The sequence below is a fragment of the Talpa occidentalis genome, unplaced genomic scaffold (assembly GCF_014898055.3).
Source record: "Talpa occidentalis isolate TD23 unplaced genomic scaffold, MPIMG_talOcc4v2.1 talOcc4.4, whole genome shotgun sequence".
In the NCBI taxonomy this organism is placed as follows: Eukaryota; Metazoa; Chordata; class Mammalia; order Eulipotyphla; family Talpidae; genus Talpa; species Talpa occidentalis.
In genome coordinates, this window is record NW_023604295.1 from 27,184,679 (window position 1) to 27,256,767 (window position 72,089).

General features: G+C 38.2%; 1 protein-coding gene across 1 annotated transcript; it reads right to left on the bottom strand.

Moving 5' to 3' along the window:
- Nucleotides 1-5,962: 5,962 nt before the first annotated feature.
- GNB4 (G protein subunit beta 4) lies at nt 5,963-53,964 on the bottom strand. The gene is made up of 10 exons (XM_037525145.1): nt 53,716-53,964; nt 26,432-26,530; nt 21,022-21,060; nt 19,673-19,779; nt 17,241-17,304; nt 15,674-15,836; nt 14,584-14,650; nt 14,276-14,477; nt 10,572-10,788; nt 5,963-6,216 (listed from the first exon to the last, which is right to left on the bottom strand). Exons 2-10 carry the CDS (start codon nt 26,486-26,488, stop codon nt 6,110-6,112), a joined length of 1,023 nt encoding a protein of 340 aa, XP_037381042.1. The 5' UTR covers nt 26,489-26,530; nt 53,716-53,964; the 3' UTR covers nt 5,963-6,109.
- Between the last annotated feature and the right edge of the window lie 18,125 nt (nt 53,965-72,089).

A 72,089-nucleotide genomic window follows, 5' to 3' on the forward strand; every position in this document is an offset into this window, starting at 1 on the left:
CAACTTACAGGTACTTATTTGTTACTTTTCCCAAAATAAATAGAATATTGAAAGTGCTGTAGCCTGCCACCTGTTTCAACCCATGGTGCTGTGTACCCTTCATTTTAACTAGCATTTTAACTTGAAAACAAAAGTAATTCTATTATGAAAAAGTTAAATGTAGACAAAAATAGCCAGGGAAGTAAAATGAAACCCCACAACCATCACCAGCTTCAGGAATTATCAATTTAGGGCCAAATTTGTTTTATCCATAATGTCCCTCATTTTTTGAAGTAAATTTAAAATGACCTCTAAATATTTATTAGGTAATATCTTCATCTAGATTTCCTCATCCCACAAATTTATGATGAAATAACAATAGTGGAAACTTTTTATTAGCAATATAATTGGTTACTTAAAAATAGAAAAGGAAAGCAATTTATCGTTAGGTAACTCCAGTGGAAGAATGACTTAATTTTGCTTTGTAGTGAAAATCTTGTCACCTCACCCAGTAAACCAGCACTTACAGTACTAAATGGTAGATGAGTAGCATACAGTCTCTTCTTGCTTCCAGCAACTTATTTATTTTTCATAAAGAAAATAATTACCTATGTTTAGATAAAGGAATCAGGGCTATGCATGGAATACTGGACTTCAAGTTTATTTCTGGGACTAAAAAAATAAATCCTAAAAGTTGACTTTAAAACATACTCCACAACCTGGTTAAAAGCACTTTATTGATTAAAATATCAATTCACAGCAACATTATCTCACAGAGCTATACAAATAAAGGAATGAATCATTGTGCAAGAAATCTCTAAGAAGTCTTAAATCATGATATAAGTCCATAGTTGAGTTTAAAGCTTATTTTAAGAAAGCTTTAATCTAGTATGTTCACTTTTCCCATAGTCATACTACTGACTCAGTCATTTGGCCATAGTTTGTAAAAATCATTTTAGGTGAAGAGAAACATTTTATTCAACTTTAAAAATCCACTTAATTGTGGATGCCTTTGGATAACATATGCAAAATACAAGTGTTCAGATGCTTCTTTGAAAAGAGTAAAACAATAGGATAGAGCACCATTGTGTAAGAGACAGAAAAGGCTTGATATATCTACCAAGGATATCACTGCAGTTCTAGTAATTAAAAAATACTGTATGATGTAAGATTTTGTCAGGCACATTTAACACCAGTTGAAACGAGTTTTTTCATGATGCATTGTCATATTTTATAGGATCAGTCAAGAAATTTTATCAACATGCAAACAAATTAGCTAAATACAAAGTGTGCCATCAATCTGTTTACTTTTTAAAACAATGCGAGCTTAGACATCCAACTACAAACTGTTTTAATGAGTACCAGTTGTAACCAATATTTTTAAATACAGCACTGAATTTGAGACAATTCAAAAGGAATCATAGGAGCTAGTGTATTTTCACATTCACCTTCATGTAACAAACCACTTATTTTATTTACTGTGTTGTCCTTTCTCACACAAAAAAATAGTCTAACATGATGGTTTGCAAAATTCTAACAAGGCAGTTTAAAATGTTGCTTTCCATGGAGCAATGGAACATGGACAGTTTGTTGAATAAATAGTGCTGGGAAAACTGGACCACCACATGCAAAAAAATGAAACTAGACCACTACCTCTCACCATACACAAAAATCAACTCAAAATGGATAGAAGAACTGGACATAAGACCTGAAACCATAAAATATAAAGAAAAAAATATAGGTAAAACACTACAAGACATCTCAGTAACATCTTTAAAGTCTCATCACCTAAAGAAAAGAAAGTGAAGGCAAAGATAAACACCTGGGATTACATCAAACTGAAAAGCTTCTGTACATCAAAAGAGACATTAACCAAAACAAAGAGATACCCCACTGATTGGGAAAAATTTTTTGCACTCCATACAGCTGATAAGGGACTCATCACAAAGACATACAAAGAACTCACATGACTCAACAAAGTAAACAATCCAGTCAAGAAATGGGCAGAAGAGCTTAAGCATTTCTCCAAAGAGGAAATGCAAATGGCCAACAGGCATAGGAAAAATGTTCAACATCCTTTATAGTCAGGAAATGCATATCAAAACCACAACGAGATACCACCATACCAGTAAAAATGGCATATATCAAAAAAAAGAAGCAACAACAAATGTTGGCAAGGATGTGGAAAAGGAACTCTCCTACATTGCTGGTGGGAGTGCCAACGGTCCAACCACTATGGAAAGCCATCTGGAGGTTCCTCAGTCTACTAAAAATGGAGCTACCATACAACCCAGCAATTCCACTCCTGTGGACCTACCCAAAGGACATAAAAACACTGATTCAAAAGAACATCTGTACCCCTGTTTATTGCAGCACTGTTTACAATAGGTAAAACCTGGAAACAACCCAAATGCCAGAAAAATGACTGGATCAAGAAGATGTGGTATATATACACAATGGAATATTATTCAGCAATCAAAAAAGATAAACTCATGCCATTCACAGCAACGTGGATGGAGCTAGAAGGAACTATGCTCAGTGAAATAAGTCAGAAGGAAAAAGAAAAATATCGCATGATTTCACTTACAGCAGGAATATAGGGGAATCAAATAAGACATCTGTGTAAAAAAATAACAGTACAAAACACAACAAAGCAAAAACAAACAATTATAAATCAGAGACAGGAGGAGGAAGGAGGATCAGAGGGAGAGAGGGAGCAGCACAGGGGATTGGTGATGGTGCACGGGTGTATTGGTGAAGGAAATTATATGGGGACTATACCTGAGGGGATGGGGGGAAGCAAATATTATTTAAAAATGAACAATGATGTAAAAAATAAAAAAATAAAATTTTGCTTTCCATAAAGCATAGGTAAATTAGAAGCTGAACATCATACTTAATTTTAAAAAAATCTTTAAGCCTGACTCACACCCTAAAGATTTAGAAAAATGGTGGGCTCACTTGAGATTGTTTAATCAGTTTCTGTAAGTTTAAACACATCAGCAAATAAGCCACAGGTATTCAATTTTGCTATAATTTAAAATGTGAGACATCCAATAGAATCAAAGAATAATTTTCCCTGAACATCTTCACATATAATGGTTAGTCTTTAAGATACCAAGTGTTGAGGAAGGTTGGTTATATAACAATGGCACATTATTTTTTAGTAATTTCATGTCACCTGGAAAAGTTAAGGTCTATTTCTCTTCAGTTGGCTTTAAAAATTTAAAGTTAGCTTTAAAATTCCATAACATTCCACAAGCACCTACATCCATTTTCTCTAAGAGATAGTTTACTATCATGTGATCAATTCAGCTGACTCTTACTGGGAATTGCCTATGAGGCTCTTCAAATAGAAATGTTAAGTCCAAATTTTGCCTCTATGCTGATGAAAATCAACACACTGTGTGACCGTGAAATCACTGCAGAGGGACCTTGAATATGTACTCTAAATCTTTAATAACTGCTAAATCTCATAGTGGAGCTGCTGAAAATGAGACCTGTTCAAGATGGAGAAGATACCCTTGTTGAGAGCTAGAATTGCTTTCATGTAGGTTTTGGGGATGACTTGGTGAACCACTATCACTGTTTTAGAAAAGGGAAAATGCCCTTAAAGGATCTCAAAAAGTGACTCTTCCGAAAGTGATTAGAGTCTACATATAAACTTGCTGAGACACATTATGTTTAATTGTTTCTTAGAAGGTAAGAAAAAAAAAAGTCACCAGAAAACTGCACTATCTTGATGCAAATTCCTTAAAACAACATTTGGTCATATTTCTAAACCTTAAAAATAGTTCCAACTATACGCTGTTTCTTTACAAATTATATACTTATCAGTTTCAGGAAGTCTTGTGCACGACAATTAAATAGACAACCAGCTGAACAAAAACTGTTAAGAAAATAAATTTGTTGAGCAACTGGAACTGTATCGCTAGAAGACAAAGATTTAAGTAGTAAGTTAATGTGGTAATGAGGTTACCATTTGGTCATGTGCATAATTAGACACAACTGTGGTTAATTTTCAGTTACATAGTGCATAATTAGGGGAATTATTTTTAAAATAGCTATACAAACCTTCACAACATTAAATTATTTTTAACATGTTTTAAGACCACTGGATTCTTGTAGTCTGGGTGCCTCTCTGACTAAAGTCTGGTTACTAGAATAACTTTCAAAGTATCAGGATTTTCTCTTTTTATATAAATAAGGATATTTTTGCTCATATTAGCAGTGCTTTCTTGAACAAGATTTTAGCATGAATTGCTAAAATACATGGCAGACCCTCCCATTTTGGGGAAATGAATACATTCCATTAACACATATTTGCATTATCTCCAAGAGCTATGCTTTACAAAGTGATATAAATAGTCCACAAATATTAATAGTAAAAAGTTAATAGAAATCTTATATATGTGTATACATATACATTCATGCCTTCCATCTACAATACTCTGTTTTGGTCCTACCTATATCTTAATCTGCCCTTGTAGATTTTATTCTTTTTAATATTAACTGATCTTAACTGATAAATGACTTCATTATAACTGATGTACTTACTAGCACATTCACAATATGAAGATGGAATTTTACAGATAAAATTTAGGAGTTTTTAGGTTAGGGTTATAGGTGATCAAAAGTTAACAGAGACCTATCTCAACAGTCACTGACACAGTTTACTACTTTACAAAACAGTATCCATGTATACATCAGAATAACTCATGACTTCACTAGCAAGCAAGACTAACAATCTTCTATTGTCAATCATTTAGATTTGTAAGAGAAAACCCAAAGGTAAGAGCATCTGTTTAAATCCGGGGGTTGAGGGAAGGAGGGCATTCTAGTTCATAGATACATTATGCCATTGGTAAGCGAGGAATTGTTCAGTGTTTTCCTCCGACATCTTTAAGACTGTTCTTAAAAGTTTCCTTTTGGCTTTAAAGTGGGGTTACTTAGAGTAGGCAGTCTCTGAAGCAAAACCACTTACAAACTAATATTTTATGCTAAGGGAAGAAATACTACAGAAAAGCAAAAAACTTGAATGTTTCATTTTAAAATTTTGAAGGCACAGTTAACATTTATTCAGATTTGTAATTAAATAATACTTTATATATAACCACCCTGTCACAATTATAACTAATCGGGTCTAGTGAGTTAGATTTTACACTTCTTTCAAAAATGTAACACTACTGCATTCCATTTTCTATTTAGATGCAAATTAGTGGAGCACACTGGGAGAAATTCTACAGATGCAAGGACAATCCAAATTCACTAATTCCTGAAATAAGTACACTCTACAAACTCAGTTCTAGAAAATAAAATCAATCGGAAAGTCCAACTATTTAGAGTTACCACTTAAAGTGTATTTGACTATATCCAACTTTTTAAAATGCCAAGAAATGTACTTGAGTACTGCTGTCTACCAGTTATTAACAAGAGTTGCTAAAATTTCAGAGTGAAATCTCTACTCCCTGGCTTTCAGGTTACCTCCCTCCACCTCTACAGAACTGGAAACGAGCACTTATATAAATTGACAGGCTGAAAAAAGATGCACCAGAAATTAAGAATTCTGAAAAGGACTTCCCTCAGGTACCCATGCTGTCAGCACTCTTAAATATTAAGCAGTCGAATCACTTTTTAGGTTAAAAAGGGAGGTCACAATCAAGCAGACTTTCTTCAAACTAAGTACACATATATTGGTAACATTTCCATCTATTACTGTACCTGCTTTCTCCATTACATACCTCAAAGACAGGACAGTTCTTATGTACATAGTTTAAAATGCAGTTCTTAAAAAATGCAAACACACACAAACATGATAGGCTGCTATAATGTGTAGATTCTGTTCAACCCAAGAAATAAAGAACTAGACTTGAGTACTAGCAAAAACTCATCCAGGTTAAATTAGCAACTCTTCAAATACACTGGTCCTTTTGATCTAAGAAGCACCTTTGCTTTTTTTCACCTTTTTTATTTTCCTTCAGATTTAAGTGAAAGTTTCTTTTTGTATATAATAATCTCAATAGAAAATCTTCACCTGCAAATATAAGGTAGGATTTTTTTTTCACAGCGATAAGCTGTAGCATTGATTTCTCCAGGTATCAATGGAGAACAGAAAGTATGTATGACACTGTTAATTCCAAATTCTAAGAAAACTGTCCCAAGAGCCTGTTGCCACAGCCATGCCATCGTCAGTTACGCCTAAACAGCTGACACGGTTGTCATGACCAGCAAGAAGACCTGAAAAACAAAGTTCAGTAAAAAATTAGCAACTGGGGAATTTTAGAATTCAGTGGAAGCATAAAAGGACTAGGAGGGCCCTTAAAAGCTAACAGGCTCCTCAGAACAGGAGACTGACGGTGAGGTAACCTGGACATGTACATAGAATATAATTCTTTCCATTACATGAATTTTTGAACTGTGCATCAAATTATGTTTACATTTTCAAGTTATTCCATAATCACACTTTTTTGTAGCTAGATAAAAAAAGATGTAGACTTTTAGTCTACATCTCTAATAAGTCTATGATATTCCAAATTATGCCACCAACCTATGCTATTTTCAATAAAAACAAAATTTTAAATGGTAGCCTTTTGCAATAAGAGCAACAAAAACAGAATGAATCACTACTTCCCAAAATACCAACATAATTTATTTACTTTTTTCTGTTAACCACCAAATACTGTATGTAGTGTTTTGGTTATAACATTCTGAAGCCATTGTACTCGCCTGGTTTGAGGTTCTTTTATATATTTAAGTTAAACTCATTTGATATTCTGATAAACATAGGATAAAAAGACATTTCCATGCATTTGGGGGAAAAATGAGAACTGTAAAGACTTAATAGAATATATCAAATCTTCAACAAGAATATTTTTCTTCAATATACTATGAGTTTGCATTTATAATTTCTATGTAATTAAATATAGTATTTTCACCCAATCCCAGGAACAGGCGGTCATCTTGTCTAACTCTTAATATTTTCTGCAGTACCTCCAGTATGACAGTGGCAGGTAACAGGAAAATTTAGGTCAAAATAGGTCATTATAGGTCAAAATAACTTAGGTCAAAATTTAGGTCATTATAGGTCAAAATAATTTAAAAACATTGTGGCTTAAATATTATGTCACATTGAAAAGGAAAATGAATTTGCAATTCACAAGTCATGATTCATTTTAAGGTGAAGATTCCAGTTGAGCTAAGTTGAGTCTGTTTAGCTGAGTTATAAGTAAAGCAAAACTAAAAATCAGGGCCTGCCTGGTGGCGCAGGAGCTAAAGACAGTGCTATCAAGCTATCACCAGCCACTGCACTAGGAGTTAGATCCCTGGCCAGCCTGGGAGCCAACCTACATGGCGCAGACCTCTCCTGTCTCTCCCACTGCTCCATATTTCAGAAGATCTGCCTGTTCTGCTCCTCACTCTCTCTGGTGAATCCTCTCTCACACACCCCTGGCACCTCTGACTTACAACCCAGTTCTTGTATGCATAAATAAATCTTTAAAAAAATAAAAATCATATGTTTTAAAATGTGGGAAACAAACACTTTTACTTTATTATGGATACTAATGATTGAACTCAAGCAAAAACACCTATAATCTTAAAAGAGGTTTTGGGTGAGAGAGTAGCTCCAGGAATCTACTTGCACAATGTAGAAATTAATATTTCTGTAGTCTCTCAAGAAAAGTTATAGAAAATTATTTCAGGGTATGTTGATATTGCCTTTATTTGCTTAGAAACCCCAACAACTGTATAAGAATTCAAAAGGGTAAGGACATTAACTCACTAGAACTATAAGAATATGAGAGCAGACAGTGGCAACAACAGTCTGTAAGTAGGATGGTGGTAACTATGTTAGGAGACCCTAAAATACTAAGCTTGAAAAGAAAAATGTCTGCAAAGTCCCAAAACAAATTTCACTTGCAGCAACTCCGAAAGGGTCAGATACTAGCAGAATCAGGTAGCTCTTGAGCCAATTAGATGAAGAAAACAATAGAAACTGATCAGGGATCAGATTTCCAGGTCTTCCCCAGCTGCAAAGTCAGATGATTGGTCTGCACCAGGGCATAAGATTAGAGACCTCCCTGGTGAATCCTCTCACCCTCCCGCACATCTGGCCTGTGCCCCATTTCTTGTATGCATGAATAGGTGAATCTTAAAAAAAAAAAAAAAAAAAACAATTAGAGAGGGTAAAGGAGGGTCTCATACTGGAGGAAAACAGGCACAATTGAGATTTGTAATCTTTGTTGAAAATGGAAAATAAAATTTACTGGCTAATTATTTGGTCCCAGCTTTCCTCCTAAAATGAGCCAGCTTATACATTCCAGGCAAAAAAGTGGAAAATCCAAGTGAGGAGAAAATGGCCAGCCCAGGAGGAAAGGTGCTAAGATATACCAGAGGTTGCCCAATGAAAGTCTACTTACCATTCTCCAGTGAGGCCTATAGCCAATACACCCTAACCATGTGAGAGAGAGAGGCCTTTTAAACAGTGCTAGTGCCTCACTCTTAAATATGAACCTGTCTTTTAAGGAAATAATCTAGAAATAAGGATGAGGACTACAAAAATCAGAAGGGCGGGGTTGGAAAACACAGAAGATTATGCTTAAAGAATAAAACTTAGAGGGCCTCCCCAGTGGCGCAGCGGTTGACCACTGGGTTGTGAAGCTGCCTGCAGCCTCGGCAGCAGCGGTTCAATCCCCGCCCACCGGGTGAGGGTCCCACATGGCGCGCAGACCTCTCCTGCTGCCCACTGCTCCCCTCAGCAGTATATTTTGTCACTCTGCCTGTTCTGTTCCCCGCTCTGGTTCTGGTGAATTCTCTCACCCTCCCACGCTTCTGACTGTACCCAGTGTTTGTATAAATAAATAAATAAATCTTAAAAAAAAAGAATAAAACTTAGAAAATTTTTTTCATTAATAACTGCACAGAAATGAAAAAAGAATGGGAGTCTTCTTAAAATATTCTCAAATTAAAAAGACAGTAGCGAAAGTAGACAGTCAAAACTGTCCTGCAAGAAAAGGTGAACATTTCTCCCAAAAACACAGCTAAGAAAACAGGAAGGAACATAAGAATCTAAGAAAAATCCATGGAAGTTAGTAATGGGAGACTAGAAGAGAATGATAATAATGGACATGAAATTAAGTCCCTCAGATTTTCACTATACGAGGTGTAAGTTCCAGAATGAAAAACTCCATTGACTATGCACATAATGGATGAAAATGGATCCACTCCAAGACAACAAAATTGGAAGAAAATTGGAGGATTAACTACCAAGAAGCACATCAAAATTAATAATATAAATTAAAAATTAATTTAACTGAAGAATATGAAAAATACACGTAGCAAAGTCATCTATGTCTCATTGCCCAGCAGTAACAACTGTTTAAAAACTCACAATTATGTAAACACTGATGTTCTAGACAAAGTTCACTATATGGGAAAAGTTGGACGATAGAAAGGATGTGGCTGTGGTGAGAGGAAGGACATTAAAGCCAAACCCTCAGTGTCCATGATGACAGGAAAATAACAGATAATGCCTAAAGAAGTTTTGTGTTTTTTTTCAAATCAAGTAACAATACAGACATGTTATTTAAAGATATAAATTACTTAAAAAGCAGCTACGTTTGGGAGCACAAAATATGGGTTGGGGTCAGAGAAATGCTGTTTTGGTAAAAGGCTGTGTAAGAGTTTGCTTCCCTAAGGATAATTTTGGGTTTTTTTTGTTTTTTAAGAAGTAGGGTACAGACCAGAGTCGCAGGGGGTGAGAAGATTCACCAGAGTGGGGAGCAGAACAGGCAGACTGACTGAAATACACTGCTGAGGGGAGCAGCGGGTGAGATAGGAGAGGTCTGCTGCGTCATGTGGGTATCTCCCTGGCCGGCCAGGGATCAAACTCATGCCGCAAAAGGCCATGGACAGCCTCACAGCGCTGTGCTCAACCCCCTGTGCCACCAGGGAGGCCCAAGATAATTTTGATTACAATTTTTAAAAATCACTGTATAGTATGACTCAACACACACACACTAACATTCGGAGGGTGCTGCGGGGAGCACTCAGAGCTTGGCGGTAAAGGACAACTGTGGGTCTGCGTAGGGTTTCGCACAGACCAGTTCCCAGAGAAAGGTGACCCAGAGCGATTACAAAGTTTCCTGTCAGTTTATAAGAAATTTGCAGTTTGGGAAAACAAAGACATTGATATTCACTATTCATCTTTATACCAACACTTACTAAACAAGAAATTATTACAGAACTAGCTGTCACTCTTCAGAAAACAAACCTGCATGTGATTTATGGATGGGAACATGAATGAGGACTGCCAGGTTGCCCTCAGCTCCAGGGTGAGCAGGAAGCCTCCAAACAACTGATGACAACCTTTTTATGCTGCCAGATAAAATCAAAACTGGGCAGTGCTCCTGCCTGCCTGTGCCTATGTAGGTGTTCCTTTTCATAAAACTTTTTCCTGTGGAAAGCAGCAGCAGAAGCAGCTCTCTGCCCACCTGAAACTGTACAGGTGTCTCTTTTTCTTTCTCCTTTTCCTAAAAAACCTGTCCCTTTAAGATATAAAAAAATCAAAGCCACATGTGCATTTATTTACTAACCTGCACGATCTCCTTTTAGCGTATCCCAGACATTACAATTAAAGTCATCATAACCAGCTAACAGGAGGCGCCCACTTTTTGAGAAGGCTACGGAAGTGATTCCACAGATGATGCTGTCATGAGAATACATTAATAACTCTTGGTCTGCACGAAGGTCAAAGAGCCGGCAAGTGGCATCATCAGAGCCAGTAGCAAAGGCATATCCATTTGGGAAAAACTAGAAAGAAAAGTAACAAAGGAAATACACAAAAAATCACATGAGGCATGGCAGAAGACAAGGCTAGATTCAAATCCCAACTTGGCTTCTTACCAGGTGAATGACGATGGGCACTAAAGATGCCTAAACCCTTTGAGCCATTGGTTAGGATGGAATGAAATAGCAAGTGCCGAGGACACAGCCCACTGTTGAGCACATAGCAGGTATTCAGTGAGGGCTGGCGCTGGCACTCCACGTGTCTCATTAGAACAGTTACCTCAAATACTATTGAGAGAATTTACTGATGTATATTCTTAAAGAAATATTCAAAATTCCCATCATGAGAAATAAATAGGAAAGATTTTATAACATAGAACATACAGCATTCCAGTTAGATGACATTATAAGGCTAAGCTAGTGGTAAGAGAACTATTCATTATTAGTTTATGAAACTTACTGCTCAGTTACTGGCTCTACTCAACGTTGGTTTTTTACAAAAAGGAAATCACTTTTTCCATAGATCTATTGGCCATCTGTCATACCTCTTTTATGAACTGCTTATTAATGACCTTTGCTATTTTTCACCATGCTCAGTACTGAACTTGCTAATTTATAAAAAATAAAATGAAGACTATAAATTTGGTTTACTTCCCCCAAAATAGAAAGCAGTTTTTAATTTTTATGTAGTCATATTTGTTTATCTTTCCCTTTGAGATTTCCTTGTTGTACGAATAAAATTCCTTTCCCAGGTTAACTGACGTTCAATTATATTTTCTTGTTTCTTTTTTAATGACTTCACTTTTTACATCTTCATTTTTATCCATGTGGAATTAATTTGATATAGAGCATTCATTGTAAGGATCTAATTATTTTTTTTTAATCTTAAATTTTATTTTTATATTCCCCCATACAATTGCAAACGCCCCATTCTGACCCCAATCCTTCCCCTCCCGCCCCCCACCCCCCAAAAAGTGTCTCTGGTTCATAGTTTTTTGTTGATTTTGATTTTCACTTTCTTATATTCATTTTCCTGGTCCCTTATTTAAGTTTTCTAGATTCCTGCTATGAGTGAGACCATCCGGTATTTTTCTTTTTCTTTTTGGCTTATTTCGCTGAGCATGATCCCTTCCAGCGCCATCCATGTTGCTGCAAATTGCATGTGTTTATCTTTTTTTAATGCTGAGTAATATTCCATGGTATATATGTACCACATCTTCTTGATCCAGTCATCTACTTTTGGGCATTTGGGTTGTTTCCAAAGCTTAGCTATTGTAAACAGTGCTGCTATAAACATAGGGGTGCAGGTGCTCTTTGGAATTGATGTTTCTGTGTCCTTTGGGTAAATACCTAGGAGTGGAATTACTGGATCATATGGAAGCTCTATGTTTAGTAGGTCCAGAAATCTCCACACAGCTCTCCATAGTGGTTGGACCAGTTTGCACTCCCACCAACAGTGCAGAAGAGTTCCTTTTTCTCCACAGTAAGGATCTAATTAAAGTTTCTTAATAGTTAAGCAGTTGTCCCAGATGTTAATTAAGTAATCCTTTTTCTACTGATTTCATTGCTATAGCTATTACCAAACACTTATATACACAAAAATGCTAGTTTTGAGTTTTTGGTCAATCCCTTCTTGTACCTGTGATCCACTTTCTTTTTTAATCATAATTTAAAAGTAAATTTTATTATCTGTCATGGTAAAGCACCATTGTTATTCTGCTCCAAGTCAGTCTATCCTCTCTCTTTTTTTTTTTTTTTTTTTTTTTTGCACTTAAGTTTCACATTTGGCAAAGTATCTTTTCTCCATATTCCTTAGTTAGACTCCTCTCAAAAACCTAAATCCACTAGGAGTTTGATTAAAATTTTTATTAAACTTGGGGCCTTCCTGGCGACGCAGGGGTTAAAGTCTCAGTGATATCAAGCTACAGGCAGCTACTGTGGCATGAGTTCCACCCACTGCAGGCCCGGGAGCTAACTCACAAGGCACAGCAGACCTCTCACAGCAGACCTCTCCTGTCTGGCTTGCAGCCCCCCTTAGCAACGTTTTTCAGTAGATCTGCCTGTTCTGCTCCCCACTCTCTCTCTGGAATCCTCTTACCTCTGAAACTCTGGCCTAAACCCCAGTTCTTGTATGCATAAATAAATAAAAATAAATCTTTAAAAAAATTTTGTATTAAACCTAAATATTAGCTTGTAAGCTAAAGGATTAGTGTACAATATGCATTCTTCATATCCAGTAACACTGAATATATTTCCAAGTATTATAAACAAAGTTGACCAATAACATATTATGCTCTTTTAAATAAAGATTCTGCACATTTCTTGGAAATTATTCCTTGCCTATTTCATATAGGATTTTGCTATTCTCAATAGGATTTTCTTCCTTTCTATTTTATCTGGCTATTATTGCTATAGGAAAGTTATTGACTTTAAAATAATTTTTGTAGTCCAGAAAACACAATAGACTTTCTTGAGGTAGCTAGATAGTTAAACACATCACTTGCAAATAATGGTATTTTTTCTACTTAAATGTTTTTCCTACTTCCTAATGCATCCCTTATTTCAGTTTTGGGTCCAATTTTATAGGCTGGAAGTTTCAGGACAATTTAAACTGTGATAATGGTATTGATGTCTTATTTAATAACCAAGTATTTTTCTGTGTGGTTCACTGTCTAGAGGCCCCCACTCACGGCAATGGTACAGACAGGTAGTGTTAGTGGTGAACAGGTTCTTGGAAATACAAGTACTTTACTTTAATGCTTTCAGGATGGTTAAAGCTTTGTCCCAAAGGAAATGGCTTCTCCATATCAAATATATACAATATTTTTCTCCTCCTTTTAAATTTCCAAAAAGGTACAAGGAGCCCTCTTGCCAAAATTTCTTCTACCTATCAAACATCCATTAATCATCCCAGGTTACTGTGAAGTTCCTGTGAATGCCTTCAGTAATGCAAAAGGCTTCACCAAACCCTTACTGCCTGCTTATAATCCAGTGGTTTGACCATTTTCTTCCATTCTAACATCCACCAAGGTACGCCCTGTCGTTTCTGGCAGGAATCCAGCACTATCATTTGCACACATTATATCAGGAAGTAAGATTAAACCTGTTATCTATCCCAAACCAGAACAGAGAAGCCTACAGTGCAATACAGGCCCCGCCCCGCATAACACCCAGTTCAGAAGATTACCTCTTCTGGCTCAGAGTGTAGGAGGCAAGCACACACGTCCTCTCTGTTGCAGAGACAGGATGACCATACATCCGTTACCCAGAACAGAACCCATCTCTCTAAATTTAGAAATAAAACTTACTGTTCACCTATAAATAAAGATTTAGACTTATGGATCAAAATGTCTCCACTTTTTTTGAAAAATCAAACCCTTTTTGGGGAGTCAATGTAATAAGAGAATATTGTTTATAAGAATCTTTGAAGGTAGTTTGCTATTAAAATCATGCTACAGAGATCCACACTTTAAATGCACGAGGCATTTTCCTTAGAATGCTATGCACTTACACTGACAGCATTAATATCTGACACATGTCCCGTGAAAGACTGTCTACACATTCCATCTCGAATATCCCATAATTTGGAAGATGCATCACAAGCCCCAGAAACAAAAGTCCTCATGTCAGGACTCAGAGAAAGACTCATCACGTCTCCAGAATGCCCAGTGAATGTGGTGGTCTGCTGGGCAGTTTCGATGTCCCATAAAGCACTGTAATTAAAAATAAATAAAAATGATTAATGACAATTATTCTCTCTTACATTAGTTCTCACTACTCTCAACCCACAAAATCAGCATTCTTCTGCAATAAACTTACCAAGTTGTATCTCCTGAACTTGTAACAATTTGGGTGTCATCTAAAAACCGACAGCAGGACAAGTAGCCTATAGGATACAGAATAACACATTTTAGGTTACTGACCGCTGAATAACTCAGTTGCATCTGAAATGGTAATATATGTGATAAAATTATAATCCCAGGGGCAAAAAGCATTTGTTAGTATAGATTATAGTTCTACTTCTAAGTATTTTAAACTATATGCTGTCTACAGCCACATTTTATCAACAAACTGTCAGGTATTTACTATGTCAAAGACAACAACTCTCTAAGAGTTGCAAAGTTCAGTAAGACACGGTACCTTCTACCCGTGACATTACCTGAGCGAGGGAGACAACCAGTCACACAAATAACTATAATCTATGGCAGCCTGAGTGAGACACCTTGGCAAAATAAAAGTTCTCTGAGAAATTTGGAACAACATCCTCACCTTTTCAGCAAAAAGTAGCATTTGAATGACTAGCATTCCGTGGTGTTTTAAAATGTGGCAATGGCAGGAACATGCCATTATAAAGATTTTGTTAAAAGCATTGTCAAATAGTATCACCAAGAATTCAGAGCAAAAATCAAATGAGTGGCAATAAATACCCTAGTAACACTGTTAACCAAATACTGTATTACTGAACTTTGGCAAGGTCCACTGGCTAATAAAGCAATACATATCACATTATGAAAAAGATTTCATTAATGCAGGTTAATACATGCCTTCAATCACATGTATTAATTAATTAATTAATGATTATAAATGCCAAAATCTCCCAATTGTTACATGGTTACAGGGAATAGAGAAAATTATATTTGCTTTCTTTTTGCATTTTTAAAAATTTTTTGCAGAAAGTTTTTCATTTTTACAAAAATAACACAGCTGTCTTGGAAAGAAAAGTAAAATTATGGTCATCATTTGTATGACAATAAAAAGTTAGTGCTTCTATGATTCACAGTAATTTCTACTCTCAATTGATTAGTACTCATCCTGTGGCCAGCTGGGTACAACTTGTCACTGGTTCTCCTTGATCAGCTCATTCTTCAGGAGGCAGGCTTGGTAGGGAGTAATATTTCATTTAGCTCACCTGTGTGGCCAGGTAGCTCTCGGCTCACTCTCACATTTCCCTCTCTGGTTTTTAAGTTATATATAGAGCAGATGTTGTCCAGTCCTCCACAAGCAACATAATTGCCAGAGGGTGCATAAGCACAGGTCATCACCCAGGAGGACCTCAAAGGAATAGCATGCATCTGCATGGGGAACAAGCAACAAAGTTATGATGAAGTAATGATTTCAAAAATAGCAAAAATAGTCACGTTATTTTCAAATCTATTTACAATAAAGCAGTTCTATTAAAATTACATTTAGGAAAAATAAGCCAAATGAAATAAGGAATTCAATGCTTTGAGAAAGTGAACAATGAAAACTAAAATACTAAAGCACACTAACATGCCTGTTTTCAGACATAAGGAGTGCTTTTTTCAGGTGTCAGCCTCTTAATAGAAGCAAAAACACAGGATGTTTCAATGCCCCTAGAGCCATCTGATATATTAAGTGTAAAAAAGTTAAAGAACACAACCTAATCAAATTCTTTGCTTTGTAGTGGTGCTCAAAAAGAGAAATCTTCTTCACTATGACACTGAACAATACAAAGGGACATGATAACTAACAAGTATGAGCATCAATTAAAATGGCTCTTCCATGAAGAGACAGCACTCCTATTTTTCTATTACTGGTGCATATGCTGTGGCTCAAAATCAAACATCCAAATGCAGGTCAGGTGGCAAAAATTTTGGCTGTGTGGGAATAGCAAGAATAAAATGTCCATATAGAGAATCAACACATCATATGGTAACTACTAGCTTTCACTTAATATTGTATTTCCAAAATACATTTATTTGTTTTAGGAAAATATTGTAAAAGATACATGCCAAAACTTATCAATATATAAAAACTATTATATTACAGATGTCTTAACTGTCTTTAAAATCTCAGTCACACTAAAGCAACTAATTACTTTGCAAAACAGGACTTTCAAATCTTTAATGTAAATCCTTGCTTATAGAATCTCAAGGTATTGGACTGTGAGAGTTTCCCTGAAGCTTTTCATACTGCTTAACACCTTCAAGGCAGGGATTCCTTCCAGCTGACATGTCAGGAGTATCTGCTGACTTTCACCACCAAGGGATCTAAGTAAATTGGAATTTGCCCCCAAACTACTATATCTTCTCAGCAATCCGGAAACACAAATCCATGCCTGCAATGGTCCAAAGAAAAGCTTCACACTAGCATTCTAGGTTTCCCACAACTAGAAATAAAAATTTCAGGGGCATTGACACATTAGGAAATGGGAATTGTTTTAACAAAATCACTCATGGCAAAACTGATGAAAACTCATTTCTAATATTCAAATAAGAAATATGAGACTTAAGTAAAAAAAAAAAAACTGAAAATATTCTTGTAATTGTCTTTGGGAATAAAAAAGGGCTAAATAATAAACACCAAAGAGGAAATCTAGAGGGAACTAGATTAAAATACAGGGAATAAGTTTATCTTAGAAATCAATTAAGTCTGATATAATAGAATAAAGGAAAGAACTGGTGAACATCAAACCAAATACAAGTTTTCTTAAAAGAATGATTAAGAAATTCTACCTTATTTGTTGTATAGCTATCCCAAATAATTAATTTTCCATCTTGGGAAGCACTGACTAGTAGCCTGGAGGAACAAACATAAAAATAATTTGACAGGGGAAAAAAGTAGTTTAAATTAGTTACGTATTGCATTAAAGTAGAATGGAAAAGAAAAGAGTAACTATTTCATATTAAAAACTTGGCACTAAAATATTCTCCCAACTTTAAAAAATTTATTCTGCATGGCAAGAATTTTCAAAATAGCAAAATTTAGACATTTCACTAAAAATACCTCTGGTTATGATTCTTTCACAGTGAACATTCTAAATTTTATTCAAGATTCTGCAAATATTAGCTGGCTGATTTAATATTTACTCACTTAAATTCAATGAGAATAAAGTACATACAAGCATAAAACCAAGTTCACTGAATCTAAAAATATCAACTGAGAGTTTGTGAAGCAGGGCACTATGGGTACAAAGCAGGAAAAGCCACCTACCATTGAGGCCTCTATCATCTAGTGAAAATAGACATTTATAGAAATTTATAATAAATCAAGTAAGTGAAAACTGTCAAGGTGTGGTATTAAAAAAAAAGCAACACTAAGTAAAAGAGAGGCAATTAACCACTAGTTGAGTCAATCAAGTCAAATCCTGCAAAAGAGAATCCATATTGAAAAAAATGGAATTTGAAGCACTAATGAAAAAGTCTATATTCTGGGGGTGGTGGTATGTACAATCAATATGTAGAGAAATATAGTAGTAGAGAAATATAATAGGTGTCTCCAGAATTGTGAATTTTCTAATTATCTAGAGTTTGTGAGAAATGGAAAAAATAGTTGAAAAAAGTAGACTGGGCTTAGACTGCAGAAGCTTGTTTGGTAGGCTAAGTATGAACTCTTATCAAAATAATTGTTTGTTACAAAGATTTTGTTTTGTTTGGGAATTTTATTTTTCACTATTGTATAAAATTCAAAAAGTACAAAAGGATGCATAGTGAAGAAAATCACCTCCCATCCTATCACCCAGCCACCCATTTCCTCATACTTCATCAGTTTCTTTTGTGGCAACTGCTGTAAGTTTTCATGAAAAGGGAATATCTTATAGTAGGTCTCGGATGAAATCTTAAGTAAATTCTTCAAAAGTGAACTGGAGTCATCAGCATTGAGTTGAGAAGAACATAAAGAACTGATAATCAGAATGAGAAAGGTTCTTTGGTGATACCTTTTTAAAAAAACAACCATTTTGAAAAAATTTTAAGGAAAAAACCACTGACATTGTTTTAATGATAGTATTTTGCATTAAAAGCATGCTGTATCATTTTTTTAATCACAAGTTTCTTTAAAAAAAACAATAAAACATCTGACCAAGCTTGATGCCAGTTGTCAAATTATATCATTTATTTATCCCTTCCTAAGAGGCACATGTTCTAATTACAGTACTCAAATATCCCATTCACATGTAGATGTGCCAAGCATTAGTAACAGGTGAGTGACGCTTCTGCACAATTTTATTTTCTTCTGGAAGAAGAGGAAAAACGTACAATTTCTATTAAAAAATGCTTTTCCCAAATAAAATTAAATAAAACAAGTCAACTAATACAGCAGCAGACTAACCTACTGTGAGTTTGGAAAAAGTGCAGACTGCTTTATAATCCTATGAACAAAGTGAACTGTGATGACCACCTGTCCAGCCACCCACCTGCATACCACACATCAGCAGTGTATGTGTGTGTGTGTGCATGCACATTCATGCACGCATGTGAACACATGCACATTTATGTCACTCTATCCTTTGTGAGTTAAGGTAGTAAATAGGGCAATATCCAGTAACATATATAGAAGAAATTCAACAAATACTTAACTGAGGGGCATCCCTGGTCTCAGCACTATGAAGCTATGGGCAGCCAGTGCAGCATGAGCTGGATTCCAGGCCAGGGAGCTAACCCACATGGCAGAGAAGACCTCTCTTGTCTCACCTGCTGCTCCCTTCAGCAGTGAATCTCAGTGGATCTGCCTGTTCTGCTCCCCATTCTGTCTCTGGTGAATCCACTCGCTCCCCACCACATCTCTGACCTACACCTCACCTCTTGTATGCATAAATAAATAAAATGAATCTTTAAAAAAATAAACAAAAAATAACTGAATATTTAACCAAAATTCTTAACTACAAATACTTAACTAAAATGTCAAGGTAAATATACAATAAAACTGCTTTTGGCACATTTAAAAACAAAGTGCAATACTGTACTGTAAAGAAATCTTTTTCTAAATAGCTTTCATGGATCATTAATTTCTAAACTTTTAAAAGTTGATAAATATTGTTAGTGAAAGCCAAACTATTCCTTTGGATCATTTTCTGCAAATACTTCATAAATACAATTTAAACCAAGAAAAGGCTAATTACCTTAACACACACAACTAGTCTGATAGTTTGAAAACAGCAGAAACAAACCTTGAGTCATATCCCCAATGCATGGCATAGATCTTAGCAAGGTGGCCCCTCAGCGTACGCCTTGTTCGCATTTGTATTCGACCCACGGTGTCCGTATTTGACGTGATCTTTAGAAAGTGACAAAAATGTTATCCTTTGCCTTAAACATAGCTCAGAAGATAACGAAAACTAGAAAAATTAATAGGCAAAACGGCAAACAGGAGGGCGTGGGGAAACCGGAGGAAGGTAGCCAAAGGGTACAAACATCCAGTTAGATGTCACAGAGCACAGGGTGGCAGAGCCAGCAGCGGCGTGGGACACACAGCACAGCTGTAAGAGTGAGTCCTGAGTGCTTGTCACAAGCAGTAAATGTTTTCGTCTTCTTTATTTTTTTATTATATCTCCATGAGGAGAGCGCTGTTAAGTGAACCCACTGTGGTGATCATTTCACAATATTTGAAAATCAGACCATCATGCTGTATGCCTGAAACTTGAAGGAGCATGGTTCCAAAACAAGAAAAGAGGTAGCTGTAACAGACACCACCGTATTCAATTTAATTTTAAAAATTTAAGTAAAAGAACACACATAAGATGAATGCACAGCAAATTAAGTTAATTTAATATAAATAATTCCATGGCATCATTACAGGACTGATCAAGAAAAAGTGTGATTAACTTAAAATGATCCTACTTGCACATTTTCCAGTGGGAATATCTGCTGTACACTATTAACTGAAAAATAACTGACATACTTTTCAACTTCAGTAAAAAAAAAAAAAAAAAAAAAAGCAGTCAAATAAAAACCTAACTCTTGATGATCAAAGAGTAGGACGTTTATCATTCTATCTATAAGAAGTCAGGTAAAATATTTCCTTAATAATAGTGATTAATATTTGGGCCTCCCTGGTGGCGCCAGGGGTTAAAGTCTCAGTACTATCAAGCTATCACCAGCCACTACAGCATGAGTTCAATCCCAGAGAGGGAGCTGAACCCACAAGGCTCAGCAGATCTCTCCTGTCTCACCAGCTACTCCCCTCAGCAGTGTATTTCAGTAAAATCACCTGTTCTGCTCCCCATTTTGTCTCCGGTGAATCTTTCCCCACTGGCCCTGGCACCTCTGGCCTACACCCTGGTTCTTCTACGCAAAAAAAAAAAAAAAAAAAAAAAAAAACCTAATAAAAAACACTTGCACAGGGACTGATAGATTGCAAAGAGTTATTAAATAGAGATCTCCTGATTTTTTCCAATTAAGTTCTAATAAAAACAATGTGAATGCCAAAAAAAAAAAAAAGAATGTGAATGCCATTTGCATCAATTTGAGCTGTCTCCTGTAAAATACTTAAATGAACTGAGGCTAAAAATCATTTTACCTGAACAAGGGTTGCATCGTTACACGCTTTCCTAGCATCCTAAAGTAAAGAAAGATAAAATACATTTAGATATGAAAATGTAGATTTGCAAAATATTTTTTACTGTATCACATCTTTTATTTTAAATAACTTTAGATAAAATACACATAAGATTAATCAGCTTACTTATTTTAAGGTGCAACTATCACCACTCTATAATTCCAGAACATTTTTGTGATCCCCCAAAGGAAACCCCTTATCCACCAATTCTCTCTCCTCATCCTCTGGCAATCACGAATTTGCTTTCGAACTCTATGGATTTTCTTCCTTTGGAAATTTCATAAAAATAGAATCATACACTATATGACATTTTAATCATTTAGGGTAATGTTTTCAAGATTCATTACACTAAAGCATTTATCAGTGCTTTGTTTTTACGATTGAACAATAGTTCACTGAATAGATAAACCACGTTTTGTTAATCTATTAATCAACTGGTGAACATTTGTTTCCACTTTTTGGTCTTTACATGCAATGTTGTTACGAACATTCATATCTGCGTTTTTATGTGTACATATGTTTTTAATTCCTCTGGGTATAAACTCAGGAATAAACTGGCGGGGGACATGCTAACTCTATTAAAAAACACTGACAATTTTCACAGTAGCTGCACCATTTTACATTCTCACAATTTCTTCACATCCTCACAACAGTTATTGTCCATTCTTTTGCATGTGGAGATCCAGTTGTCCCAGTATCATTCATTGAAAAAACTATTCCTACCCTATTGAATGGTCTTGTTACCCTTGTTAAAATCAGTTGATCACAGATGTATGGGTTTATTTATATTCTCAATTTCACTCCATTGTGAAAATACACTTTTAGTTCTTAATTAAAATATTTTTTAAAATCATATCTGAGTAAAAAATGAACTAGAGTAATAAAGTGATAATATTTGCAATTATATTTGTTTCCACAGAAATAAGAGTTCTAAGTTTCCTTCTATTTGTTCTGGATGAGATGACAAGAAGGATTTATAGTATAATCCAGTTCATTTAAGAAATATCAAATTGGTAACATGTCCTTAAATGTCTTGCAAATATACTGTACATAAATATTGTTATTAATAATAAAATATTTTTGGGGCCTCCCTGGTGGCACAAGGGGTTAAGTCTCAGCGCTATGAAGCCAGTGAATCACGAGTTCATCCCTGGCCAGGGAGCCACCCACATGGCACAGCAGACCTCTCTTGTCTTGCCTGCTGCTCCCCTCAGCAGTGTATTTCAGTAGATCCACCTGTTCTGCTACCCACTCTGTCTCCGGTGAATCCTCTCACCCCCCGTACCTCTGGCCTACATCCCAGTTCTTGTATACATAAATAACTAAAATAAATCTTTAAAAATAATAAAATATTTTTGATATAGTATGAATAAATTCTATATCTCAAGATAAAATGTTATGTAATAGAAAATATAAATGGGGTAGTGTCTATATTTTTACAGCAAATTCCCTATAGGCAAGCAGGCTTGTATGCCTAAGCATTACAGGGCAGCTTTTCCAAGAGACCCCAAATTTTTATACCACTGAAGGGAACTGCCAAAGGAGGAAGTGCAACAAATCAGTATGACAAAAATCAGTAAAGTCAAGCTTATAGCATACTTAATAAGCAACAGAATATTGAAACCCAAGTTAACAAATTCACAAACATGGGAAAAATCAGAAATGCAATTAATTCTTCCTATTAGACTTAAAATAAATTTTTTTTCACCAAAAGCTAGAGCAGTATTCTCTTCAACTTTGCTCTTCCCTACTATGCTTAGCGTACGCCTGTGTCAAGAGGAGGTACACAATATTTGTTGAGCAAATGTTCCAAATGGACAACTTGTTCCAGTCAAGGGAGAAATAACTGATCATCTTGGTTGCCCTTTCTGCCTATTTATAAACACTTAGAATATTTCTGCATAAGGGTGTTCAGAAGCAGTTGCACAAATATATGATTTGATTCTCTCATTCTTAGTCAAATTGTGAGTTTAGAAACCTTATTTGGCAAATAATAATGTCACCCACATTTCTACAATGAAAAGAAGTTCCAGAAATGACAGAGATGGTCTGTTCACAAGAATCAGTGGAGTCATGTTCCAAAAGCAGTGCAGTAGAAAACTAAATGCTATAAAAAAGTTCTCTGATTTAAGCTTTATGAAATGAATTATCATTGTTTGGATGATCTTTCTTGATTTACTTTTCTGGTAAAAAATCTGTTGAACACTGCGTCAGGCACTATGCTAGGCACCGTGAATACAGCAGAGGAAAGGCTAAATATCACTGCTCTTTTAGAGCACACTTTAATGTTAATCAAATAATTTTTGAACTGAAAATGAATTGAAGTGTAAATAGGTAGTAAAAACTATAATATGTTGGAATATAAAAATTCCATGAAAATTTTAGCAAGTCATAAATTTATATTATGCAGACATTCTATTTACAAAGAACTTACTTTTCAGAACATTACTATCCACTGTAAAAGTGAATATAAAATAATATTAAAGGTTGAATTTCATATTTTCCACTGGAAGAAATATAAGATCTGACATTAACATCTTCATGTAAAATAAGAGTAACATTTTTCACACTGAATCAAAAAAGTAACAATTACAAACCAAGACAAATCTGTTCTGTTTTTGAATTTAAAATGAATTGTACTTATCAAATACATTTGATAACTAATACAATTATGTTATGTGTTTATGCCATATTTAACTACATATATAGATTATATTCCCGGAGGGGCCAGAAAGAAGGAAGAAAGGAGCTTTAAGTATAGTGTGACATGATTAAACTAAGAAGAAAAGTACACAGTCCTTTCCATACTTGTGGTTACTTGAAATCATGGGAGGAGATGATTCAGTGGGCACCTGCACCCATGACATCGTGTTTTTTGGGATGCTGAGGAGACATGAAGATGATTAAAACACAGAGTTGTCCATCGAGAACAGGTAGTAGAAGCAACTGTGCAGAAGGAATTATAACACACGGCAGGTAGTGACCAGTCGAGTGACACCAAGTCCAAACTTTATGTAAGTGAACTAAAGTGCCACTTATAGGCATTGGGCTAAGTCCTTTACATGTCATTTCATTTAATCTTCTCCACCAGCCTAGACTGCAGGCATTAGTATTCTCACTCGACAGTAGCGATATCAAGCATCAAGTAGTTAAAAAAAAAAAAACCTTGCCTATGGTCACAAAGTAAAAGGTGAAGTCCATGTTTCACTGCCTTTCAATAAAAGGAAAAATAAAGCCAAGAACTCTGATAAGCTTTTTAGAAGATGACTATGACTCAATGAATAATTGGAGACCTATGAGGCAAAGTAGTATAATTACAGGCAAAGGAAACAATTTGAAATCTTTCTGTTTGTTGATATAAGCACGACTATATTTGACACTCTTCCCCATCCTGTCATGGTTTGAAAGTTGTGTCTTTTAATTTTGTTGCAGAGGGAGCTTGTATTTGTTTCTTATGCCCTTAACTGTATTATTTACTTCCAAGTTGACTTCTAGTTATCTAGCATGCCACTAATAATTATTAATGCTTTACTGCACTCTAATATTGTGTAGATTAATGTTTTCCTAGTATATTACAATGTGATAATATCTTCCTCATTAGATGAATGAAAATGAAGACAAGAGCTATCAGACATGTGGGATCCAGCAAAAGCAGAATAAAGAGGCAAATAATAGCAATACAGGCATACATCAACAAACAGAAAGATTTCAAACAAACATCCTAATCTTACATCTTAAGTAAGATTGAAAATGAAGACCAAATGGAAAAGAAACACAGTAAAAGGAACAAAATCATAAAATTAGAGTGGAAATAAATCAAATAGAAATCAAAAAAGATAATCCAAAAGATTAATGAAACCAACAACTTGCTCTTTGAAAACAAATTTTGCCTATAAACAAAATAGGCAAAATTCTAGTTAAGCTCACTACGGAAAAAAAGGGGTGAAATTCTAATAAACAGAATCAGAAATGGAAGAGAAGTCACAAGAGGTATCACAGAAACACAGAGGAACATAAGACACTATTATGAATGTCTTTATGAAAATAAATTGGATAACCTAGAAGAAACAAAAAATTTCTAGGAATCACACAACCTCCCAAGATTGAATGGAGAACGCTGGTACATTACTGGAGCGAATGTAGCCTAGTTCAACTCCTATAAAAAGCAGTATGGCAGTCTTTCAAAACATTACAAAAGGTTTATCATCTGATTCAGCAATCCCTCCCTAGGTATCTACCCTAAGAATACAAAAACACTAATTCAAAGACATATATGTATTCCTATGTTCACTACAGCGCCATTTACAAAGGTCGACTTATGGAAACAACCTATGTGTTCACAAAAAGATGAGTGGATAAAGAGGTGATGTATAGAGACAATGGTATGCTACTCAGCTATATTTCACTCAGCTGATTTCACTATGCTAAATGAAGTCAGTCAGAAGGGGAGAGACAAATACCAGGTGATTTTACTCATCTGTGGAATATAAACAAAGCAAAGGAGCAGACAAAAACATATCTTTGAAATATGTCTGCAGAACTAAGGCTACCAAAAAGGGAGGGCAGGTTATGAGAGGGAGGGCAGTGTATGAGAGCAAGGGCAGAAAGGAAAACAATGAATTATGATAGCAGATAATTGGGGCTCTGGTGATGGGCACGGTGTGATAAGCTACATTTGTAGAGCTGTGAACCTATAACCCTCAAACATGATCTCAATAAACATACATATATACACACACACAGCCCTGCCTCATTGTATTGTACCCCCAAATCAATCTACAATTCCAGGTGTGCAAATAAGAAGAGATCTGTTATCTTACAGGAAGGACTACATATATAATATTAACTTCTCAGGGACAAAGAAGCCATTAGTCTACACTTTATTTCTTTGGACTGATTTTTGGAGAGTTCTTTGAGACATGATTAAAAGTAATTGACCAATTCCAGGGCCTCCCCGGTGGCGCAGCAGTTGAACGCTGGGTTGCAAAGCTGCCCGCAGCCTCTGCAGCGCCGGTTCAATCCCCGGCTGCTCCCCGGCCACCAGAGGAGGGTCCCACATGGCGCGCAGACCTCTCCTGCCGCCCGCTGCTCCCCTCAGCAGTGTACTTCGGTCCTTCTGCCTGCTCTGCTCCCCGCTCTGGCTCTGGTGAATTCTCTCACCCTCCCGTGCTTCTGACTGTACCCAGTGCTTGTATGTATAAATAAATAAATAAATGAATAAATGAATAAATCCTTAAAAAAAAAGTAATTGGCCAATTCCAGCCTTAGAAATTATTTAATGTAAGTAGACTGATAAACTAATGAATAAATTCAGTTCAGTGGTGCTGGTACTGAAAATGTTAAAATGAAAAATGAAAAAACTTGCTCTTACCTGGATCTGATTCCGTAGTTGTTCTGCTTCCTGCCTCAACTGTTCCAGTTCACTCATCCTGAGACTGTAGTTCCCTCAGGAATTAACAAGGGAAAGCAACTGTTAAAAAATAAGAGTGGGAGAAGAGATTCACTAAATTAACCAGTAAATTAACCTACTTTAAAATTACTGATATGGGGGTTCCCCTGGTGCCTCAAGGGGTTAAGATGCAGCACTAGGAAGCTACCTGCAGCCACTGCAGCATGAGTTTGATCCCTGGCCAGCGAGGTGACCCACATTGCGCAGCAGACCTCTCCAGGCTCGCCCGCTGCTTCCCTCAGCAGTGTATTTCAGTCAATCTGCCCGTTCTGTTCCCCACTCTGTCTCTAGTGGATCCTCTCACCCCCCCAAACCTCTGGCCTATACCCCAGCTCTTGTGTGCATAAATAAATAAATCTTTTAAAAAAGAGAGAGAGAAAATATGACACTCCTAAGAGGAAATCTGTGATGACTACCCTTAATTCTATCAATGGTGATACAAATGTTTATTTTTTTTAGGGTTAAATTTAAACATATTGTCAAATTAAGAAATAGATCTCCTGATACATATAGTTTTAAAAACCATTGCTGAATCAATAAAAAAATAATAAAAGTAAATCTATTAGGATTGATTGCGATGGCATTAAATTACAAAGTAATTTCAGAGGAGCTGACATCATTCTAATATTCCATTTTCAATTTATTATTGTGATATATTTCTCCATTTATCTAAATTTTCAGCAAATGGGTAATTTTCTTCATGAGTTTTAACCAATTCTTGCTAAAGTTTTGCCATTTAGCAATTTAGTAAGCTCCTGACTTACTAAAGTGGGTTAGATCCCAGACATGGAATATCATTCTGCCTCATGAAAATAAGCAACATGCAGGTTCCTTAAAGTCACAACCCTAATCGCCCTTGTTGGACCATACCTGAGAGCTGGCAGGCTCCAAAATACTAGAAACTCTAATTTTTTTTGTAAAGATTTATTTATTTAAATACAAGATAGATAGATCTTATATTATAATCTTATATTGCATACAAGAACTAGGGTACAGGTCAGAGATGGGGGGGTAAGAGGATTCACCAAAGACAGAGTGGGGAGCAGAACAGGCAGACTGACTGAAATACACTGCTGAGGGGAGCAGCGGGTAAGTCCGGAGAGGTCTGCTGTGCCATGTGGGTTGCTCCCTGGCCAGCCAGGGATCGAACTTGTGCTGCAGAGGCTGTGGATTGCTTCATAGTGTGGTGCTTAATCCCTTGTGCCACGAGGGAGGCCCAAAACTCTTAATTGGTTTCAATGCTGCTTCGTTTTCTGGGTTCCATAAAATCCTGGGCAAGGAGGACTGGTGTTAAGTTCCTCCTACTGGATCAGTCATGTATTAAAAAGGAGTATCAAGACACTCTTAATGGATCTCATAACTTTTAGGGTCATTCCAAAACACCCCTAACACACTCCTTACTGCCATTCCATTCCCCAAAGCCAATCCCACATGCAGGGAACTCTCTGGAATGGAGTGACCTGCAGCTGGGCAAGAGCTCCTCAGGCCAGTCTATGATCTGTACCAAATGAGTTTCCAGCCTGGGTTCCCCAAAGGATGAAAGTATAGCAAAATAGAGCTGGGCAAGATTCCTGTTGCTGAACTTTGGGGGCAAATAACTAAGGCCTACTTGGAACAGGACTCAACTCCTAACATAGAGCCAGAAGGTTGTGTTCCAAGTCTCGGGACCACAGGGAGCACATGGCTCGTCTTGAAAGTGAAGGTGTTTATGCTTGAGATGAAACTGAATTCTATCTACGCAAGAGATGTACTTATGTGCACAAAACAAAGAGCAACACAGTGACTCCTGGTGGCAAGCCAAATAAAACTAGAGAAATCTGAGGAAAGGTAACACATACCCAGGGAAACAGCGGCATAGTTAGTGCCAAATTCTGCAACAATCTTCCTGCTAGGGCCACAGGACACAGAATCTGTGCGGCACTGTACCTCTCAAGGATCTAAATTTACTGAAAAGCCAAAAAATAAAAGTAGATTTCTAAAAAAAATTAAAAGCAGTTGCTTCATTACCACTCTGTAGATTCAGGGACTGCCAGGAGAGGTTATGAGTCTTAAATGTCCCTGTCCATTCTTGCTGGGTATCTCAAGAATAGAGTCCTTACTGGTTGACTTCTCAATATTGTATTTGTAGAGAGCAACCTTGAGAGATGAGACAATGTGTACCCATAAGACAAACAACAGGTTTGCTTAACCACGAAAGTGGTGAGGTCTTCAAGCCCAATGTTTCTGTGCTGTGACACCAAACAAATATGTGGCATCCATTCAGATGCACCTGTGTCACCCCCATGAGATTTGAGAAGCACAGAGAATCATGTCTCAAAGAACTCCCCAAAAATCAGTCCTAAGAATGAGTAGACTAATGGCCTGTTTGCACATGTATTGTACATACTTCCTATGCTATGGGCATGCTGTGCTTGATGTCTGACCAAGCAATCTCATTTTCTGCCAGAATCAATGAAACAGTAACAGTTACTTTATTAGTGTGGAAGTATGTAAAATCCCAGAACTTTCACACTCTTTGAAAGAAGAAGGCTCATAAGAAAGGTGAGGATTCCAACTGGAATTCAGTGGGCAGTGCTACTTCCCTTCTTTTTTAAAAAATCAAGATGTAATTGACATAACATGGTGTCAGCTTAAGGTGTACAATACATTGATTTCACACATTTATATACCGCACTAAGATCACCCTGTGTAAATGTGAGCTAACACCTTTGTCACATTCCAGAACTACCATTTCTGTTTTGTGGCTAGGACATTTAAAATCACCTAACACAGTATGTTGACCATAATCAGTGTGCAGCACATTAGAGCATCAAAATATATTCACCTGTGGTTGAAAGTTACACTTCCCTCCTTATGCAGATTAGATCCCAGGGCCAAGACTTCATCAACAATTTTGCCAGCACCCTAGCTACCCAACCCGTCTATTTTTTTACTCTCTCAAGGCAAACTCACAACCTTGGATGAACCTAACTACCTACTTTCTTTTCAGCTAAGACCCAAACTACCAAACACGGATTGAAAAAGTCAGCCAGTGGGGCACATTAGTTGTGCTACAACTGGGTCCTCCAAACTACTTGGTCCCTCTATGGAGTTTTCACTCATTCCTTCTGTTAGGGGGAAAGGATGTCCTGAGATAATCTCATACAGGCTTTGTGGACTCCACCCCCACTCCAGCCTAAAGCCATCAGGACATTGGGAAAGACAAATCCCATCACCACCAAGGGGAGGGTGGCTGGGACCTGAGGGTGGAGTTGGGCAGCCAGGTTGGATATAAAAACCAAACACGTGGGCCTTGCTCGCTCTCTGGCTCGCGATCGCTCGCCTCCTGGCTTCACCGCTCCTGGCTGGCGGCCAGCTCTCAGAGCGCCATTTTGGGATTCCTGATCGGCGGATCGGGTAGGACTCATTTAAAACTCTGTCTCCCACTTTTCTCCCAGAGCTGTACATTTCCTCATTTCCCTTTCCCTTGTAAATAAACCTTTTATTAACCTTTCCCGTGTGCCTGCAGTAGAGCATTGATAAGTCCTTTTAAGCGTGCCTGAGGACCCACAGTCAGGCACCCCGTTTTGTATCGGGGTTGCTCTACAACACTTCCACTTTTAGTGGTAACTAATACCTTAGGGATGTTTTCAAGATTTTGAGTTTCTCACAACCCCTCTTGTAGCATGTAACCTCATCTTCTATATCATAAAGTAAAACGCATCATGAAGTTGTCATCAAGTATGAATGTTTGCAATTTTTGAATACTTCATATACATAACCATCCATAATGACTAACCTGCCATATGCTCCTCCTTCCTTTCTATTCTAATAGAAGAGCTGACTTTTCTGTCATTTGGACCAATTCTTCCACCTATCATTTAAATCTGACCACTTCCAGTATTCTTATACTTCTAATTATCCCTTTTTTTCTACTATCTTCCATCTGTCACTTTTTTCTCATGACTTTAGTCTTTTTATTAAGATAATTTTCAAACACAGAAAGGTAGCTCCATATGGATGTCCGTAAAGGATATCCATAATACCCACAATGTAGGTTTTTAAGTTGTTAATACTATTGTATTAGCTTCATCTATTTTTTTTTGTGGATGTATTTTAAAGTCAATTACAGATATCAAGACATTTCACCGTTAAATACTTAAGCATACATCACCATATATCAAGACATCTTTCTACTAACCATAAACCATTAATAAACTTAACAAAATTAACAGTAACTATGTAATAATCTAGTATGCAGTCTACAATATGTGATTTTTTAAGAAAAATATGTATTTGGTCACCTAAATGACCAAAATATATTTCTCATAAACATTTGGTTTTCTTCCAGTTCCTGACTCTCAGCGATCAAAACCTTCAGAATTTCCTAAGTATGCAAAGATGGCTTTTGTTACGTGAATAAGGTGACTTTTAGGGAAGCACCTAAAGACAAGTGCTGGTTGTCTGGAAAACCAACAATGAAATTAGAGAGTTGGAACTTCCAGTCTCACCCACAGACCTCCAGGGAAGAGAGATGGGCTGGGGTGTAGTTCAACTGTCAGAGGAACCGTAAAGAGTCAAAGAATGCTGTCCTAAATCAACTATAAAGGAATTACAATGCCCAGAATGCCATGATTTCCTGATGGGGGGGCGGGGGGGAGGGCTAGTGAGCACCAGAGGCAGAGCTAAGGGCAAACAGCTAGGTGGTGGGGGCTTTAAAACACTGAAGGCAGGTGGGCCTGACTCTTGCTTTTACAGCTCTGAGGGGCACCCTGGTATTGCTAGTAGGACAATGTGTAGCCATATGCAAGTCAAACAACTCCCCCCTCCTTCCTTCCTCCCTCCTTCTTTCTCTCTCTCCCACACACACTTCTTTTAATGCTCCTTGTAAACAAACTTGTTTTATGTTCCTTTTTGCTTATCTGCTTTTGAGTCTTACCCTGAGGTCTTAAGCATATCAGTAAGGACTCACAAACTGAGGCACACCCCTTTTATTTCTGAGATTGCCTCTAACAAAATTGCCACCAGCCAGTGATTTAATCGATCATGCCTATGTAATAAAAGCCCCAAAATGGGCTTTAGAAAGCTTCCAGGCTCCTGAACACGTGGAGATTGGGGAAAGAGGCACTTTGAGAGCATGGACGATCCATGCCTTGCCCTGTACATCTCTAACATCTGGCTGCTCCTGAGCTGTAGCTGTTGTATTATATATGTGATCTAGTGACTAAAATGCATTTCCTGAGTTTTGAGAAGTTCTAACTCATTGACCAAACCTGAGGAGGAGGTTGTGGTCTAAGTCAGAAGTACAAACAACCTGGCTTGAGCCTGGTGTCTGGAGGGCCTTGGGACACTGAATCCATAACCTGTGGAATATGATACAAGAACTAGGCAGACTGTGTCAGAGCTGAGTTGAATTCTCAAACACCCCATGGTGTCCAAGAGTAAGAGAGTTGCTTGTTAGTATCGGGAAGCCTCCAGACACTCTCCCATTGGAAGTGGGCCTAAGAACCCTAAAAAGACAATTCACTTTCAAATTTCTGCAGTTATTCCATCGAAGACTTTTTATATCTGATTTGTTCAAATCTGGATCCAAACTAAGGACCACATAATATATTTAGTCATGCCTCTTAAATCTCTCCATCTAGAAATATCTACCATCTGCTTTCTTTTTTCCCTATTGACTTATTGGATAGACTGAGCCACTTGTCCTGTAGAATGTACCACATTTAGTTAACTTCCTTGCAGTTTTACTTAGCAAGTTTCTCCCGCTACCCAAAAGTAGAACACTCCTATTTGGTATAATTTGGTAGGTTTTTTTTTTTTTTTGAGTCTGGGAATACTATTACCATTAATTTATATGGAATTTTTTTTGAGCATTCCCAGGCCCTAAAAATAACCTGCTAAATACCAAATGGGAACTTTCAGATGGCAGGAGGGATGGAAACATGTACACTGCCTGTAAACTGGAAGGAAGATACATAGGCTAGATGATGTTCAGATTCAACATGTTTGACAAATGAAGAAACAGAAATTTCTCCCTACTGCTCTGGGCTCTTCTTGGGCTGGTCCAGCAATCAAATAACATTGTAGAGATTAGTAGGATAAAAGAATAAATTTAATTACACATGTATGTGGAATTTACATGAATGTAGAGTCTAAAGACCATGGGGGCAAAATGAGGGAATGAGAAGGGCCTGGGTTCTCAGGAGAGAGAAGAGGTTCTCACATGATACAGAGGGGGTGACTCACATGAAAACAGATGCTCTGCAATTAGGCATTTGGCCTAACGTATAGAAAGTATCTCCAAAAGAAAGTTTATTTCTGATTAAAAAATCCTAAATCTGGGTACTAACCCCAATTTTCATTTTTCTAGGTAGTGTTAATGGGAAATAAAGTTTCAAGAATAGTCAGATTATTAGATAATCAAAGTGCTGATTTGTACCCAGGATGCAATTCCAAAGAAAGAAAGCTGTTTCAATAAACACACATTTGAATTTAGTGTAAATAGGTAGGACTGGTGAGTCACTGACATTAAGAATGTGATTATTCTTAACAGGAGGAAAGCTTCTAGTTTTAAGTTGTCTTGACCTAAAAACTTGTTGCTACTAGAGGAAGGCAATGCAGGAGTTAATTTTTTCCTTGTTAATGACTGCACCACAGAGATACAAAGGTTGGCTACCAATTGTTAAAACCTTTTTATATCTGAGAAGACTGATTTTACCTTTGGGCAGCAGAATCCTGCACAAAGGATGAAGCCAATGAAAACGGCTTCACTCTCTAGTCTGCTAGGCCAGGGGTAGGGAGTCCCCAGAAAATTTTACAACGTTTACATTAGTTAAGTGAGTAGTAAAAGTTTCTCATGAGCCTAAAGTCTCAATTAACTTCAGCTTCAAATAATCTACATGCCAAAGTGACAACTTTTTAGAAAGGTACATTCTTGGCCTGTATTTTTCTCAGGAATACTTCTATGTGACACCATGGACTTCCTAATTGTACAACTACAACTGGTCATTTAACAGTACATCAGGAGGAACTTAATGTTGTTCATGCCACACATCAGCACAACTACAATTGATCAGTATATTTAGGTGTTAACAGCTTGATCTGTTTATCGTATAGTTATAATTCCTCACTTTCATCCAGCAAACAACCTGTGGGGAACCTTTTACTTGCATCCTTTCAATTAATGGTTAAAATAGGCCCAAGTGTGTTCCTTTGTTAACTGAAAAATAAAATCTCAAGGTTAGAAAAAGAGTTTATTAAAAGCGAGTCTTCGAACCTGGGAAGCAGACCAAACAGATATTACTCTATGCTGTTCTACCAAACACCAGCACAAATCTAGTTTATATTGCCAGAAACAGTGAGTCACTGCACAAAGAAGGTAACTATTCTTTTTTTTTTTTTTTGGGAAGTAACTATTCTTTTTTTTTTTAATAGTTTTTCAGAAGATACATTTTATTTATTTTTTTAAATAAATTTTATTTTTATATTCCCCATACAATTGCAACCCCCCTATTTTGACCTTAATCCCTCCCCTCCCCGCCCCTCACCCTCCATAGAGTGTCTCTGATTCATAGTTTTTTGTTGATTTTGATTTTCACTTTCTGATAGTTATTCATTTTCCTGGTCCCTTATTTAAGTTTTCTAGATTCCTGCTATGAGTGAGACCATCCGGTATTTTTCTTTTTCTTTCTGGCTTGTTTCACTGAGCAAGATCCCTTCCAGCGCCATCCATGTTGCTGCAAATTGCATGTGTTTATCTTTTTTGAATGCTGAGTAATATTCCATGGTGTATATGTACCACATCTTCTTGATCCAGTCATCTATTTTTGGGCATTTGGGTTGTTTCCAAAGCTTAGCTATTGTAAACAGTGCTGCTATAAACATAGGGGTGCAGGTGCTCTTTGGAATTGATGTTTCTGTGTCCTTTGGGTAAATACCTAGGAGTGGATTTGCTGGATCATATGGAAGCTCTATGTTTAGTAGGTCAAGAAATCTCCACACAGCTCCCCATAGTGGTTGGACCAGTTTGCACTCCTACCAACAGTGCAGGAGAGTTCCGGAAAGTAACTATTCTTGATAGCAGGTGCTTCTGGCTCAGCACTGTCTCCATCTAAAGAATCCAAAGATATGCTGACCTTGGAGGAAGGCAATGCACGATCCAATCTTCACCTCTCTAAAAGAATGCAAAGGCTGGACATGCAACATTAAATCCTTTTTTATTCTGAAAATGTCAGCAGCAGACTGGGAGTCACCCTAAGACCCCCAAACTTCCACACTCTAAATGCATTCTGCCATCTACCGCATTAGGACAAAGTATACTCTAGTGCTTAAGACCTTCAATAGAAAAGAACTTTATAAAATTAGTGTGCAGAGAGAAGAAAGGATATAGTTTCCACATGAAACACCCAAAGTTACCCATGCCCTCATAGGTAAATGTTCAGCCAAACAAGACTGGCCCAAAGTAGGGCTGCTGAGTCCCAAAAGCTTGCCACAAGTCTAAGACACCATCTGGTGGGGAAACATAGGAAGGGAGTGTAAAGTCTGGGATGAAGGGAGCAATATCAAAGTAAAAATCAAGATAAAGGTTGCCACTGTCAAACTCCCTACAGGGTTCTCACCCACATCTCTTCAAAGTCGCCTTCGATGTCCCCAAGTCCCTGGTGTAAATCCAAGGCCAAGAAGCAGGTGTGGCAGCTTCTTCACTTGTCTCACTGCTCTAACTCCTCCAAGTCTCTGCCAAGTCCTTTTGATTGGCTTTCCCTTGCTGCTCAGCTCCACCCTTCATAAAGTGGATAAAGTGGGGCAGAGAACATGGAACCTGCCCTTTCAGATTACATTATTACAAGAAGACTGACTTACACCTTCAGGCAAAGTAGATTTATGCATAGAAGAGGAAGCCTATGAAGATGGCTTGTTAGTTTGCCCACCAGATCAGACATGGGGTTCCCGCAAAATTTTACTTTATGTTTATTTAGATCTTTAAAAAAGGTAAAATTCCTTGACTCCTTATTTCACCATCACTTACAGTTCTTTTTCTGTCCTTCATTAAAAACTTTCAAACAGAGTTGTCTATACATGACCTCACTTCCTCATTTGGAATGCTGAAGCCTCATCAAGTCCAGCAAATTTCAGCCAAGTTTAAGGAGGCATGATGGGAACAAAGGGACCATTTGAGCAATGTTCCCAAGGAGCAAAATGAGACCCCTTTCTGTGATGCTGTGTCCAGTGAAGGGTAGTATAATATGGCACCCCAAAATAGGTCTTTTGAGCATAAGGACATTTTATTAAGGGGAGTATTTTGAGAAACAGAAATAACAGACTCTGAAAAGAAGTTACCTTTGAGATAGAAACTTTCATTTGTAAGAAAAAATTCCATTTGTAAGAGTGCCGAACCTGTATCAGGAAGCGATTATATCTCAAAATCACAAGAGAATTTTATCAATGGAGAAGGCCTTAAATTTGCATAACAAACCTTACTCTTTTTACTCCTACTTTTCTGAAGAACCTCCCAAGACTGGCCTCTTCCACCTTCCTTTTGTCTTTGAAGATCATATTTAAACTGGGGGCTACATCAAGGAATTTTTTTTAAGATTTATCATATTTATGTATACAAGAACTGGGGTACAGACCAGAGGTATGGGGCGTGAGAGGATTCACCAGAGACAGAGTGGGGAACAGAAAAGGCAGACTGACTGAAATATACTGCTGAAGGGAGCAGTGGGCGACTCAGGAGAGGTCTGCTGCGCCATGTGGGTAGCTCCCTGGCCATGTGGGTAGCTCCCTGGGGATCAAACTTGTGCTGCTGTGGCTGTGGATAGCTTCATAGGTTGTGTCTTAACCCCTTGTGCCACCAGGGAGGCCCCTACATCAAGGAATTAATTCAGTTTCCCCTGGGTATCTCTCTTGTACTCTGAGGTATACATTTTAATAAACTCTTTTTCCCTTGTTAATCTGTTTTTTTTATTACTGGGTGGTGTCAACCAAGAACTCAGAAGGGAAAATTATTTTTCTTCCCCTACATAGAAAACCTCAAATTTTCTTTAGATATCTGAAAATATGTCAAACCCATCTTCCTTACCCCTTCCTATCTGGTACTAAAAAAAGGAAGTAACTTTTCACTCTTTAAAAAAAAAAAAACTTATTAGTTTTGTCACTGAAAAGGTATATATCGATCACACAGACTTTCTGTTGGTCTTTTCTCCTCACCCAACAACTGTTTGTTCCCGAGAATATCAATAAGGAGTATATCTAGCATAGACTAGTAGAAAATAAACGATTTATGGAAAGCCTAGAGGCTGACGAGGGTAAGATGATGTTATACAATGCATTTAATACGACATGAATCTAATACAGGTTCTGCTAAAAAAGTGACAACCGGTCCAAAATGGATTCACTTGGGTTAAGTTCCACGTCATTAAACTAAGAGTTAAAACCTAACTTAATTGTGGCTTCAATCCCTCCAGGAATGTAATCTTAACTAGCCTGGAACTCCCTTGTCAACATCAGCAAGGTGAATCTGCCTGACAGACACTTCCTGTTTGAAAAGGAAGATGATCCTCCTGAAACAGTCCATTTATCGCCTTATCTCTGCACTCCAGTCTGGAAAACCTTCTGTGTTTTACAGCCCTTCCAAACTCCTTTCTTAAAGACCAGACCCGGTGAACAACCACAAAGCTAATGTCTAAAGGAAATCAAGCATGCTACTTTAAAAAAAAAAAAAAGCTTCCAACATACACAACCAGAATCTTTCTGAAGTCCCACTAACCACTCGGTGGTCAGCGACACACCCCATTCACAACTGTTGACATTGACTTTTACAATTTTCCCTAATATATAAGACTGAGGAGGGGTCAGCTATAGGAGCCAACATCTTCGATTGTGTGGGTACGCAGGTCTAAAATTACATCATTCAAAGTTCTGTTATGCTGATGACAAAAGAAAATTAATTCCTGGTCTTCTTGAATTTTCTCCAGGAACTCCAGTTTCCTCCCATGTGGAAAAGATGTGCCCATCAGGTTTAGTGATGTGTGTAATTATCCTAGTATTGAAAGCGAGGGGTTGGGGGAGGGAGAGAGGGAGAGAGAGAGAGAGAGAGAATTGTATTTTGAACACCAATCACTTGCTATTTTCCTCTTTGATATGTATGCTATTATATGACAAGGTATACAAATAGAACTCAAACTTGGGAGGGGTAGAGCAGTTCTCATAGGAAAATCTGTCAGACTGTGTCCCAGGCTCAAATCCTCACTTTGATTACTTAATAAATTCTTTGTTATCTATCGATCAATTGATCAATTTATATTATCTATCACTCAGAATTTTATTTCAGTTAATACAATGCAATGTTACTTCAATAAAAATTAAAATAAAATATTTTTAAATTAAAAATGAATCCATGAGTAAAAGTTATCATTTAACATGTTTGAGCATTTTGTGGGTTATCATTTAAAAGTTTAAAAAAATAGTAAGTTTAAAAAACTAAGGCCCTACTCCTTGCCAGGCAGGCAGGTTTGGGAGGTTTTAATAGATAAGGGAATTGATAAGGTTGCCTTGGGGACAGACCAACCACTAGGACCAGAACAACCAGCAAAGCTCCAGAAATGCAGAAGCAGGGCCAGGATGTGCTTATGCCAAAGGCCAGCACTGGAGCCCAGACATCCCAGCAGATAACTGGGTGCAAACTGGAATCCCAACTTAGAAAGTCCAGGAAAACAGAGTATTAAAGAGCACCTCAAATCTTCCTTCCTGCGCAGACCTCTCTTCTCCCTTCCCCTTGCAAGCTATTTCAATAAATCTGTCTTTTCTGTTCTCCATTCTGTCTCTGGTGAATTCTTTCATCCCACACCTCTGGCCTCACCCCAATATTTCTCCCCACCGCATTTAGGTTTGGTGATGTTTTTGTAACCAAAAACAAACTGTTTAAACTTATATCAGTAAGTCTATGATAAAACTGGTTTCATTATAGTTCATTTCATTTAAAGTCACAGTTTCCAAGACCTGTAGACAATATTAACTGAGAACAGTTTTCATGATGGGGGGAAGAGAGTTTCTCTTCTACCCCAAAGGGAGAGAGAAAAAGCCAAAACCAGAAAAAGAAAGTAGGAAAAGTTAGTCGCTAGCTGAAATTCTAATAAAGGATTAACATCTAGAATTTAAAAGCAATTTCCCAAACTAACAATAGAAAAGATTGACTACTCATTAAAAAGATATGCAAAAATACAAAGCATTAGTATGGAGGGAAAACTGAGTAGACTAATATACAAATAAAAGGATACTAAATAATCAGTGTAATGCAAAAAAAAATGATTTCATACACTTATTACACTGACAATTTTTTATCAAGTTTCAACCATGAGTTAGCAAAGTAGTAGAAGAAAACAGTAACTCATTCTAATAGGACAACTATTTGGGAAGCAGTTGGGTAATATCTAACAAAGGTGATGATATGCGTATCTTTCAATCTCGCAATTCAATTCCACTTCTGCGTAAGTAGACCTAAAAGAAACACAAGTACATACACTCGATGTATTCAAAATCTGGATTCATATAGCACTACTTGTAATAGCAATAAACTGTAACACTAAAGCCCCCTAAAAAGGAAAATGGATAAGTGTAGTGTTTTCTAGGTGAATTACTAAGTAGCAGTGAAAATGAAATAACTACAGGAATATATAATATAGGTGAATCTTAAAAATAATATTCAGAGAAAAAGAAATCCCAGATGACACAGACCAGTAATACTTTTTCAAAACTCAAAACAACCAAAATCATCATATTGTTTAGGAAAGCATACATATTAATAACAATCTTTTTTTAAGGAAGGAATGATATAGTATAAGAAAGAAGCACATAAGTAGTTGCAAATAATTGCTATTTTCTAATTTTTGAGATGGGGGTTTGCTTTATAGGTTTCTATATATTATCAGTAAGCAAGTATAAGGGAGCAAAATTTGTCACCCCAGAATATGTCTTTTTAGCTTAAGGATGGTTTCATAGTAGATACACTGAGCAGGATGGAGGTTGCCCTTTTATATGATGCATTTACATATGAAAGGAAAAAATTGCCATTTGTATCTTCCCTAGTGGAAAGAAGAAATTTCTTTAACTCTATTAGTGGAGTAGACAGCAACTTAAATCTGCCTCAATAGTCATGTCTTTGTTCCGCGTGCCTTTCCCAGTAACCACACATAACTGACCCCACCCCAGCCTTTGTTTTTAGCTGCAGTTATTTAAGGAGGTGACAAGCTGTTTTGGTACTCAGTTTTGTACTGGGTTTCTCCCATGTCTACAAGAACACATATTATTATTTTTTTTAAAGATTTATTTATTTGTTTATACATGCACTGGGTAGAGTCAGAAGCGCGGGAGGGTGAGAGAATTCACCAGAGCCAGAGCAGGGAGCAGAGCAGGCAGAAGGACCGAAGTACACTGCTGAGGGGAGCAGCGGGAGCCATGTGGGATCGAACCGGTGGGGATCGAACCGGCGCTGCAGAGGCTGCGGGCAGCTTCGCAACCCAGCGCTCAACCGCTGCGCCACTGGGGAGGCCCCAAGAACACATATTATTACTAAACCTCATTTTGGCATTTTTCTCTTGTCAGTCTATCTAATGCTAACTTGATTTTTTGCCAATGTAAAATTACCAAAAGAAGAAAGGGGAATCAATTCCCTTTTCCCATACAAGCAAATATAAATATATAAAAGGGAATGATAGGGTTAAAGATTAAAAATATTTATAATATACACAATTCTTGCATCTACTATTATAAATTAAACAAAAACTATTAGACTGAGGTGCTTCTAATACCTTAGCAGTCTATGTAAACAAACTCAAACCTATGTCTGTAATGCCTCAAAGTTAAGAATCAAAACCTGTGAATGAATAATCACAGCCAACTAGATTTTTCCCAAAAAAGGCAATCACTTAAGTTAGTCATTCAAATAATTTTCTTGCTTTGCTTCCTGTCTTCTCTGCAAAAGTCTTGCCCCTAGATCCTGCGGTGGGCCTTTTAATCACCTCCAGTTTGCCACTGCCCAATCTAAACTGATTTTTGTTAAAAAAAACTCTTCTAAGAATTTTACTGTGTCTCGGTTTTTAACACACCGGAAGTCAACTGGGGATGATAAAATAATGGAAAGAAATGAAATAAAAATAGAGAAGGAAACAGAGGCTTAGACAGAGGCTCACCCTGCCTGAGATAAGAAGAGCTGGGCACTGAAGCTGCACGTGTGGACTGCCTCTTTTCAAAGGGCCTCTCATCAGATGTCTCAGCTGAGTGTGGCTTTCAGAAACCCACACTTCCTTGTTCTTTACCAATTATTCCTTTTTTGCATTTTTAATGGGCTTGTCCCACTCCATTCATTTCTTAAATATTATGTACCCCAGTTCTACCTTCAGCCAGTTAGTTATGAAACTTCCCTCCTAGGTGGAAGGGGAGGTATGGAGAGGTATGAGACCTGAATCATCTCTATCTTTACAAAAGAAAAGAAAATTATCAGAAAGGTATGGTGTAATAGAGTAATAGTCAAGAAATTTTACCAGTGGTGATTTTTACTCAAATTACAATTGCTTATCACAGTTAATAGCTGAAGTGGTACTGAAGAAAACTAAAGAAATCTTAAATTAATAACTGAACAGGAATTAGTTTGATATAATCACAATGCTCTCTCAATTACTAACCATTTCACAAAGTTCTTTTTCAACATGAATATTCGATTGTATTAACACATTTGAAATCTACCATAGAGAAAAAGCACTGTAAATTGAGCAGAAAATAACATATCAGTTGTCTTTTAAAAGTTCAGCTGTACCAGTTACAAATATCAAAATATACCAATGATTCATTGTATTCAGGGCAGTTTGTTAAATGGAAAAAAATACAGTAGCATAATTCAGATGGCCTTCTACTTCCACTTCTTAAAATAGCCATAGAACTATTACTAAAACAAGGCTTTATCTAGCCTACACAATTATACTGCTGTGTTAATAAGGGGCTATTTTAGTCTATATAAGACAAGGAAATACAAGTATTTCTTAGCTACTAATAATTTTCATACTGATTATGAAAGCTCATGTAAGACATGAAAGAATATTTTAAATTGAACTTTAAAAATTTAAGCAACTTTTGTTACATATAAGTTTATTCATCAGAAAAGTTAGCTTCAAATTTGCTCTTCTAACTAAATCCTTGATTATTCTACTTTTTTCTTTGTGATAGATGGCAAGTTCATAATTCCTATTCTTTGTTAATTTGTTAAAACCCATAATGAATTTGTAGTTGAATTTAAAGCTTTTGTGATCATTCTAACTAAGGAATTTAAAAACACAGTTACCCGCCCACCCCAAGTACTCCATATACAGATAGATATTCCCATGTGGCTTTCTCAAGATGATGGCTCCAACCCTAGAACTGCATGGGACAAATGGGTATAAATGAAAAATAGAAGTTAGCGATGCTGAAACTTTCACAAGTGTTAAGTTTTGTGTTTTTATTTTGCTATCACATTTCTCACTACAGTGAGCTAAGTGAAACAATTTAGCCTCTTTTGAACTGAAGGCTGTTTTATTTGTTCCAGGAAATATGAGATACTGCTCTCACGTTTGTTTCTCTTCACCTAACCGGTATGTTCTAACATCGTGCACTTATTCACCAAACACTTACTGAATACCTACTATGTGCAAAGAACAGGGGCGACATGGGAATAAATTCAGCTCTTTGGAATTTATAGAGAAAACAAGAACATAGACATTTAAGTACATCCTCACATATACCATGGACTCCATGCTCATTCCCATCAAGCCCCAGGAACAGATGCATTTCAGAATTTGGAAGTTTTCAGATTTTACAAGGCTGTATTCATTATGTATCACATAATGCCCCAAATGGACCACAGGGTAGCATCCCACATTATCAAGAAGGAATATTTCTGCAGAAAATGTAAGCAAAGTCACATTAGGCTAGGAAAAAATAAACTACCAACTACAGGATAGTTCAGGTCAGATTATGGAACCAACTGGGTTCAAATTATATAAGGTTTTGCCACTAAGTGACTTAGGAAAAAAACTACAGTTTTCAAAGCATTTTTAATCTCCAAATTATCGAGGCATTGCTGACCTGTAATATATAGCACAAGCGAAAGATAACCCCCCAAAACATAAAAGACATTAAGTAGGAGTTAGTCAGCCAAGACATGACATTTAAAGTGTACTATGTTCCATGCACTATTCAAAGCTCTTCACAGTAACTCATTTAACAACTCAAATCAATCTCAAAAGGTAGGTCATAGTCTTTCCTCATTCAATGAAGAAAAACTCTATTATGGGTTATAGACATAACCCAGGTTCATACAACTTAATAGTCAGAATATGACTCTACTTACTGTGTGATCCTAAAAACTGTTTCACCTGAGTCTTAATTTCCTCATCTGCATAGTGGCATTGCAAATAGCTACCCTATAAGATTGTTTTGGGGATTAAATGATACACATTTACAAAATATAAAGAAGCTATGACTATAAACACTATACTGGCCAGTTATCAGATAACAGATATAAAACAATACTACTGTAAACAAAAAAGGAAAATAAAATTATTATTAGAAAGAATTATTTTTGTGGCCTTAACATTCCAGTTTTGCTGCAATGTGAACTACTTCTTTCTCTCCCTCACTCCTTGAGAACTACAGAGGCTTCTTCATTAACTCTAAAGGCTGTCTTCTGTTTCCTGGACATAAACTATCCCATCAGCTGTCTTTCATATAGACCAGGGCTCTCTAATGGGGGTTGGGTGGGTGTTGGTGAGGGGGACAGATACCAAGTGGAAGAGAGATAAGAAGAAAAAACGTGCCATCATTTAGAGGACTTTCTCAAATGACAATCACCTCCTGAGAATTCACAAGCAGAGTACTAATCCTTATAGTGTCACAGCACCTCCTGAAGATTTCAATACCTGACCCCACCCCACCAGCACCTTGCTTGTCACCCACCCCAACCTTATGCCAATGCTTTGCTTGTGGCTATATCCTTCAGGTGTTTAAGAAGGCTACTACATAAATGATAACCACTAATTTAACCAAAAAGGTTAATCAGTTGTTCCCAAAGGGTGGGGACCAGCAACATCACTTAGGAATTTGTTAGAAATGTACATTTTTAGATTCTTTCCCAGGCCCCAAAAATAAGAAACTTAAGGGTGGGGCTCAGCACTTTGTGTTTTAACAAACACAACAGGTGATCATGTGTGGTTCATCACTGTGTCACTAAATCATAGTCTTGTTTTTACAAGGAAAAGTTGAATTGACCAGAATGACTCTGGAGTAAATCTAATTTTATTTTTTTTATTTATTTTTTTTTTAGTGAATACCACCACTAAAGGATGAAACATGACAAGAATTTCAAATGCTTGTCAGTGTCTACAGGCATCATGATGTAGCTTAATTGCCAACTGTCTTCACAGACCAAAATATGACTTATGCAATTAACATTCATGGAAAAGTACCTACAATTCTACACGTCACTTTTTTTTAAAAAAGTGAAACATCTTTAAGTTACCAGTAATAGGTAGGAAGAAGGCATAGCACCCAGGGTCTTGTGCAGATTTCATTCTTACTAACAAAAAGCCATAAATCCAGGCACAATATAAAACTGTGAAGGTTTTACTAACTAAAAAGGAAATGTACTTATGTCATACTGGTCTGAGATGAGCAGCTAGCCACTAATGCTATTTAAAGATCATGTTTTATTTACCAAAATATCACATGATTGCTATCCTGGGTTTAAATCAATGCTTAATTAATAATGGGTTTCCACGTTCGATCATCCCACATGGCCGCACCTCTTTACTTCCCACCTCTGGTGAATTCTCTCACCCTGTTCTGAAGTGCATGTATCAAAACATCATAAAAAAAAAAAATCAATGCTTAATTAATAATGGGTTTCCAGTCCATTCCCACTCTTTACCCCACCCAAATGTTCTCAAAATCCATCAATCAAATGGGGCTTACCTCCACCAGGTGGTTTGAACAGTATCTTCATTCTAGTTAAATTTAGTCACATTGAGTTTTATTTCACTGCTCTGAGTTTCCTTATGATGTTTTCATTCTGCAAGACTCACTACACATATGCCGATACTGCTCTTCAGCAGCTCAAGGAAACGCACATCACTCCTGATCTCACCACCCCCTTATAATCTGTCTCCTTGTCATCTCCAAAAACTTGAAAAAGATATTCCCTCACTATAAGATCTCATATAACCAAGGGTGAAATGTACAAGTCTCCTTTCTTTATGTCTTAAGGCATGGGGCACCTTCGTGTGTGCAGGGAGGCTTAATTTGCCATTTCCCAAAAGTTTCCCTAATTGCACATTAACAATTAATGAGCATAAAGAAGTCCCTTGTTGATAAGTTTTAATTCCCATAAAGGTTAATATGTAACAATGAAAACTAATACATAAGTCAAAAAATTTTAAATACCAACTATTTTTGCTTTTTATGTTGATGGCAAGAAAAGTTTTTTTTTAAGTTTATTCTCCCCAAATGCCTCCTAGAGGCCCACTGAATAGGTAATTCCCACAAAGAAGACTCCTTGTTGATGAATTACAGCTTCCTTAAGGAATTAGTTGTCTACCACTTTTCCATTTAAGTACATAATTTAAGTACATAATTAAATTTATGAAAGTGTGGAAAGTTAAAAATATTTCAAATTATTTCCTTATAAAACTGGCTACTATAAGTGTTAACTACCTGCAAATATAATACATAATCTATGTCACATGCCAGTTAGCATCGTGTCACAATAAAGTCTTATTCCACTGCATTATTGGATTTTTAATTTCACAGTACCAAATAAAGTCGTTTTCACATTTTAAATAATTCCTAAGTAAAGGTGTTTGAGTGGGGAATGCATAAAAATTGAAGGGGAAAAAACTGAGTCAAGCCATTTCCACTATCAAAATTCCTATGTTAAAACCCCAGGGATTATTAGCTTTTTGAGCAAAGGGCCCACTATCCTCACTTTTGTCTGGCCCAAGGGGGTGACATAGGGTCCTTAACAGACAGATTCTATCATGTTCTCTGAGACAAGCTCAGAGACAGAATAGAACACAAGGTTTCTAAAGACATGACACTTTTGAGTGGGTAAGAATATTGAAGAACAGTCATTCCCCAATTGCTTATATAAGAAAAAATTAGAACTATAAATCAATAGGAGAACAGATACCGTACATCCATACAATAAAACAGTAGGTAGCTACTTAGAAGAGAACATTTAAAGATTGTAAGTATTTGCAAAGATGACAATACTAATGATAACCCCTTAACACAAGCTCCCTTTTGGGGTTCCACCTGTAAGTAAGATAAGCATCTTGATGATATTTGCCCATACCCAGGCAAGGAACACTAAATTTCCATGGCAGTGACTATATGGCACAGGAACAAACCTTGTGAATTAGGGGGGAAAGTAAGAATTACCATCAGAATTAGGGGGGAATTAAGCCATACTTGGTGTTAAATATTAAATATGGACATTAAGACAAACTTTAAATTTATATTTATTGTTTTATCAAGTCAGTGGGACACGAGGGCAGAAATCATTTAATGTGATTCCTACCTCAAAACAGCCTAATGAAGATACATTTCTCAGCAATTCTGGAAGAAAAGGCTTGCATAATGCATACTGGAAAAATGGTGTTGAACATATTCTGTAAACTTTAAAAGCAGGTTTTTTCATATCTACTGCACCAAGGGGATTTCTTTGGTACCTGCACCATCCACAGGACACCGGTGGGAAGGCGGTGCTGAGGCGCAATGACGAAGAGCTGCCTCCAGTCCCCAACCGCTGGGATCTGAATCCTGGCTTCACCGCTGACATTTGTCAACTGACATTTGGAAATGTCGAAAGGTTAACAAGTTAATATAACAGTTTAGAAAAAAGATATCTTTGAACTAACGTTGGAAAAATAGTAAAAATATTTTCCAAACAAGAAGTATATTTAGTCAGGAATTATTTTAAGTAATCAAAACACTGAGGAAACTGAATAGTTTTATTTTCATCCTAAGCCACATCTCTCTTCAAATCTATTACTCCCTTTTTCTTTTTGTCCTTTCCAGTCAGATTATGGTTAATTTAGAATCTACCTAAAATTAAATTTTTAAATCTTTGTAACTTCAAAGTTAATTATCAGTTTGGGATTAAGGTCCTGCGATTTGTGTTTCTTCCTAGTGTCTATTCTACCCAGCTGCTGCTTATTAATATTATCACCACCAGAGGGCAAGCAAAAGAAAGATAAAGTTATGAAACATAAAGCTGATAACTTGTTGGCTTCTAAAGACAGTTGAGGAGAGTCAAATCCTTCCAATAATTGTGATACCAAATCATAGAACTTTTTGCATGAGTTGATCTGCTTCAACTGCCTTTTCAGACAATTTCTGGTTGTTTTTCTTTAAATTAAATTTGTTTTATTTTTGGTTATTTTGAAAAAACCTTTAAATAACACTAACATTAAGGATTCTTTCAGTCTTCTCCATGTGAAGTAGCATTGGATAAAATACAGCAAAAGGTAGCAAATACATTCATTGTTCATTCATTGAACAAACTGAGTTCCAACCACATGGTAGGCACATCACAGGGATTCAACAATAAACAAGAGTCCCCCTTGCCATGGAGCTTTTATAGCTGTCAGAGAGGCAGATAATAAAGGAAATAAATAAATAAATAAATAAATAAATAAATAAATAATTTCAAGGACAGATTGTTATACTGGAAATAAAAACTTTAAGAAGGTAGAGGGTGACAAGGATGGCTATTTTAAAATAAATTAATCTAAGACCGGAATGAAACAAGTGTCTAAGTCATGTCTTAAGGGGGTTTGGGAGGAAGCACTGCAGGCAAGGGAAGCAGTAAATGCAAAGGTCCTGTGGCAGAAACTAACTTGCATGCTGGGTTAATGGTGAGTCTGGAGGGGAATGCGCAAGACAGAGAGGAGCAGATGAGATTGGGGAAACAAGCAGGAGCCCAACTATGTGATTATGCAGACTTCTTCACCATTGTGAAAATTTCAGATTTTACCTAATAGTAATGGTTCTGAGAGATATTATCTGATTTAATTTACATGCTGGCTGCAGTGAACAGAGTGGAAGGAGAGAGCAGTTAGAGTCTACCGCAGTAGTCTAGAACAGCAAAGAAGGTGGTTTGACACGAGGGTAGTGGCGGTAGAGATGGTAAGAGAGAGCCAAATTTGGAATAATTTTGAAGTTGGAGCCCATAATACTTGACAATTGAAGAAAAGATGTAAGATGAGTGAAACGGGAATTTGGGATAACTATTAGGATTTCTAGCCTGAGCAACTAGATAGATGCTGGTACCATTCACTCAGTTGCAGAATAAGATACCACAGCCAGTGGGACAAGATGAAAATCAGGGTCAGTGTCCCAGAAGCCAAAGGAGGAATATATTTTAATAAGGAAGTAGTTTTCTATCACCTGTGTCAAATGTTGCTGAGAGACCCAATTTGGCATGTCCTCAATGCTTACACAGTGTAGGAAAGATAAAATCTCTCTGGAGTGGGTTAAGAAGATGCAAGATCAGAAATTAAGGAGTAGGAACAGTCTACATGGAATCTTTCAAAGATTGCTTTTAACACAAAATAGCATTATTTTATATTTTGAGGTCTTAAATTTTTCATTAAAAAATTTCAAACTTAAAAGCTGGAAAGAGTAGTTCCTTTGCTTCCTTCAGTTACATTCATCAATTGTTAACAATTGCCACATTTGGGCCTCCCTGGTGGCACAGGCGGTTAAGCACCGTGCTGTAAGACTGTCTGCAGCCTCTGCAGCGCGGGTTCGATTCCGACCAGCCAGTGAGAATCCCACATGGTGAAGCAGACCTCTCCTGCCTTGCCCACTGCTCCCCTCAGCAGTGTATTTCAGTCAGTCTACCTGTTCTGTTCCCCACACTGTCTCTCGTGAATCCTCTCACCCTCCCGCACATCTGGCCTGTACCCCAGTTCTTGTACAAAAATAAATAAATCTTAAAAAAAATTGCCACATTTGTTGTATCACTTTATGTGTAGGTGATGGTTATTACTGCTTATCCATTTGAGAGTAAGTTGAAAATATTTTAACTTTTTATTACAAAGTTATTTATTTGTTTATCTTCTAAGAACAAGGGCACTTTTATATAACCACAATAAAACAAATCATCAAAATAGTATTGGTGAAATACTATTTAATATTCAGTACACGTTCAAATTTTGCCCATGTGCCAATAATGTTCAGAGAGCAATGATTTTTTTTCCCCCATCCAAGGTCCAATGCACTGTGCGCTGCATTTAACTGTCAGATCTCTTGAATGTTGTTTAATCTGGACCAATTCCTTGGCCTTTGTCTTTCATGACATTAACATAAGTATAAGCCAGTTACTCTGTGGAATATTCCTCAGTGAAGGTTCCCTCCCAAGTGTCTTCATGATTGTATTTTGGTGATGCTTTTTGTAAATACCACAGAGAAGTCATGAGGCTCTAGTTCAAGCGCATCAAAGGAACACCCACTATTGGTGATGTTAACTTTGATCACTGGCTTGACGTGGTGTCTGCCAGATTCCTCTACTGTGAAAATGACTGACTTCCCCTTGATCATTACTCTCCAGAGAGATTCCTGGAAACTGTATTAATATCCTTTCCCATCATACTTTCTCCATTAGTAACACTTGCCTGAATCAAATTACCATGATGACTGCAAAGTGATGACTCTTTTGACTCTATTATTACTTCTATATTTTTTAAATAGATTTTTTAAAAGGCTTATTTATTTATGCATACAAGAACTAGGGTATAGGCCAGAGGTGTGGCGGGTGGGGGGGTGAGAGGATTCACCAGAGACAGAGTGGGGAGCAGAACAGGCAGACTGGCTGAAATACACTGCTGAGGGAAGCAGCGGGCAAGACAGGAGAGGTTTGCTGCGCCATATGGGTCACCTCCCTGGCCGGGGATCCAACTCATGCTGCAGTGGCTGCCAATAGCTTCATAGTGCTGTGCTTAATCCCCTGCACCACCAGGGAGGCCCCTTCTGTATTGTTTATCAGAAGTCTACTCAGAAGAGCTTTCCCCTTTCTTTAGTTTTTATTATGGATTTGTGGGTTTTATGGTATTCCATGAGTTGTAATCCATTACTACCATTATTCATTTTGATTATTTCCCCAGATTTGGCTGTTTGAGTTCATTCCTTTGTTCTTTTGACATGCCACATCATTTTGGGGGAACTTCTTTACTTTGTGATACAAGATATTCCAGACTCACCTCCTATTTTTCTTGTCTTAACTCTGGAACAGAGTTAGATATGGATACTAGTTAGATATGGATACAGTTAGATATGGATACTAGTTGTGCTCACTGCTACTGGGATGTTACCAGCTTCAAAGCCCTTTCATCAGTCAGCAAGGAAATAAATGTATAATCACATCATATGGATAACTCTAATTCCAGTCTAACACAAAGCTCTTTGCTACCTTCTCTCATTTCATATTTTTATTTCCCTTCTTTCACAGGGAAAACCCTAGCTCCCAAAATATCAATGAGTTTATTCATTTGCTCAGTCCTGTAAAATACACACAGAATAACTTTAAGAATTGCTCTCTACCAACACAATTGAGAGTTTACTACACAAAGTTCAAGATTGTGGGTGGTGGTGGGCAACTAGAAGTAGGTTTTTTATCTTTAGAATAAGGGCATGCTAGTCAATGTCCTGTGTTAAAAACTTACTTGGATTCATTTATTTTTTCTCTTCTTAAAGTTTCTATAATTCATTGAAATGCAGTTGGTTCTGCTGCTGCTACTTTACTCAATTTTGGAATTCCAGCTACCCAATCCTGTTGATTTTATTTTTAGCAGATAAAGCATTAACAAATTTCCAAAACTCAAAACTACAGATCTTCCTTAGTGGGGTTATATACTGATAAGCCCATTGTGAGTAGAAAATGGATCTAATACATTGAGTCAACCAAACATCCTAGCCTACCTTCAATGTGTTTGAATCACTTACATTTGCCTACAGTTGGGCAAAATCATGTAACGCAAGCTCTATTTATAACAGTGTTGAATAGTTCACATAATTTACTGAATCCATACTGAAAGGGAAAAACAGTCTGTATTGTTTGTTTATCTTCCTGCTTGCATGGCTGACTGGGAGCTGTAGACCTCTGCTGCTGCCCAGCATCATCAGAGAATATGGTCACCTGTCACAAGCCTGGGAAAAGATCAGAATTCAAAGTACAGTTTCTACAGAATACATATGGTTTTTGCACCAGGGTGAAGTTGAAAAATTGTTAAGTCAAACCATCAAAAGTTAGGGGCTGTCTGTGTACAAACAGGTATAACTAGAGAGGTGCCACCACCTCTACCATACATTTTATTCAGTTTCTACCCAACCACTAGAGGTGACTAGTTTCTTCTTACCTCTCTGGTATTTATTTTTGTTCTATCAAATTATGCTTTCTCAAGGCGGAGCAGGGTCATAGGGCAGTCCCTTCATATGTTTGTATAATAACAATATTTGTATAAGAACATAAATGATTCCACAGAAATGCACAACTGAAGAGGCAGCAGGGCAGGGATAATTGCAGGGGGTAAATAGCTATCAAAACAGTTTGTTTTAATTTAAGGAACATCAAAAGGTTCCCATATTGTAAAACAGGGTGCAATTCTGTTTTTAACCTTTCAAATCAGTTATATTTATGGGTCTAGGCAACCTACATTAAAATGGGGTTATTATTTTGGAAGAATAATTAAGTTATCACTACCTATTAAGGTCAACAGGGAAAATTCTGCTAAAGAGAAGAGGAAATTCTAAACTTTGGGAGAGACATGTAGCCTGGAATGAGGTGAAAGAATAACTGATGTGAGCATCTGTATAATAACGTGGATGGATAGTAATGATGATGCTGGAAAAACACTCCCACGTCTTTGGCAAGTCTTCGAAATTTTATTAATATGCCAATGAGTAGTTGAGGGTCATTCCTCATGCTTTGGCCCTAAGTCAATGTGGCACAGAGAAAAGAACATGGATTTCAGAGACAGGGAGGTCTGGCCTTGAATCCCAGCTGAGTTACTTAACAGCTTAGTAACCACCGGCAAGTTACTTAATATCTCAGAAGCACAGTTTCCTTACCTATGGAACTGGATAATGTTTCCTTTGTCAAGTTAAAGTGATATGTAAATAGAATAAAATATAAATATAATATCACCTCTGGCCCAGAACAGATGTTTAATAAATGCAGATTAAACTAATTCAACAAGGTAAGGAACTTGACACAGTTAGTGCACTTCATAAATGTGCCTGAAAAAAATTTAAAAAATTACATCATCTCAAGCAATATTTGGTAAGGGAAGAAAAATGTCCAACACTTAGTTCCAATTCTCAATTTTCAAAATGTCCCACAAGCTATTTTTAAAATGCCAAAATATGTGCTGACATAATAAAGCACAAACAATTTTAAAGAAAGAATTCTGGAGAGAAGTTGATCAAATGGTACAAACTTTTTTTTTTTTTTTTTTTAAACTTCTTGTTATAAGATGAGTAAGTTTCAGGGATAAAGCATGGTAACTAGGGTTAACAATATTGTATTGTATATTTGCAAATCGATGAGAACAGACCTTAAATGTCTTTACCAAACACAAACACACACACGCACGCACACACACACACAGAGAGAGAGAGAGAGAGAGAGAGAAAGAGAGAGAGAGAGAGAGGTAATTTTGTGAGACTAGGGCTGTATTAACTAACTTTATTGTAGTTATCATTTTGCAAAAAATAATGTCTATCAAATCACCACAAGGCACACCTTAAACTTGCACAATGTTATATATCAATTTTATCTCAATACAGCTGGAAAAAATAAAAGAAACAATTCTACAATTTAACAAAGACCAATGACTCAGAATAACCTCTTCAATGTCTACTGCTCACAAAGAGATGAATGGAAGCATATCACAAGCCACATTAATCAATTTTACATATTTTTTTAAATGTGTATACACAAGAGTTGACAGTGATCAATAAAATGATGTATACAAGTTTCTGTTTCAAATTCACCTACCAACCAAAATGCAACACGGATATTTTTAAAACGATCTTTGACCAAATATTGAAATATACAGCAAACTTTCAGAACCTAAGATCAGTAATAATCCAAAGTCCTACAGCTAAGTCTTAAAAGGTGCAATGCCAAAGAAACTCAAAATGTACAATTTTATGTGTACAGTCGTTTTGCCTGGCGACTAGAAATGACTTCCCGTTCATCTGAGATAAGCAGTGTGGCTCTATCTCTGTTCCGTTAAGATGTATTTTAAAGTCACAATCTCAGTTTGCAAGACTATGATGGACTGATAATAAAGGGTTCTAATCAACAAAATACTAACGTCTTAAGAAAACTTGCCAGTAGCGTGCTAATCCACAGGCCCAGCAATTTAGCCCATTCCCAAAAGAAAATAAGATGCAACAGCATCTTTTACTCAAGAAAGGGAAGGAGTAGGAGAAAAGGGATGAAAATACAAAATTAAAAAAGCATTGCTTCTATAAACAAATGAGTCTGTTTTTAAGCTTTTGGAAATCCAATCTCCCCTTCCCGAATAGCAATAAATACCAAAGAGGCAATCCTTGATGTTTTGAAGCAGAAAGGAAATGTGCAGAGAAAAGGAAAATGTTCAGCATGCACTGAACTTCCAAATTTTCAAAATTCATAAATCCGCAGCCTCACCTCAACTCCAATACTGGGCATAACATTTCCAAAATACATTTACCACGAAACCACTGGACTCATTTTTAGCAGTCAGTGGAGAACTTTTAAGAGTTTTCCCAACGCTCTCCACCCAATAACCCTCCAGGGCAGTATGGAATAACCGCTATTTTCCCGCAAGCCCGAGGACGCGCTCTGAGTCCCTTGGAGATGCTCTGGGGCATCTAGAGGAATCTGGGGAGCTGGGAGCCCGGGACCACCGACTGCCCCCTTGTTCCCAGAGCCGGCGATCGAAGCAGCCCAGCAAGCGCCCGAGACCGCGGTCCAGCGGCGGGTCACCGCCCGGGCTCAGACGCGCGCCCGCCCCGTGGTCCCGGGTAGGGTCCGCCGCCCGGGGCTCCAGACCCGGAGTCAGACGCGATCGGATCGGTCCTGCGCCCCCGGTCCGGGTCCCCCCCACCGCGGGGCGCACCGCCCAGCAGCCCCACGCGTGCTCGGCGCTTACCTGGGAGGGCTCCGGCCCGCGCCACCGGACGCTGCCTGGCTCGGCCGGGCGCGCAGCAGCCCTCGCCCGCAGAGCCCGCTCGCAGATCGCAGCGCAGCGCCCCGCCGAGCCGAGCGCCGCCGAGAGTCGCCGGCCACACCCAGGCCCGCGCCGCCCAGCAGCCAACTCCGCGGCGCGACGGGGCCGGGGCGGGGACTTGGCTCGAGGCGCGAGGCCCGAGGCACGAGGCGCGCGGGGCCCGCGGGGGCGCGCTGGGCTCGCGCAGGGCTTGGAGCGCGCGCGGCCCTGGCGCGGGGCGGGGGGCGAAGGGAGCGGGCGCCGCGCGCAGCTTCTGCTTCCTATTTTCTCTCTGGTTTCCTGCTCGAAGAAGAAGAAAAACATTAATTCCCAGGCAGTTTCGTTTTCTGGTCCGCATGGCGCCTGGACGCCGGGGCACACTTCTGAGCAGCGCACGAGTGGTGTGGCCAGTGTCCTTCCTTGGCACCACGCAGGCCACAGCTTGTTCGTGGGCACGATCGGGGGGCTAACTCAGAGAACCCCAAGATCCGTCCAGGTTTATTTAACACTCTGGAATTAATGGACGAAAATAAACCAAGATTGCGGTGCAAACCCAGCTGAACCACCGCTAATTTTGAGGCTGTGCACCGTCGCATGATCTCAGTTTTGTCAGCAGCAGAGTAGGGATATTGATGGCCGCCTCAAAAAAGATGCTAAAATTACTCAAGTAACGTTTAGGAATAATCAATACTTGGCAGCTACTGTTACTTTTGTCACTGGTGAAACCCAAAGGCCTTTCCAATAACCCTGTCGAGTGGCTCATGTCTCTGCAGGAGTTAAACATCTTATGTGTCTCAACCAACTTCTCCATGTTTCTCTGGGTGTTTTATGTTTAAAATATCATAAAATAAATGCATCTACTCAATGTGCTTCTTCTGAAGTCTGTACCCTCCGGGAAGCAGGTTTCTTCTCCCCACCCCCACCCCACCCCACATCTTTCTTCTGAGGTAATTCCAGTTTGACAGACTGTTGCTATAGCATTCCTTCTCTGACGTCAAACAATTTAAAGAAACAGCCCTGGGTAACAAAAACTGCAGAGGAGTTCTTTGTGGAGTTTCTGTGCTGGAGAAAGGTTTGAACAATATCAGAAGAGAACTTTAACACCTCCGCACCTTCCACTGCTGCTTCTGCTGCTGCTTCCCACTATCAACCTGGAATAAATGTCTTAGAACCTTAAAAGAGATGATGCCATGGTAAACACACCCTGATCCCGACTGTGGAGAAAATATAACCATTTTGTATAAAAGCCAGACCGTGGCAAAAATGGAAACAGTTGTGGTGCAAGAATGGTGAGACTATAGGTGGTCCAAACCCACCCCCCACCCCAATTTTCATTTTCCTTAACATTGGGTGCCCTTTTCCATTAGAAAAAAAGAAAAATAGCAGTGTCAGGAAAGTTTGAGACCTGAATGGTTTTCACCTATAACTGTTTTAATAATTAAATTCTGAACTTTATCATTGCCATTTTTAGGAGAAAGCAAAGTGAAGTTGTTACTTAAGGAGCATTGAATGTATACCAGATTCTCTGCTTTCTTATGCTGTACTGAATTATCATATTGACTTTATAATATACCCTATTTTACAGATAAGGAAACTGAGGCTCAGGGAGATGAAGTAATTTGCTTAGAGTTAGACATTGGGTGGCAGAGCCTTATTTGGAATCCAAATTGGATTAACTGTAGTGTCCACTTTCTTTAAATTTTTTTAAAGATTTATTTATTTATGCATACAAGAACTGGGGTATAGGCCAGAGGTGTGTGGGGTGAGAGGATTCACCAGAGACAGAGTGGGGAGCAGAACAGGCAAATTGACTGAAACACACTGCTGAGGGGAGCAGCGGGTGAGCCAGACAGAGATCAGGGATTAAACTCATGTTGTAGAGGCTGCGGATTGCTTAATAGTGCGGTGCTTAACCCCTTGAGCCACCAGGGAGGCCCCACTAGCCAATATTAAATGCTTTAAGTTCATATTCTCAAATCCTACTCCATTTAAAAAAAAAGATGGTATACACCCTGCTAGATAATCATTGAAGACAAAAATCCCTGTTTGTTTCATCTTTGTGTCCCCCCAAGGTTTTAAAATAATGCCTTGCATATACTCAGTGAATAAAGAAATGAATGAATGAATGTGTACACTTGGCTTCAGACTTTACTCAAATAACCTTCATACCTTACCTCACCTCTATACTCAGACTCAAAGAAAGGGGAGAATGATCATTACTTTCCGTGAATTTAGTTGCAGTTGCAGTGGGGTGTTTTGCTCCCTTTGATTAAATTCAGAGAAGCACTTCTCCTGGTTCTATATTGGACAAATCTGAATCCTGTTCTTAATAAACTACCCTATGAGTCACAGAGCCATAGATTTGTAGCCTCTGCTTTTCAATTGTATTCTAGGAATGGTCTGTTTTTTTTCTGAACCTACTTTACTCTCAGACAATGCCAAGGGCATTGTAAAGAACAGAGCCATCAAATGTACAATATTTCAATACTACCCCCCATATGTGTCATATGCATTCAATTCTATTGTATTCAGGACAAGGCCAAGTTATAGTCACACATTAGAACTAAAGTAATTAGGTTTTCTCCAACTCTAAGAAAATCTTAAAATATTAAGAATAAAAATTGTCTAATAGCATTTGCAGCTGAGTTTTTCAAGGATGTGGAAAGTGATTCCTTAATAGACACAATTTACAACAATTTACATGTTGTTTCTGACATCCTTGTTACAGAGTAGTCAAGTCTAAAGTCTTCCTTCCCTTTTGCTAAGGCATTTTTAAAAAAGATTTATTTATTTTTGCATACAAGAACTTGGGTACAGGCCAGAGGTGTGTGTGTGGGGGGGGGGGTGGTGAGAGGATTCACCAGAGATAGGGTGGGGAACAGAACAGGCAGACTGACTGAAATACACTGCTGAGGGGAGCAGTGGGTGAGACAGGAGAGGTCTGCTGTGCTATGTGGGTAGCTCCCAGGCTGGCAGGGGATTGACCTCTGCTGCAGAGGCTGAGGATAGCTTCACAGTGCTGTGCTTAACCCCTTGTGCCACCAAGGAGGCCCATGCTAAGGCATTCTGATATCAAATCTTCTCACAGCTTATATTTTGAGCCAGCCTTTGCTGTATTTTTCTGGCACTCCTGATGCAAATAAGTTATAGCTCTGGCACCTCTTTACACTGGTTCTCTAAAGGCAGTTTGGAAGTATTGTTCTTGTGCATATCAGTGACCTTAGGAGACCACTGTATTTAACTGATGATGCCTGTCATAGACATGGAAGGCGGAACGAGAAACTCTAGGAGATATTTGCTGTGGTAGGTCCTGCAGTTTAAGTCTCTGGATTCTGTTTTTGAGAAACGACATGCCATAGGAAAAGAATACTAAACTGCACGGCAAAAAACTTGAATTAGAACTTTTATTCTGGTACTAAATATCTGTGATATCTGTGTGATTTTGAGCAGATCACAACCACCTGCATTCTGTCTTGTTCAATATATAAAATAAGAGTGCTGGATTCCAACTGGATTGCCAAGTAGACATTACTATGTCCAGTGGAGAACTTCACCAGCCAATCATGAATTCTTTCCCTTTAAGGCTCATCTTATTCCACGAAATTTTCCGAATACCCCTTGCAGGAAAACACCCTGATCTGTTAAGGTTGATAAGTGAGTCATTATAACACTGTGTGCTAAAATTTTGTAGCTACTATGGATATTTTCAAGCCATCCCAAAATTTAGTGGATTATTTAATAAATTAGCCATAATTTATTTTGCTTGTCAATAGTCAACTTAGGTGGGGCTTGGCACACACACACTCACTGCTCTGCTGTGTTCTAGATAATGTTAGGTAACTTGACTGTTTTCAAGATGGCTGGCTCGTATGTCTGGCAGGTTGGTGTTGGCTATTTGTTGGAAGATATGCCAGGGATGTGGAAGAGACCTCTCTTCCCCATAGTGTAGGAGTTTTCATGGGCTACTACGAATTCCTCACATTACAGTGGCTGGGTTCCAAGAGCAAATTTTCTAAAGATTAAGGAGGAAGTTCATAGAACTTTTATGACTTAGCCTCAGGAATCATATATTATAGTTTTCACCATACCAGCTTGGTCACAAATACAAGGGATAGGGACATCACCTTTTGTTGGAGGGGGAAGCAAGTTTCTAAAAAAGCATATAGTTACCAATTATTTTGGAAATACAATGTCACAAGCATATTTTCTAACCCTGGTTTAATTTATATGAGCCAAACAATCTAAGATTCTGTTTTTCCATGCCTTCCTCCCATATAGCATTGACTTTATCTTGATGTGCTCAGTCAGAAAGATTTTTCAAATAATGAAAAATTTCTTCCTTTCCTTAAAATTATCGTACTGTAAAATTAACCTTTTTATTTTGGGGTAAGTTTCCATGATTTAAAACACATATACAGATTCATGTCTCCACCACTGTAACCGCATGACATAAAATAGAACCATCACCCCCAAAACACCTGCTCATGCTATCCTAGTATTATCAGTAATTTATTATTACCTATTTTCTTTAGAAGTGGGGTACAGGCCAGAGTTGCACAGGGTGACAAGATTCACAGAGAGAGCGGGGAGCAGAACAGGCAGATGTACCAAAATATACTGCTGAGGGGAGCAGCGGGCGAGACTGGAGAGGTGTGTGGTGCCATGTGTGTTGCTCCCCAGCCGGCCAGGGATCGAACTCATGCTGCAAAGGCCATGGACAGCCTCACAGTGCTGCACTCAACCCCCTGCACCATCAGTGAGGTCCAGTAGTTTATTATTATCATTATCATCATTATTATAACCTCATCTCCCTTCCCTCCCTAATTCTCTGCAATCATTTATTTGTTGGTCCATCTTGATAGTTTTCTCTTGAGACTATCCTATAAACAGAGTAAGAGTGCATGTAACTTTTAGTAAGATTTATTTTTATTTATTTATACAACTTTTTTTTTTTAAGATTTATTTATTTATATAAGAACTGGGGCACAGGCCAGAGGCACAGGGATGGGGTGAGAGGATTCACCAGAGACAGAGCAGGAAGCAGAACAGGCAGACTGACTGAAATACACTGCTGAGGGGAGCAGCGGGTGAGACAGGAGAGTTCTGCGGCGCCATGTGGGGAGCTCCCTGGCTGGCCAGGAATCGAACTTGTGCTACAGAGGCTAAGCCAGCTTCACAGAGCTAACTCAACCTGCTGCACCATCAGGAGGCCCTATTAATGTAACTTTTTATGACTGACTTCTTTGACTCAGCATAATGCCTTGGTGCCTACACATTTCTAAGCAGTATTCCATGTTACAAAGTTAACACAGGTTATTCAGCTATTCACCTACTGAAGGACTTTTGGAATGTTTTCCAATTTGAGGCAATTTTGAAGAGTTTCTAAAAACACTCATGTACAGGGGTTCACATTAACCTGTGCTGCGATTTCTCAGAGCAGATAACCATGAGTAGGTCTTATGGTTAATATACAAAAACTGCCAAATTTTTCAGAGTGGCTGGTGCATTTTTCATGCTCACCAGCAGTGTATGGGAGTTCCCATTGTTCTGAGTGCTTGTCAGTTTTGTCAGTATTTTTAAAAATTTTAATCATTCAAATAGATGTATAGTGGTTTCTCACTTGATTTTATATCTTCTTCACATAGCATGTCATTACCTGCCTTTCCTATCCCAGTCCAATTAGTGCATTTCTGTCAAATTAATTTTCCTAAAACACAGCACCGATTAGACACCTTTTGGGGTCAAAGTACCTAAATGACTTCTAACTATTTATTGAATTATGGAATTTACTGAATTGCATACATCTTTCTTGGCCCTGGCACACAGGCCTTATACATAATCTGCCTCCTACCAATCTTTTAGCTTCTTCTTTCAATACTTGACTCTATTTACCATTCTGCCTAGTGCTTTTTTTCTTGTGGGGGTAGGTTCCCTGCCTTCCCATCTTTGTCAATACTATTCCCAAAACTAGCCCCTTTGTCCTTTCTTCTTCCTCAAGAATGAAGAACTTGGGGCCTCCCTAGTGGCGGAAGGGGTTAAGACACAACCTATGAAGCTATCTGGAGCCACTGCAGCACGAGTTCAATCCCCGGCCAGGGAGCTGCCCACATGGTGCAGCAGACCTCTCCTGACTTACCTGCTGCTCCCCTCAGCAGTGTATTTCGGTCGATCCACCTGTTTTGTTCCCTACTCTGTCTCTGGTGAATCCTCTCACCCCCAAACCTCTGGTCTGTACCCCAGTTCTTGTATGCATAAATAAATAAATCTTTAAAAAAAAAAAAAAAAAAAAAAAGAATGAAGAACTTGAGGGGACTGTCCTTATTCCTTCGACATGTCCAATGTCCTTGTGCCTGGATTACCTCCCTGCAGTACATGCATTCTCTCCCACACACTTTATCTAGGCTTTTAGGGCATTCTTATCGGGAGGGTCAGCAAACCAGAACCTGGCTGGTATCCAGCTGGGGAATGAATCTTCTTTTTTTTTTAAGATTTATTTATTTATGCATACAAGAACTGGGGTATAGGCCAGAGGTGCAGGAGGGTGAGAGGATTCACCAGAGACAGGATGGGAAGCAGAACAAGCAGATCTACTGAAATACAATGTTGAGGGGAACAGCTGGTGAGACAGGAGAGGTCTGCTGTAGCCAAGTGGGTAGTTCCCTGGCCAACTGGGGATGAACTCCTGCTGGCTGTCAATAGCTTGATAGTGCTATCTTTAACCCCTGCACCACCAGGGAGGCCTTTAAATGAATCTTCTTTATTTGTAGAGACCAACAACTTTCCAAATGATTTTATTGGCACCCTCTCCCTCAGAGAGAGGAGAGGAGCTAAGGTAGGGTGCTGACATTTCCTCTAATGCTGCGCTCCCCTCAGGGGACATTTCCTTCCCAAACCTGTTTCCCCTTTAATCAGTGTCGGAAGACTAGAAGGTAAAGAGTGACTATACAGTAATGATATTGTCTTATGCCTGTCTTAGCAGTTCTCTGAGAAATTTTTGAAACAGCTCTGAGATTTGAATTTAATGATATGATAATTTTTTCAAATGACTTTCCAATAAAACATGAAGAGCTCTGATAACTATCAACAATGTCTTTTCACTTCGGCAGTGAAAGCTGAGAATGAATGATTTAACAGCATTAATAATTTCCTGATGGAAACAATTGCTTGGATCTGATACCAAGTCACTTAGCCTGGACCTCAGACTCCACTTAGAAGGTAATAAGAGATGAAAAGGAGACATATGAATCAGTTATTACTCTAAACATTTTTATTTGGTGGCAGAAACACCTTTCTCAGACTCAGTAACAACAGACATCAGTGAAGTTGTTCTTTGGAACAAACCTCTAAGATTAAGGGAATGGTATTGAAAGCCTCTGCTTACCCAAAGGAAGATTTAAGAGAAAAAGGAGTCATTTGTTCAGACCTCCTTAGCTATCTTCTCTGAGTAAACCAGGAATACAAACATGTTTCCAAAAGCCCATATAAATTCAAAGAAAATCAAGTGAAATTGTTAATGATAGCAAATTCAACTCAGGTCAAGTGAATGATGGTTTAAACTTACATTCTACATAGCTTCCCTCTTGTATAATTATGCCCATAATCACAGTGTCTAAAGCATAATACATTATTTCGTATGATCTGGAGGTCTATAATTACATGTCTATATTATGCCAAATCTCTACTCGTGGTGCGCTGTCATTACCATATCCAGTCTCCTCCAGCACCTGTACATAGTATGGACCCATCAATATTTGTTCAGTGAATGATGAATGAATGCAGAGGTCTAAGCAGAGGTTGCTGCAAGCCCTGTTCATTCATTCATTCATTCATTCATTCATATTCAGTGTGGTCTCAGACAAGAAGCTATATTCATAGCTATTTAGGAATAAATAGAATTAAAGTAACAAAAATGCCTGATTCAACATTAATGCTCTTAGGAGTGAGTCTTCTACTAGCAGGGGAAGTGGTCAAGCTGGGGTGGAAGTAGGGCACACGTTCTAAGACTTTTCCTTCACTCTGAGGTAATAACAAAACTCTGAGCTACCTTCTTAGCTTAATTTCCTTGTGATCTTGTTTTTAGTTCTTAATGTGTGTGTGGAAGGGGGAGGCTATTCTAATACTTTACCATCTAAATGACATTGGGTAATAAACACTTCTGGAACAATTTACTCTCCTTAGGGACTGAAGATGGGAGAAAACTACTGGGTAGGAGCCAGTTTCTGTTCCCACAGTGTGTGCTGAATACTTCTAATGGATCTAATACCATCGCCTGTTTTAAATGCTTTGCAGGAAAGTCCAACCCTTTGAATTTGAACTGTAATATTAGGAAGGTAATGATGGTTTAAACAAGAACTGCCTCTTTCCTTTTTTGAAGTACCGCTAGGAGGGAAAAATCAACAATTAGGAAAATATATACCTAAAATGCTTTAGGTACAGGGCAGTGTTAAGACTTTTTCTAATAGAAATAATCTTCTTTGCAACAGACTTCCTATTTTAGTATTTCCTTTTGATGTCTCTTAGGATTAATATGTATTTATTGACTATTTAGGAGTCAGCACTTGGTATCATTTACCTCATTTACTATCCACAACAGATTTATTCATAAGGGAATATTATTACTCCCATTGTGCAAAAGAGATTTAGACTCAGAAAGTGGATAATTTTCCTCAAGGTCCTGAGGTAATGCCAGGAGTGAGGTATAGGAATTTCAGGGCTCTTCTTTCTTACCTCCTGCCTACCTCCTCCCCCACTCCCCACCATTTCCAACATCTCTCAACTACCCCAGTAACTACACAACCTAAGGAAAAGGTTTTGCAAATGTTGCGCTCCCAATCATGTCCCTCCTTCAGCAAACACAGCCTCAGAGACTCTCCTACAGAAAATCAAATAATATGGCACTGACATATAGAGCCAAAACTTTCCCCACCAATACTTGGGTGTGTTCCTGTACATGCCCTTAGGAGCCTACTTTGCAGCAGTACCACAACTGCTTTCATTTAAGATTCATTTTGAATATTGTATCTCTGACGCTGGTTTGGAGAGGTGTTGGGTTTAGACAGTGGGGTCCTTAGGTTACCTCTGAAAAAAAGTTTCATCAGAGCCCCCCTTTCAGCCCATAGGTGGCAAGTTTTCCCAGGAAAGTTTTCCCAGGAGGCAGAGACATTTAGTGATATTGAAAAGGGCAATTTTATTATAAAAAGGGAAGGGAAGTAAAGGACATTGCACAGACACAAGCGGGCAGAAAGAGCTGCCCGTGAATGGGACAGGTTTGGTAAAAGAGAAGCCTGTAGGGCGTCCCTGGTGGCGCAGGGGTTAAAGACAGCGCTATCAAGCTATCCCCATCCAGGGAGCAACCCAAAAGGCGAAGCAGACCTCTCCTGCCTCACCCTCTGCTCCCCTCAGCAATGTATTTCAGTAGATCCACCTGTTGTGCTCCCCACTCTCACTGGTGAATCTTTTCAGCACCTCCCCGCCTGACCCCCCCACCCCCGCACCTCTGGTCTACACCCCAGTTCTTGTATGCATGAATAAATAAACCTTTAAAAAAAGAGAGAGCAAGAAGCCTGTATTGTCACAGGTGAACAGGAGAGCTGCTGCCCTTTGTCAGTGCAGAAATTGCACTCCCATGGACTTCTCTTTGAGAGGGGATCATTCCTTTGTGGGACTGTTAACTGCTGTTAAATCGATTTCTTTTCTAGGGTTGGCTCCTAAGGATATATTTGATTTGACTAGGTCCATTTGGAAGGGCCGGTGATTGTTTTACAATGGCCCTCAATCGCCAAAGCCTCATGTGGTCTGCACCTCAGTCTGTGCCTCTAGATACCTTACTAGATAGTTTGTTTAACGACTATGTTAACAAACCACTATGTTAATCATTTTTACCCTTGCCTCCAGCTTTGGGCCTTGCAGTGAGTCAGTTCCTGGTCTTGTGATGTCTCCTCAAATTTTTTACTCTTCTCTCCATCATTTCCACCTCATAAATAAAATCAAGCAGATGAAAAATTTAACCACCCCACCCTCACCCAAGGTGCCCCACACTCACCCAAGTCCCAGAGATTTCACAATTTTTTTCAGTTTGGGAACTTCAATTTCTCTTTTACTCTTTTGCCTTTACTCTCTCCCCACAATTGGGATAGCTACATATTGCTCTTCCTGTTTTGCTTTAGCTGAAATAAACGTGAGCTCTGCCTGTCTGTCAGATGAACTTCTTAGCTTAAAAGTTTTGAATCAGAATGACATTAATCCTGTTTTACATGCAATGTAGTAATATTGTTCATTACAGGTATTTGTACTGCTCCATCTAATGTCCTGATAATTCCTGGACTATCTCATTGCAAATTAGTCACTGCTTTGGAATTTGCATCTACTTGAGTAATAAATAGGTTGCCTCATTTTCAAATCTCGTACTTTTCAAAGAAAATTTCTAGTCCAATTTTTTTAATTTAAAAAATTCTGATTAATTTATGTCCAAACCGAGAATTCAGTGAACTAGTATTTACATTATCAGCATTACACAAAGATAAATATTTTTTGTAGAGATTGACCCTGGGGCAGCTGCACAAGCCTCTGCAAGAAGGTTCCTCTTCTTTGGTGACAATGAGTCAGATTTGTATTAACTCAGAAATGAATTTAAGAGAAAAAAAACTCTGTCATCTAATGAGTAACTATTTCATTTTGGCTTAGTTTATAAAGCAATAGCTCTAAAAATAAAACTTACTGTAGATTTATTCTTTTTTCCTGACACTTAAAAAAAACAAAACTTCTAAAATTGACATCAAGTATTACTATGTCCAAAGAATTTCTTGGAGATGACGTGCTAATTGTTTGGGTCCATGTCTGAGCTGAAATGTAAATGTCAAGGAAGTTTAAACATCCTCAATTTAATTCTTTTCCATGAAGTCAGACCCACTTGTTTTTCTGCTCATACTGACTATGATCACCTAATAAATCTATCCTTCTAGACCAACTAAAAATATAACAACTTCTAGATCTTTTTCTTCTTTAACCTACAGCTATCACAGCATTTTGTACATTTCACTGGCATTTATTAGCCTTTGCTTTTTAGTGGAATTATTTTTTAATTGTATAAAAAGTGATTGTGTAATAAGAATCATAAAGACATAAACCAAATCTGATCTATCTTTATATATCTCATGACACCAAACAGAAATCTCTCTGCCCAGATTTATCCAATATATTGCTGTCAAATTTATCTTCCTAAAATTCAGGTGTGCTTAAGTGAAATCTTAGTTAAGAATTTACAACAATTTCTCATTGCTGATTGTATTATATGCTTCTGCCTCACCTGGTAGGTTTAGCTTTTAGCTTTTAATTATCTGGCCCTAACTTCTCCTTTCCAAAATATTTCTATGGTATTTTCCATTGAAACTTGGCTGTTCCTACTTCTGAAAAGAGATCTTGGGATTTCCCATTTTTATGATGCTGTTCTCATTAACTAGCGTGCAGTGGACAGAGACAGCCACCAAGCCATGCCTCATCTCCCTGTTTTTGATCTTTGCAGCACACGTACGTAATGTCACTACTGTCTGCTCTGACTTGAATCATAATCATTCATATGCTTGTTTTCTCTTGTATTTGAAAACAAACATGGCATATTTGAAAGACTAGGAGGTACAAGTTTATACATTGCAGCTAAGTTCATACATTGCTGTCACTTATAGACTGTAACTTTGAACAAATAACATCTGTCTGAGCCTTTTTTTATTTTCCAATTTTTATACCATTTTATTTTAAAGATAAGCATTTCATTTTGACACTAAACCCTCCTGACCTTTTTTTTTAATCTATAGAAAATCACTGATTCACTTCCCTCTGTCTTATGCTGTGAATTATCACAAGATTATTTATACTTAAAAAAACTGTAAGTAAAAAGATTATTTCTTCCTAATCCAACTCCATTTGTAAACACCAAAAAAAAAAAAAAAAGTGATAAAGATGGAAGGGAATAAGCAAAGGCTAATAGAAAACTGACCATGGATGTCTAGGAAGAATTGAAGAAAAATGTGTTAAAAGTATTTGTCAGAGAGAAAAAAGCAGAATGGTGGATTTTTTTCATTTTCTCAAAGAAGTTTTATCAGTGGCCTGTACATTGACTGAGTGTGGGAGCAATATATGTAGTTGCTCAAAGTAACAAAATCCATGGAAATAAAAAAGAAGTCAAGCTTTCTTTGAGTTCATTCCTCCTCTACTATGTCTTTCGGAAATAAGTCATTGAAAAGAAACAGTGCCTTCCAGCATACATGGAGAGACCATCTTATTACTAATTTATCATACTTCCCTCGGACAATTTTCTGAAATAATTTTGCCATTACTTCCGCAAAGAGGAAAAGAATTAATGTGTGCATTAGTAATAATGATGAAAACAAGAACCCTAGGTATTGACAAGTGTTTATTCTTAGCAAGTGTTTATTCTAAACCAGTAACTGGTACCCAAAATAATTGTCTTTCTTAACTTTGTTACTCAGAGAGTGTTCCATGGAACTTGCTACAAATACAGAATCATAACCCCTGCCCCTGAACCTACAGAGTAGAATCTGCACTTTTTAAGGTCCTCCAGGTAATTCATATGCACATTAAATTTTTTGACACACTGATGAATAGTCATTTTCATCCTAAGATCCTTAACAATAGGTAATCATTTTTTCCTCTTTCTGCCTCAGTGGTAGTCATTTGGGGTTCTTCGGTATCCAGTATTAATTTGTACTAATATGGTTCTGGTACATGCAAACACATTCTCATATTCACAGATTGCAAGAAGGTTCAGAAAGTGATGATATCTTATCTGTACAACCTGTAATTAGAAGTTCTTTTCTATCACTTATACTGACCTTCTATGGTGAATTAGTAGTAGTCTCATTTAAAATAGCCATGGAGGGCCTCCCCGCTGGCGCAGTGGTTGAGCGCTGGGTTGCGAAGCTGCCCGCGGCCTCTGCGGCGCCGGTTCGATCCCCGGCTGCTCCCAGGCCACCGGAGGAGGGTCCCACATGGTGCGCAGACCTCTCCTGCCGCCCACTGCTCCCCTCAGCAGTGTACTTCGGTCCATCTGCCTGCTCTGCTCCCCGCTCTGGCTCTGGTGAATTCTCTCACCCTCCCGCGCTTCTGACTGTACCCAGTGCATGTATAAACAAAACAAATAAACAAAACATGCCTCTATAAAAAAAAAAAATAGCTATGGAATGCACAGGTGAAATAGACGTTGAGAAGGAACATGGAAAAATCATAGCTGGCAGAATTTCAAATTCAAGTGAATATTTGTTAGTATATCCCTTCTGCAGGACAATTTGGCAATATGTACTAAGAACACTGAAACCCTTAAAAGAATTTATCCTAAATAATTAAGGATGTAAACAAAGATTAATGAATGAAAAACTTGTATGTCATCTGTACCCATGAAAAATGATTAAATAACTTAGATATTTGACATAATAATGTAAAAATTCAATTATGATGTCACCATATAATGGGATAATATGCAGCCAATAACATCTTATTTTTCATTTGGGAAAGGTTCATAATTTGCTAAATATAAAGGTAAGCTCACCAAATAGAAATGGATGATTCAAATTTTATACAAAAATATTTATATATAGAAAAAACCTGAAACAAAATATATCACAATATCATCAGTAGTTATTGCTCAATTTTAAATTATAAGAAATCATAATTGTTTATGATTTTTCATATTTACCAAATGTTTTATAATAAGTGTGTATATTTTTATTTATTTATTTATTTATTTATTTATTTGTTTATTTGTTTGTTTCGTTTATACATGTACTGGGTACAGTCAAGAAACGCGGGAGGGTGAGAGAATTCACCAGAGCCAGAGCGGGGAGCAGAGCAGGCAGACGGACCTAAGTACACTGCTGAGGGGAGCAGCGGGCGGCAGGAGAGGTCTGCGCGCCATGTGGGACCCTCCTCTGGTGGCCCAGGAGCAGCCGGGGATCGAACCGGAGCTGCAGAGGCTGTGGGCAGCTTCGCAACCCAGTGCTCAACCGCTGCGCCACCGGGGAGGCCCTAAGTGTGTATATTTTTATCATTAGGAAAAAATTTTAAATATGGAAAATGTACATACAATTTATACTTGATTCCTGCTTCTGATTTCAAGTCTTGAGTTGGAAAGGAAACAATCCATCACCTTTTTTTAATTGCAGCCACTGGTTTGGTATAGTGCATCCTTCATGGACCCCAAATAGATTCTTTGAAAAAGGTCAGAGTATAGATTTTCCTTTCATTATTCTACTGTTACAAAGGCAGGTTGAGGGGTACCTGGCACCCCCAAACCTGCCCACTCTAAATAGGTTCTGACATCTGCCCCTTCAAGACAAAACATATTCTAGTGTATGAGACCTTTTATAGCAACGAAATTTAATATAATTAATGTGCAGTAAAGAGAAAAGAAGGGAAAGAATAACAAAACTAGTTTCCACATGAAACACCCAAAGTCACCCATCCCTTCATGTGTGGCTCACCCAAACTGAGGCCCAAAAGCCTGCAACAAGTTTAAGGCACCTTCTGGTAGGGACCTTTATGAAGGTGTCAGAAGAGGCAAGACAAGTCTGGGAGAAAAAGAGCAAAGTCAAACTCAAGATAAAGGCTGCCATTGTCAGCTTCACTGATGGGTCACTCACCCACCTCTGTTTCAAGCTTCTGCTTCTGTAACAGGCTCTTGAAGCCAAAGACTGTTACAGGTGGTGTCCCCAGGAGGGGAGTGCTAATGAGGAGAGATAGCCCCAGGTGAAATACGAAGTGTTGGTGGGTTTGGAGATACTGATAAGAAATAAGAGGGACTGCAGAAGCAGGATTCACGGTTCAGGATTTCAGCGGTTTTGCATCTTCAGTGATTCCGGGATCAGTGATTTCTGCCACAACCTTGCTGATCTTCCAGAGGCTGTTGCAGGCCTCTGAAGGACATGGAGAGGCTTCCAGCAGCCAACCTCAGAGAAGAAAAGTTCGGAGGCTTTGTAGGTAGCTGAGTGACTGAAACTGTTCCCAAATTTGCTGCTGTTACAGTCTGGCAGGGAAGGCGAAGACCCGGAGCAGGCACCTCGCTGAGCAGCAAGATTGTGACTGTTTGTCAGGTCATTCGGCTGCTGCAGCTGCTGTTTTGAGTGTCACTTGTCTGGTGCTGTGCTGGGGCATCTCAGCAGCTCTGGTGAGCTTCTCCTGTTATGTCTTCTGTTGTCCTGTGAGTTGGAGCCCGGCCTATTTTCTGGCTGCCCCGTGCTCCAGGTCCTCAGTGGCAGGAAGATTCCATTTGGGGAGCATTTGTGTTTAGGACTTGAAAACACTGGACACCTCTTCAGGTGAGGTAAATAGCCATTTGTGGCCTCAGTAACTCTTTGTTTTACCTGGTTTGTTAAATAAATCCTATTATTATTGTTCTCTGAACCTGAGTTGTCTTGAAATTGTGCATGTGGGTGAAGAACTCAGGCAGTGACCACCAAACTATTTGGGCACTGTCCTTGGCCAGTTTTAGTGCCCCTTGCTGCCCTGTGTCACTTCCATGTCCCCGAAGTTCCTGGTACAAGTCCAAGAAGTAAGCACAGCTTCTTCATACATCCCTCTGCTCCATGTGCCTCCTCCAGGTCTTCTTGTTCTTTCCTCCTTTTTCCTGTCTCCTTCCAGCTTCTCCTCCACTTTCCCTGTGGACCACCCTGTTACATTAAAACTAAATTCAAGAACATAACAGAAATCCTTTCCAAGGTTAAAATCTATTTCCCATAATGAAGGGCCTTAGAAAACTTTTTACTTTGGAAAATGATAGATTCACAAGAAGTTACAAAGATAATACAGGAAGGTCCATTGTGCACTTCACTCAGTTTCCTCTTGGAGCAACTTTTTGTTTTAATTGAGGTAATATTGGCTTACAACACTCTATATGTCTTAAGAATACAGGATCACACCTCAAATGAATGCTACCACACTGTGCCCATGTCAAGGTACCAAGAACTCTCCACCACCATCTGGGCCTGACTGCTTTTGTCCTCTCCCTTGCGCTCCCTCTGGTAACCTCAGTTCTATTGTCAGAACCCAAGGGTATTGTTTCTTTGTTCACTTTTTAAAAAGATTTATTTTTATTTATTTATGCATACAAGAACTGGGGTGTAGGCCAGAGGTGCAGGGGGTGAGAGGATTCACCAGAGACGGAGTGGGGAACAGAACATGCAGATTGACTGAGACACACTGCCGACAGGAGCAGTGGGCGAGGCAGGAGAGGCCTTCTGTGCCATGGGGGTAGCTCCCTGGCCGGGGATAGAATTCAGGTCTTTCCAGTGACACTGCTGAGACTTAACTCCTATGCCACCAGGGAGGCCCCTGTCCATTTTTTGAAGCAATTTTTTAAAAAGATGTATTTATACAAGAACCGGGGTATAGGCCAGATGTGTGGGAGGGTGAGAGGATTCACCAGAGACAGACCAGGGAACAGAACAGGCAGACTAACAAAATACACTGCTGAGGGGAGTAGCGGGCATGACAGGAGAGGTCTGCCGTGCCATGTGGGTTTCTCCCAGGCCTGCTGGGATAGAACCCACGCTGCAGAGGCTGCAGACAGCTTCACAGTGTGGCGCTCAACTGCCTGTGCCACCAGGGAGGCCCCTTTTGAAACAATATTTAAACATGCATTATTTGATGGATTTCTTTATTTTTTCTAGTACAAGATGGGTGCTGAGCAGCTGTGTCGTCACGTCAGTTCAAAAGGCAAGTTCATCTCCTGTTTCTCTATTTTGAAAACAAGGAAATAACTTTTTTCTAACTTCCCTTGGCTCACCCTGAGTCATAGATGTTTGAAAAGACATCCTAGCCTGTCGTATAATTCATTCTGCTATATTTATGTATAAATGTAATTACGTAGTTGCAGTTTCAAGAGTTTAATTTTGCTGCTCCTCCCTTTCTGTGGATTTACCAGTACAATCCAGTTACCAGTTACAATCCAATTACTCTGGATTAGCTTAGTTGATAACAACAGTAAGGAGAAAGAGGACAGAAAAGAGTCTTGACTGATATAAACTTCCCTGTCATTTTTGATGTTTTGAGGCTTCAACATAACTGAAAACATTGAAAAATAGTAACTCTATTAAGTGACATCTGTTTATAATGTGATTAAAACACAACAAGACAAAACCTGGCTACTTCTCTTGCCAAACCGCTAATGGTAAAAGCACTGCAGCAAGAATAAAAGGCAGAGTTTGTACTCTGGAGTCATGTTGCACAAATTTAAATAATGGCTCTGCCTCTTAAGAATTGGGTAAACCTGGGCAACTTTCTATTCTTCAATTTATCTTCCTGGTGCATAGTAAGCACCCAAGAGTCTTAATCTACCATTGCTGTTATAGGTAAATTCACATCCTTTGTGATTCCCAGTCACCATACTAAATATTCCTCAAGAAACCTTTAAAACAGTATAAAGTTGCATCTGTGTTATAAAGATGTTGATTTACAAGACAACAACATACACTTTAATTTTAGTCTCTAGCAAGGGATTCTAGACCTCCCTGGGGTCCACTTGTTTTTAAATGGTTGAAATTCTCTTCTCCCAACACATATCTCTAGGTGTCCTGTTGACCAGATTTTCTGTCAATGCTTGTGTTTGTCTCCCATAACCCTTCACACAGCACAATATTTTAATATTTTTTTCATGTAAAAGTTGAAAAAAAATTAGGAGAAAATAAAATAATTTTCCAAATCAGTGTTTGACCAAAGGGTCAAAAATTGGGGGTCTACAAAGGACACAAAAACATTGATTCAAAAGAACACCTGTACCCCTATGTTTATTGCAGCATTATTTATAATAGGTAAAACCTGGAAACAACCCAAATGGCCAAAAATAGATGACTGGATCAAGAAGATGTGGTATATATACACAATGGAATATTATTCAGCAATCAAAAAAGATAGACTCATGCCTTTCACAGCAATGGGGGTGGAGCTTGAAGGAATTAGTCTCAGTGAAATAAGTCAGTCAGAAGGAAAAAGAAAAATATCAGATGGTTTCACTTATAGGAGGAATATAGGGGAACCAAATTAGACATTAGGGGGGAAATAATAACAATACACAACACAACACAACAAAACAAAAACAAACAGACAATTATAAACCAGAGACATCCTGCGGGGGAGCAGGCGGGAGAGGGATCAGAGGGAGGGCGGGAAGAGCACAGGGGACTGAGGTGATGGTGCACGGGTGCATTGTGGAAGGAAATTCTATGGGGATGACACCTGAAGGGGGGGAGCAAATATTGTTTAAAAATGAACAATGATGTAAAATATATATAAATAAAAAGGAAATTAAAAAA

Excerpts from the sequence above, each read along its gene's own strand:
- GNB4 (XM_037525145.1), bottom strand. The coding sequence starts at position 26,488 with ATGAGTGAACTGGAACAGTTGAGGCAGGAAGCAGAACAACTACGGAAT. Across the intron at positions 14,651-15,673 it reads AGAGCTACCTGGCCACACAG|GCTACTTGTCCTGCTGTCGG; the intron begins GTGAGCTAAATG and ends TGTATCCTATAG. Across the intron at positions 14,478-14,583 it reads AGTTCAGGAGATACAACTTG|TGCTTTATGGGACATCGAAA; the intron begins GTAAGTTTATTG and ends TTTTAATTACAG.